Here is a 72,089-nt window from a genome sequence, read left to right as displayed (position 1 = left end):
GTCGTGGCAGCAGGAGTCGCTGTCGTGGCAGCCGGAGTCGCTGTCGTGGCAGCCGGAGTCGCTGTCGTGGCAGCCGGTGCTGGTGCGAGAACCAGTCGTAGTACAGGTGCTGGTGCGAGAACCAGCCGTGGTGCAGGTACTGGTGCGAGAACCAGTCGTGGTGCAAGTACTGGTGCGAGAACCAGTCGTGGTGCAGGTACTGGTGCGAGAACCAGTCGTGGTGCAGGTACTGGTGCGAGAACCAGTCGTGGTGCAGGTACTGGTGCGAGAACCAGTCGTGGTGCAGGTACTGGTGCGAGAACCAGTCGTGGTGCAGGTACTGGTGCGAGAACCAGTCGTGGTGCAGGTACTGGTGCGGGAACCAGCCGAGGTGCAGGTACTGGTGTGGGAACCAGCCGAGGTGCAGGTACTGGAACCTGTGGTGGAGCTGGTGCTAGCCTTAGCCTTGGCGCTAGCTTAGGTGCAGGTGGCCTAGCTGGCGGTTGCGGCTTAGCAGGCCGAAAAACCGGTGGTGGCGGCCGGGCAGGAGGTTGTGGCTTAGCCCGCCGAAGGACAGGTGGCGGTGGCCGAGCAGGAGGTTGCGGCTTAGCACGCCGTTGTGCCACCCCACTCGCACAGCTCCCAGTACTATCCCCCCCCCCCCTCAAAAAGCGGATCCCAGACGCGCTCCTTGCGGATTGGAACCGTCTTCAAGGGTGGGTGGAGGGAGGTCAGGGGGAGGGCAGAATCCTCTCCTCTAAATTGTCCAAAATGTCTATTGTCACCCACCACTTGAGACTGGGACTGACTAGATTTAGTCCTTAAAAAAATGCCCTGATAATGTTTAATTGCAGAATTAAAGTCACTTGAAAATGGCTGGCAGGAAGAATTGACATAATGTCTAAAAAAGTCTTTGTCTATGACGTCATCCAAAATGGACGGGACAACGTCATCAAGCGGCGTGTCATCAGGGGGTGCCGACGGAATGACGTCATAGCTGCAGTCCCAGTGATTAACAGACCTTAGAAGAGGGGAATTTGGGCTGAACGTAGCTTGCTGTGTACCGGTGGAGGAGTTTGAGGGAGTGGCGCGTCTTGGCAGCGAAGTGAAGACCTCTTGGGTGGCTTCCGTCTTCGCTGACGCGTCCGGTGGTGCGGAGGTGTGGCGATGTCCTCGGGCCAAACGGAGTGGATTGGGACCAACTTTCCGTTAGGACCCCAGATCAGGTCCTGGCGCTCCGAGGGGGAATAGCGGAGAGTCTCCGCCTCCATTGCTCGCAACACCATCCACGCACCTTCGTCCATCTCCTCCGACGTGCTCGTTGCGGGAGAACTTCTTGCTGGCTGCCTACTGTAACGACCTGGTCGCATCGTGGTGCGAGGTGTTCTCCCAAGGATGCAGACGGCTTCGGACACAGCTTGCAGGTAGGAAAATGATTTATTTCCACAAATAAATCAGACAGAAAAAAAACAAAAACGTGCTCATAGCACGGAAGACAAAAAACAATGGGGCTAGCGTGGGAGCTAGCAAGCAAAAATACATAGCCTGAAAGCTAGCAGGAAACAAAGTGGTCGTTAGCTGTTGCGTGAAAGCAAATTAGGCAGCCCGGCAGAGTGCCGCCCGGGCGAAGACTAAATAGCCCTCTGATTAGCGCTCGGGCAACAGGTGCGCATCCCGAACGCTAACCAGAGGCAGGTGATCACAATCTGCCATCATGGCAACAGAAACAAAACAAGGTGCTGAAAACACATGTGACTTGAAAACGTAAACAAACTATGATCCGGGCAGCGGATCATAACAAACAGACTATGATTCAGGCAGCGGATCATAACAGTTCAGACTGTTTTGGAATTGTTGTACTTTCCGAAAAAGAACCCTTGTAAACTATTATACCAGGCCTCACCAACCAGTAGCTGCTGAGTTACCAGTAGTTCACTAGGGGCCTCAGGTATTAAGCGGGCGTACACACAAAGACCTGGCGTACACACTTTTTCACAGCAAACTTTGGAAGTATCAAGAATGGACGAGACGTGGAAATGTGCGCTTCCTCACGCCAACTTCATGCTTCACATACGCACCTTTCTACAGGCTGTGGATACTTGGGCGACACACAGAGGTGGTTGTTCAGGCTTTGCCAATATTTGATTTCAACAATGTAAATAGATTGAGGCAACGACACTAATTTCCCTTTTTCACCAATGTATTTAATGCTTGATATTCATATTAAAGGCCTACTGAAACCCACTACTACCGACCACGCAGTCTGATAGTTTATATATCAATGATGAAATATTAACATTGCAACACATGCCAATACGGCCGGGTTACCTTATAAAGTGCAATTTTAAATTTCCTGCGAAACTTCCGGTTGAAAACGTCTATATATGATGACGTATGCGCGTGACGTCAATGGTTGAAACGGAAGTATTCAGACACCATTGTATCCAATACAAAAAGCTCTGTTTTCATCGCAAAATTCCACAGTATTCTGGACATCTGTGTTGGTGAATCTTTTGCAATTTGTTTAATGAACAACGAAGACTGCAAAGAAGAAAGCTGTAGGTGGGATCGGTGTATTAGCGGCGGGCTGCAGCAACACAACCAGAAGGACTTTGACTTGGATAGCAGACACGCTATCCGACGCTAGCCGCCGACCGCATCGATGATCGGGTGAAGTCCTTCGTCGCTCCGTCGATCGCTGGAACGCAGGTGAGCATGGGTGTTGATGAGCAGATGAGGGCTGGCTGGCGTAGGTGGATAGCTAATGTTTTTAGCATAGCTCTGTGAGGTCCCGTAGCTAAGTTAGCTTCAATGGCGTCGTTAGCAACATCATTGTTAAGCTACGCCAGGCTGGAAAGCATTAACAGTGTAGTTACAGGTCCATGGTTTAATAGTATTGTTGATTTTCTGTCTATCCTTCCAGTCAGGGGTTTATTTGTTTTGTTTCTATCTGCAGTTAAGCCCGATGCTATCACGTTAGCTCCGTAGCTAAAGTGCTTCGCCGATGTATTGTCGTGGAGATAAAAGTCACTGTGAATGTCCATTTTGCATTCTCGACTCTCATTTTCAAGAGGATATAGTATCCGAGGTGGTTTAAAATACAAATCCGTGATCCACAATAGAAAAAGGAGAAAGTGTGGAATCCAATGAGCCCTTGTACCTAAGTTACGGTCAGAGCGAAAAAAGATACGTCCTGCACTGCACTGTAGTCCTTCACTCTCACGTTCCTCATCCATGAATCTTTCATGAAATCTTTCTCGGTCCGAATCACTCTCGCTACTGGTGAAATGTGAGGAGCCTTTCAACCTGCGACGTCACGCTACTTCCGGTACAGGCAAGGCTTTTTTTATCAGCGACCAAAAGTTGCAAACTTTATCGTCGATGTTCTCTACTAAATCCTTTCAGCAAAAATATGGCAATATCGCGAAATGATCAAATATGACACATAGAATGGATCTGCTATCCCCGTTTAAATAAAAACATTTCATTTCAGTAGGCCTTTAATATTTGTGAGGACGTCAATAATTTATGTAGGCGATCATTTTGCCTCATGTTGCTGTCACAATGTGTTCGTTCCTGTGACCCCACCACAGCTTGGCCAGTCGGGCCACCGTGGTTGTGGCACGATGGCAGCGGAGACGGTGGAGGAATGGCCTGACTTTGTGTCACGTGGCTGCAACTGCAAGTAGTTCTCCTATGTTATCATAATACATTGAGTAATCAAACAGAAGTCAAAGTCTAACGTATCCTGTTTGATATGCTGGCATGTTTACATTTAAAAGACTGCAAAACAAATAGTAAATACTTTTCACATAAAAATGTATTCTGGCTGTGAGTAGGCTTGTTGTAAATTACACCAATTATATTTATATTTGGGGTAAACAGTGTCACCCGCCTCTTCTAAAGTTGTACATATTATTGCGGTGACTACTTTTCCAACGAGGTGGAGCACTACTTGATTGCCCATCCCCTCGCCTGTTTTGGTTGTGCGCATCCATCTTTTTCTTCACTTTCTTCCCGATGTCCGACCATTTCTTTTTCATTTCAGCCTGTGTGCGGTTTTCGGAGCCGACAGCCTTGACAGGGCTGCACACGCTATCCCACTCACTTCTCCTTCGTACGCTGGGAACTTGAGAAAGAAGCACCTTCTACTGACTCCGACTGAGTTCTGAGCAGGGTCTGCACATCTGGGGCACATTGCTGATTTCAATATGATTTGAGTATTTAGGAGTGGGCCTAGCCACGCAAACATGTGCGGTCAATTCCACATTGATTTGGACGTGAAAAAGAAATGTGCTTGGATTAGTGCGTGCGCACACTTTAATACATCTGATTTCTGATATGTTGTTCCCTTTTTAGTAGAAATCCACGCAGCTCTTATTGCATGATACCTCAGCTGATTTTGAGTAGCTCACCAAAGGGTCAAAGAATACTTTGCTTAAACTCTCAGTATTTTAATAATTGTTCAATTCAGACATTTTATTTCATAACAAATTACCACAAAATAGCACAAAGACAATGACCGCACTATTTGAGTAGAGATCTGCTTCCTAACCGAAGCACAATTTAAATGCTACCAACATGTATTCCGATACTTTTCGATACCTTTTAATACTTTTCTAAATAAAGGGGACCAGAAAAAATGGCATTATCAGCTTTATTTTAACAAAAAATCTTATTGCAACTGAAGAACAATTTTGTCCTTAAATAAAATAGTGAACATACAAGACAACTTGTCTTTTAATAGTAAGTAAGCAAACAAAGGCTCCTAATTTGTCTGCTGACGTGTGCAGTAACATATTGTGTCATTATTCATTCTATTATTTTGTCAAAATTATAAAGGACAACCTGTAAAAATGGATTATTAATCAACTTGTTCATTTACTGTTAATATCTGGTTGTTTTCTCTTTTAACATGTTCTGTCTACCCTTCTGTTAAAATGTGATATTCACTTATTCTTCTGTTGTTTGGATACTTTACATTAGTTTTGGATTATACCACAAATTTAGGTATCGATCCGATACCAAGTAGTTACAGGATCATACATTGGGACATATTTACTGAGTTTATAAACATAATATGATTTTTTTAAAAAGGAAATAAAATTTTGTGACGATAAAAAATATTGATGTAATCATAGTAGTATTGACTAGATACATTATTGTACTTGGTGGATGTCAGGTGTAGATCCATCCATGGCATTAGTTTACATTCAGACGCGGTAGCTTTTGTTAGCGGTGACACCGGTGAGCTATCGTATCCCCCTACGGTGTGTAGTGAAGCATGTTTAGCTATTCCTCGTCCTGCAGGGATGATACTTGTAAGAAACTTACTTCATTTGTCGCCATGGGGGCGAGGATTGGTGATTTAGAAGTAGCTAAAACACTGTCGACTGCGGATGGATGTTCGCTGCTAGCTAGCTAACCATGGTTTATGTTGCACGATTGCGCTAAGTAAAATTCCTAGTTTGTGAACCCGTTCTCAAACAATGGCAATAAAAACTCTTCTGATTCTGATGTTTTAAAGCACCTCTTCCTGAGGGCGTTTCAGTGTTATAACTTCACCTTTATCGTCAGTTTTTCAGCTAAAATGCGTCCATTTATCCCTTTTCTGTCTACACACTGTGTCTGCTTGTAAGTACTCCGTGATTGTGCGCTGCCGAACATGCTCCTCTGCTCGTAAAACCAACAATGTCATGATGTGACGACGCGGCGTCATGCCCGGGAACCTGTACTTTTCAAACAGAATATAGTACCGTTTTTGATTCATTAGTACCGCGATGCTATACTAGTACCGGTATACCGTACAACCCTAGTTACCGGTTATAAAAATCAAACACAAAATAATTTATTTTTGTCAAAGTAGCTCTAATAGTTAGAATAAACTGAATCAGGAAGAAACGTATATTAAAATGTGATGTTTAACTTTAAAAAATGGCTACATTTGATTCCACACAAACTAAGCAGTTGCGCCAGATTTGAGACTATGGCATACCACTACACCCTTCATATATTAAATCATGTATTCTGATTACATCAGGCTCACGTTGACCGGGGACATCCACTCTGTTTAGTCAGTCTGTTTACACTGAAATTGCATCAGCAGACATTAGATTCATATCGGCTTTTTTATCCACTTGCAAGAGCTTTGATGTTGCTCAGAGGAAGTCCAAGTTTTTCCCCTCAAAACTGGGAGCAAAAATGTATATCGTGCCACCTGAACCATGTAGTGAAAACTCAAGCAATGAAATGTTATGAAAAAAAAAAATCCCCATCTTGCTATCTGCTACCCCTCATCTGTTTGTTCCAGTCAGCTACTTTACTCCCGAAGACAAAGCGAGGGAAACGCTCTCATTCGAGACTTCCTTTTATTGTCATTCAAATTTGAACTTTACAGTACAGATAAGAATTACATTTCGTTGCAAAGAGCAATAAGGTGCAGATATGAATAAATAGATTACTGTACAGATAAATATATTGCACTTTTTCATATGCATCCACGTTTATGGATGTATGTTATAATGTCTTTATATTCCAGCGAGTTAATCCATTTTTGGGGGGGAATTATACAGCAGTTAATGTTATTAAAGCAGACACACACAAATGTGCTCTGAGTCCGACACACACACATACACAACTGAGCAAACACATGTAGTCACACAACAAGGACATGATGTCGCTGCTATCTGATGGCCTCAACAACAGTAACCTCTGTGATAAAGAACAGCTTTCCTCTTCCTGTGATACGCTGAACGGCCATCTGGTGTGTGCGTGTGTGTGTGTGTGTGTGTGTGTGTGTGTGTGTGTGTGTGTGTGTGTGTGTGTGTGTGTGTGTGTGTGTGTGTGTGTGTGTGTGTGTGTGTGTGTGTATTTGTGCACATTTGCAGCTGCACTGTGACTGATGCAGGACCAATCACTCAGTGATCCTATTACAAGGGTCCGACAATGTGTGCGTGTGTGTGTTCACTGCTCTCTCGATCACTCTGGCATGTTATTATCTATCTAGGAGCAATGCTGCATCACCCGCACACAGACACGTACGCACATTTTAGGACACACTGCCTGCATCTGTTCCATATGTCTCATTTCATTTGGTAAATAGAGAACATCAATAACCCAATTCATACACGAGGAATGAAAATAATAGCTTGGGAGGTCAAACCTGGAGAGTTATATAAGCCCTGTTTTAAACGGAAGCCAAAAAGAACATACTTTATGATGATAATAACTGTGCATAGTAATGAACTGCACGTGGCAGAGTTGACAAAATGTTGGTAACACTTTAGAATGGGGAACATATTCTAAGTAGCAAAGACTTAATTTAGAGTTATTTGGACACTCGGGGAACATATAAGGGTTAAGGTTAGGGTTAGGGTTACGAATAAGCAATAATTCTGAGGTTATTGAGGGAAGACCCCGATGGGAATAAGCGGTAGAAAATGGATGGATGGATGGTTGTATAATAAGGCCATGCAGAATAAGGCATTAATAAATACTTAATAATGACTAATTAAGAGCCAATATGTTACTAATTTGCATGTTAAAGTACCAATGATTGTCACACACACACTACGTGTGGTGACATTTGTCCTCTGCATTTGACCCATCCCCTTGTTCACCCCCTGGGAGGTGAAGGGAGCAGTGAGCAGCAGTGGTGGCCATGCCTGGGAATATTTTTTGGTGATTTAACCCCCAATTCCAACCCCTGATGCTGAGTGCCAAGCAGGGAGGTAGCAGGTCCCATTTGTATTGTCTTTGGTATGACTCGGCCGGGGTTTGAACTCACAACCTACCCATCTCAGGGCGGACACTCTAACCACTAGGCCACTGAGTTGGTTTTAATTTAATCTAATTTGCTTGTTAATAAGCAACTAATTAATTATGAATATGTTCCCCATACTAAAGTGTTACCAAAATGTTTATTTATTTGTGGAAGCTCACCAGAAATACATTTGGACTGCCACATGTGGATTTTGTAGTACCCGTCACAGCTCATCCGCTCCTGGTCTGCCAGAGAATAAGAAGATTTAGCAGGAGGGATCAGTGTTGTCAATTTAACAAGTATGGAGCCTTCTCTGGATACTACTAGTGGTGTAACGGTACATTTATCTCAGATTTGGTACGCATCCCTACTTGTAAGTCTGTTAGACTAAACTCAGTGGCCTGGGGTGCAGTGCATTTTGTACTTGGGCCTTTTTTTCATTCATTCATTCATTTTTTATTTATCTCCTTCATTGATGTGTATTTTTGATCAATAAGCAATTCAACTTTAGCAACTAAACACATATTTACACACCTATGCTTGAGAAGGAACAGGATGAAGAAAATGTTATATTTCCTGACCCCTTAAACATAATAAGTAGTCCTACTTAATGGATAGCCCAGATTCACAAGCATACAAACCAAACAAATACATCCAAATAAAATGAAAACAAACAAAAAACACACACAAAAAAAAACAAGTGGAAAACTTCATGAAGTACAAACCGAACAAAAAAAGTAATATACACCTCACGGGATGATACAAAACAAATACAAAACCAGACAAAAAATAAGTACAATAATACATGTAGACACTTACGGCTGTCCATATGATCTTATTGTTCTGTCTTTATATCTTTTTTTCAATTGGAATATATTTCTACAATATTTCATCTCATTGTAAAGAGAATTCCATAATTTAACCCACACCACTGATATGCACATTTGTTTTATAGTTGGCCTTGAATACTGATGTTTGAAATTACCTTTTCTTCTATGCTCTTCATTCTCAGAAGTGATGACAAACTTTTTTTGTAAATTTGCTGGTAATGTTTTACTTTTAGCCTTAAACATAACACATAATGTCTGTAACTTTACTAGCTCCTGTAGTTTCAATAAACCAGAATTAATAAATAATATGTTAGTGTGTTCTAGATAATCTGCTTTATGAATAATCCTTATAGCTCTTTTCTTTTCTTAACAAACATTACCCAACTTTTTAAGGTCCGTGTACGTCACGAACATTCGTTTTTCGTTTGGAATAGAAAAATAGTTTAACATAGAAAAACATGTTTCCCGGTTTTTGGTTTGATAACATAAAAACAAAAAACGGAAAACACATTGTGTCATTTATCATCCTATGATTTTGTCAAAATTATGAAGGACAAGCTGTAAAAATGTATTATTAATCCACTTGTTCATTTACTGTTAATATCTGGTTGTTTTCCGTTTTAAAATGTTCTATCTACACTTCTGTTAAAATGTAATAATCACTTATTCTTCTGTTGTTTGACAATTTACATTAGTTTCGGATGATACCCCAAATTTAGGTATCGACCCGATACCAAGTAGTTACAGGCTCTTACATTGGTCATGTTCAAATTCCTCATGTGTCCAGGGGCGTACTTCCTGAGTTTGAGTTTGAGTTTGAGTTAGAGTTTATTTCGAACACGCAAGCATACAACATGATACATCACAATTTCCAGTTTCTCTTTTCAACATGTTCGAAAAGGAGTAGGAAGAAGCAGAGCTTATTTAATCCTACCCCTTTTCTTTACATAACAGTTGCAAAACTTTTTGTTCACTTCCTGTTCACAATTTTTTCACAATAAACTCCATAAGTAATCACAATAAAAATAAATAAATAAATAATAGTAAGAATTTAATAATAATAATTGGTGAAGTAAGTCATATTTCATATGATGAGATAAGTAAGATTACTTTAAGAATGAATGAATGGATGGATGAAATAAATTGAGAATGTTTGTCATGGTTCTTCTTCTTTGTACTTTGTAAACACTTTAAGTTTGAAGAGTTCCTTGAAGTGTATCATATTAGTACATTGTTTGATTGCTTTGCTTAATCCATTCCATAATTTAATTCCACATACTGATATACTGAAGGTCTTAAGTGTTGTACGTGCAAACAAATGTTTTAAATTACGTTTTTATATTTCTCCTCTTTTTTTGAGAAGAATTGTTGTATATTCTTGGGTAGCAGGTTATAGTTTGCTTTGTGCATAATTTTAGCTGTTTGCAAATTCACTATGTCGTGGAATTTCAGTATTTTTGATTCAATAAATAAAGGGTTTGTATGTTCTCTATATCCAACATTATGTATTATTCTAACTGATCTTTTTTGTATCACCGTTAATGAATGAAGTGTACTTTTATAGTTATTTCCCCATATTTCTACACAGTAACTCAGATATGGTAACACTAGTGAGCAGTAGAGAATATGAAGGGATTTTTGGTCTAGAACATGTTTTGCTTTATTCATTATTGACGTGTTTCTTGCAACTTTATGTTGTATATTTTTTACGTGAGATTTCCAGTTCAATTTATCATCAATCATTATACCTAAAAATGTGGTTTCATTTACTCTTTCAATTTCTATTCCGTCTATTTGTATTTGTGTTTGACTTTCTCTTCTACTGTTACCAAATAGCATTATCTTAGTTTTACTGAGATTCAACGATAGTCTGTTTTTGTCAAACCATCTTTTTAATTTGTTAATTTCTTCTGTTATTATTTGTATTATCTCCTGTGTGTTCTCTCCTGAACAAAACGCTGTTGTATCATCCGCAAATAATACTAACTTTAAATCTTTTGTAACTTTACAAATGTCATTTATATAGAGATTGAATAATTTAGGTCCTAGTATTGATCCCTGAGGTACACCACAGGATATATTTAGCGTTGTAGACGTGTGTTCGCCTAGCTTCACGTATTGTTTCCTGTTCGTTAGATAACTTCTTATCCAGTTTAAGACTAACCCTCTGATGCCATATCGTTCTAGTTTTTTGATTAAAATATTGTGATTAATTGTGTCAAATGCTTTAGTTAGATCCATAAAAACCGCTGCCGCACATTTTTTACTATCTATTGCATTGGTAATTTCTTCTGTAATTTCAATTAAAGCCATTGAAGTTGAAACATTAGCTCTGTATCCATATTGGTTCTCTTCGAGTATTCTATTTTTATTTACTTTCTAATCTGTTATTGAACAGTTTTTCAATGATTTTAGAAAATTGTGGAAGTACAGAAACAGGTCTATAATTTGTAAATTGATGTTTGTCTCCAGTCTTATAAATTGGTGCAACTTTAGCTATTTTCATTTTGTTTGGAAATGTACCTGTTTGAAATGATAGGTTACTAATATACATTAATGGTCCTGAGTTTATAAATACAATATGAATTAAAAAAAAGAAAAAAAGAAAAACGATTTTGTGACGATAAAAAATATCGATGTAATCATAGTTATCATCTATTCGACTTGGTATCATTACAGTGAATGTTAGATGTAGATCCAATCAAGAGCACTATCTTTTGTTAGCAGTAATGCCGGTGAGCTATTGTATCCTACTATGGGGTGTAGTGAAGCATGTTTAGCTATTCCTCGTCCTGCAGGGATGATACTGGTAAAAAACGTACTTTATTCGTCGCCATGGAGGCGAAGATTAGTGATTTAGAAGAAACTAAAACACTGCCGACTGCGGATGGACGTTAGCCGCTAACTAGCTAGCCATGTTTTAAAGCACCTCTTCCTGAGGGCGTCTAAGTGTAATAACTTCACCTTTATCGTTAGTTTTTAAGCCAAAATGCATCCATTCTTCCTTTTCTGTCTACACATTGTGTCTGCTTGTAAGTACTCCGTGATTGTGCGCTGCCGAACATGCTCCTCTGCTCGAAAAAGCCCTGAAATGTCACGACGTGACGACGCGCCGTCATGCCTGTAAAAAAAACAAATGGGAACCAGCACTTTTCAAACAGAATATAGTACCGTTTTTGATTCATTAGTACCGCGATGCTATACTAGTACTGGTATACCGTACAACCCTACTACACACTAATCAACCAATCAGAGGAAATACAAATGCTGACATTATTGTGCCTTCTAGCAGACCCTGGGAGTCAAATCTGAAATCGGATTGGTTAAAAACAGCTCCATTATAGTTTTTGGTGACATCCGCATGCACTCCTGATTCTGCAAGCTCAGGAAAAACTGGGCGAAAAAAATTAAACACAAACATGAAGACTGTTGCGAACAACTGAATACAATTTCACAGAACAGATATTATAATTTAAGTTGTAAATGTCGGTCAGTGCCTCATCTTTCTTCTTCTTCTTCTTTTGTTTAGGCCTGCAGAGAAGACCTTGCTGGCCTAGACTGCCCACCACTGACTAAAACACATAAAAGAACGAGGAAAGGTATACCAAAGCCAACCATGGCAAAGCACCATGAATACCCCAAAATGTTGAGCTGCGTCGGCTATCTCCAGTGCAGGTTATGCCCTCCCTCCTCATGTTTCTCCTCAGGCCCCTCGTTTACTAGTCGCTGTGTGCTCCCACTTGAAAGCAGATTATTGTTGAAGGGGCTTTCCGTCAGTACAAGCAGAAAGATCGGCTGTCCTTTACTCAAATCTAATCATATGAGATGTTTCCAAACACACGGTCACTGGATCAAGACAACAGCATTGATACCATTAGGAGACAAAGCCCTCTCCTGTTGTTGGAGGCTTACCTGAGCTTCCCCCAGTATCCTCCTTTAGAATTTTCCCACCGCTTCTCACGGCTGGAAGACGACATGAAAGCTATTTAATGGACTTTTCCCATGCAGTGTGAGCTTCCAGTCCGTATGTTGGTCGCAGACTTGGGTCTAAGAAACATGCATTCTCAAACATTTGAACCCATTGGATGTGAAGGGCAGTCCTCTATCAGCATGGCACCTTTTTACTTATTTAAGTGTGTTTTACTTCGTGTTTGATCACCCTTTGAGTCAGAGCCCAGACCTAAGCACAATTTGCAATTCATGGGGTGCCCTGGCGAGGGCTTTTAAATTTGACACATTTGGAGCAGTTTTTCAAAAATATTTAGAGACTAAATTAAGCACTAACTTAATAATAATATCTGTATATGGTATTAATATAATGCATTCTGTTGCAGTTCTCCAGTGGTTTACTTCTTATATAAATGGGAGAACTCTTAATGTTGCTTTTAATGATGTAAGGAACAATGTGTCCAACCTGTCATGTGGTGTCCTGTTCTGAGGCCTGTTTTATTTTTGTTGTATCTGATGCCGCTTGGGAGGTTGATCAGTCGTTTTAAAAATGTTTCTTATCATTTCTATGCAGAGGATATTCAACTGTTATGCTCCTTCAATGATTCAGAGTTTCACTTTTTGTCTGAGTTCTTGGAGTGCCTATCCCGTATCAAAAACTGGTTGTACTCAAATTTCCGCCAGATAAATTCCAACAAAACGGAAACTCTGATAATTTCCCCCGATAAAAAGATCCTCCTGATCAAGAACTCCCTTGGTGATCTGGGTGCCTCTGTTAAAAGCAGCCTCAGAAACCTTGGGGTTGTGTTCGATCAGTCCATGTCTTTGGAGGGTCACTGTCGTCAACTGACCAAAAACTGTTATTATCATATCAGAAATATTTCTAAAGTGAGAAATTTGTTGTCAAAATTGGATCTTGAAATGATCATTCACACGTTCATTTCATCTCGCATTGACTAATTGCAATTCTCTTGTCACTCTCTTTAACAAGTCAACGCTAAAGAGACTTCAGACTGAACAAAATGCGGCCGCCAGAGTTGACCGGTGCACCCAGAACAGCCCATATCACCCCCGTTTTATCCAGTCTTCATTGGCTTCCAGTTAAATTCCGCATTGAGTTTAACATTTTAGTCCTGACATTCCGTGTGTTGCATGGTGGGGCCCCTCAGTACATCACTGACTTATTATGCCCCTACTCTTCAGGGCGCAGCCTCCGGTCTTCAGGCCAGGGTCTTCTAAAGATCCCAAAAACTTGTTTTAAAACCCGTGGAGACCTGGCATTCCAGGCTGTAGCTCCCAGACTCTGGAACAATTTGCACCAGTCTCTTCGTGATCTTGACTGTGTTGAAACTTTTAAGAAACATTTGAAAACTTCTCTTTTTAGTAAAGCTTTTAGTTAATGCACCTTTTAACTGTCATTTTTAATCCACTTTGTATCCTTTTTGTGATGTTTAAATTGAATTGTTGTTTTACTTCACCTATGTTTTGTACAGCGCTTTGTGATTTTATCTGTGAAAAACGCTTTACAAATACAATTTACTTACTTACTTTCTGGACTTTAGGCCGATGTTTTTTTTTCCAAGCTTCGAACCCTGCGCGGCTAATTAATGGATTTGTTTTCTCTAATGGCTATAATGTTTTGTATTCAACAAATAGTTTTCATAGAACACAGACAGAGACACTGAAAATGTGTGTTATTTTTTGTGCAATTGCGCCATCTATTGGACGAGTTCGCTCACTGCAGGTGCTGCTGGTTGAATCCTGTTTCGTCCCTTGAAACAGAAGCACAACCGTCTATAGCATTTCTGCTCGAAAGGATTCTTCATTCATTACTCCAAGCAACGTTTGTAAGTTTTACAATATAACTAAAACAATTCATACTTACTAAGCCGTTCCAACCTCCAAATACATGCACCTGGGGATAGGTTGATTGGCAACACTAAATGGTCCCTAGTGTGTGAATGTGAGTGTGAATGTTGTCTGTCTATCTGTGTTGGCCTTGTGATGAGGTGGCGACTTGTCCAGGGTGTACCCGCCTACCGCCCAGATGTAGCTGGGATAGTCTCAAGCACCCCCCGCAACCCCGAAAGTGACAAGCAGTAGAAAATGAATGGATGGATGGATAAACCGTCCCATGTGTGATGTCTGTATGAGTGTTTTCATGCATATTTGTATCCATCCATGCATTTTCTACCGCTTATCCCTTTTGGAGTCGCGGGTGGTGCTGGAGCCTATCTCAGCTGCATTCGGGCAGAAGGCAGTGTACACCCTGGACAAGTCGCCACCTCATCGCAGGGCCAACACAGATAGACAGACAACATTCACACTCACATTCACTTATGAGGGCCAATTTAGTCTTACCAATCAACCTATCCCCAGGTGCATGTCTTTGGAAGTGGGAGGAAGCGTGCTATCGTAATGTAATCAAGCCAGCGTTGTTAGCATTAGCGAATATGCTAAGTCTATGTTAGTGTTAGTAACTTACAGTGGCATTCTTTTTGTATTCCAACACTAACACATCAGTTACAGTTCAGTTGCATAGATTCACAAAAACGTCAACATGGAGTTATTTAGTTTGTTTCCCTTCACAGCTAGTGGCTCCATGACAATGACTTTTGTTTTGTTAAATCAGCCGTTTTACTGCCGTGTGACAGGCATCGTTTAGAAACAATTAAAGGCCTACTGAAATGAATTTTTTTTATTTAAACGGGAATAGCCGATCCATTCTATGTGTCATACTTGATCATTTCGCGATATTGCCATATTTTTGCTGAAAGGATTTAGTAGAGAAAATCGACGATAAAGTTCGCAACTTTTGCTCGCTGATAAAAAAAAGCCTTGCCTGTACCGGAAGTAGCGTGACGTCACAAGCGGTAGTACTGCTCACAATTCCCGTTGTTTACAATGGAGTGAGAGAGATTCGGACCGAGAAAGTGACGATTACACCATTAATTTGAGCGAGGATGAAAGATTCGTAGATGAGGAACGTTACAGTGAAGGACTTGAAAGGCAGTGATGGACGTATCTTTTTTCGCTCTGACCGTAACTTAGGTACAAGCTGGCTCATTGGATTCCACACTCTCTCCTTTTTCTATTGTGTATCACAGATTTGTATTTTAAACCATTTTAGATACTATATCCTCTTGAAAATGAGAGTCGAGAACGCGAAATGGACATTCACAGTGACTGAACATGTAAATACACGATTAATAATTCAGCTTTGCGAAGCTAAAAAAATAGAAGCTAACCTAGCTACGTAGCCAACTTGATAGCAGCAGTCTCAAATGCAGATAGAAACTAAATTTAAAAAAAACCTGACTGGATAGATAGACAGAAGATCAATAATACTATTAAACCATGAACATGTAAATACACGATTAATAATATTCCGCTTGGCGAAGCTAAAAAACAGAAGCTAACCTAGCAACGTAGCCAACGCGATAGCGCCAGTCTCAAATGCAGATAGAAACTAAATTTTAAAAAAACCCTGACTGGATGGATAGACAGAAGATCAATAATACTATTAAACCATGAACATGTAAATACACGATTAATAATATTCCGCTTGGCGAAGCTAAAAAAAAACAGAAGCTAACCTAGCTACTTAGCCAACGCGATAGCGCCAGTCTCAAATGCAGATAGAAACTAAATTAAGAAAAACCCTGACTGGATGGATAGACAGAAGATCAATAATACTATTAAACCATGAACATGTAAATACACGATTAATAATATTCAGCTTGGCGAAGCTAAAAAACAGAAGCTAACCTAGCTGCGTAGCTAACTTAGATGCGGCGGCGGGCGTTGTACGCTTTTGACGACACCCCGGCCGCCATCAGAGTCGGCAAGAAACATATATTTCCCCAAAGTTACGTATGTCACATGCACATATCGAAACGCACGTACGGGCAATCGATCAAATGTTGGGAAGCCAAAGCTAGACTCACCGTAGTGCGTCTGCTATCCTGCTCAAAACACAACACAACCTCCTGGTGTTGGTGTTGCTGTAGTCCGCTGCTCCACCGGCTCCAACTTTCTTATTTGCAGTCTCCAGTGTCCATTAAACAAATTGCTCAATCGCTTTATTAACAAGCGGTAACTGGTTGTAGTTCAAAAAGTAACGCACACACATACACGAGCTGCTGTTAGCCAAAAGTCACAATCACACACACTCAAGTTCTCCGCCAACTCACTCGCGCATGCGCGTTCCCCAAACCCTTAAAAAAAAAATTCACTAATGCAAATATCACGGATATTACAGTATTGTACTTAGCCGCTAAGACACCGATCGATCCCACCTACAACGTTCTTCTTTGCCGTCTCCATTGTTCATTAAACAAATTGCAAAAGATTCACCAACACAGATGTCCAGAATACTGTGGAATTTTGTCAAAGAAAACAAGAGGCTTTTCTATCGGGTCCGATGGGGTCCAACCACTTCCGTTGCTTTTGTGACGTCACGCGCATAAATCATATCCAAAGGAGTTTTACAACCGGAAGTGTGGCGGGAATTTTAAAATTGCACTTTATAAGTTAACCCGGCTGTATTGGCATGTGTTGCAATGTTAAGATTTCATCATTGATATGTAAACTATCAGACTGCGTGGTTGGTAGTAGTGGGTTTCAGTAGGCCTTTAAGGTATCTAAATAAACATTAAAACAATATTTTGTATTGTATATATCTGCGGCTTATAGTCTACTGCGGCTATTTATTTATTCTAAAATTTGGTGGGTGCGTTTTAAATACCAGTGCGCTCTATAGCCCGAAAAGTACGGTACAAGTAACAAGGTAAAACGGGATAAACATTTATTTCTCATTAGTACTTTTTTCCCACTGTAATTGGCAAGTCAGGAAATTTAACAAACTAAAAAAAAATTACCCACAATTTCTTCAAGCAAAAATTGCACTTCGATAAATATTAAAAATCTTGAAATGCATTTTTTCCAGGTTGAAAAAACTGTGTTTTGTGGTCTGTGTTTTTTGTTATTGTTGTTGCCATTACCATCCAAAACATTTGGCAAACTGGCCTGTTGATTCGTGTTGACGGGCTCATGTTGCTCATTTGGTTTAAGGCGCAAATATTCCCACATCAAACATTTGACTTTGCAATTATCCTTCTTCCTTTATTTTTTGCGGTTCTTCTAGTCGCAACTAGCGAGGTACTCTGTCAATGCCTCCTGTGTGTGTAAGCTAACAGTACGCCTCCACCCACCAAGACAAAGATTGTGGATGGCTGACAAGATGATTTACTCTGCTTATTTAATTCTGCTGGTAAATAAGCACACTCGTGTGCTGGAAGAGATGCACACAGTGAACCATGTTGCAGCCTGTTTGGTCGCAATAGACAAATTAAATACAATTATCAAGTTGTCTGTCTATCTGTGTTAGCCCTGCGATGAGGTGGCGACTTGTCCAGGGTGTACCCCGCCTTCTGCCCATGTGCAGCTGGGATAGGATCCAACCAAATGAATACAGCAAAATGTGCTTCAACAAAGTACTGTATTGACCCAAACACAACATCCTATATTTTTACAAGTCTGAAAACTTTTTAAAAAAAATATGTTCATGGTTGTCTTATATTTGGGTCAATATGATCACCAAAACCCGGTTCCATAATAGCACCAGTGCCAATTTACACAGTAGTGCCCAGGCCGAAAAAAGAAGAAGATATTGTTGCTTTATTTTGTCTCTAAATAAATGCAGACTCAGCTGCCTGCAGCAAGTGAATCTGGATTCAAGTGCTTGGCGGTGATATTGTACAAGTAACGTCGTGTTTTCTTAATATAGCGTCCTGAAAGAAGCCCGCAGAATCCGACACTTTTTTATTTTATCGCCGACTTTAACACCCTAAAAACAGCAGCGCTCATAACATTGCGGTGCTAGCATAGCCAGTAGCCACAACAACAACACAGTGACAGCACTTCCTTAAAGGCCTACTGAAACCCACTACTACCGACCACGAAGTCTGATAGTTTATATATCAATGATGAAATCTTAACATTGCAACACATGCCAATACGGCCGGGTTAACTTATAAAGTGCAATTTTAAATGTCCCGCTAAACTTCCGGTTGAAAACTCCTTTGGATATGATGTATGCGCGTGACGTAGCCAGTAGAACAGAGGTATGGCTCCCCCATTGAGGCCAATACAAAAAGCTCTGTTTTCATTTCATAATTCCACCGTATTCTGGACATCTGTGTTGGTGAATCTTTTGCAATTTGTTTAATGAACAATGGAGACTGCAAAGAAGAAAGTTGTAGGTGGGTTCGGTGTATTAGCGGCTGGTTGTAGCAACACAACAAGGAGGACTTACTTGGATAGCAGACGCGCTAGCCGATGCTAGCCGCCAACCGCATCTGTGATCGGGTGAAGTCCTTCGTCTCGCCGTCGATCGCTGGAACGCAGGTGAGCACGGGTGTTGATGAGCAGATGAGGGCTGGCTGGCGTAGGTGGAGCGCTAATGTTTTTATCATAGCTCTGTGAGGTCCGGTTGCTAAGTTACTAAGTTTGCTTCAGCGTCGTTAGCAACAGCATTGTTAAGCTTTGCCAGGCTGAGAATTATTAACCGTGTAGTTACATGTCCATGGTTTAATAGTATTGTTGATCTTCTGTCTATCCTTCCAGTCAGGGATTTATTTATTTTGTTTCTATCTGCATTTGAGCCAGATGCTATCACGTTAGCTCAGTAGCTAAAGAGCTTCGCCGATGTATTGTCGTGGAGATAAAAGTCACTGTGAATGTCCATTTCGCGTTCTCGACTCTCATTTTCAAGAGGATATAGTATCCGAGGTTGTTTAAAATACAAATCCGTGATCCACAATAGAAAAAGGAGAGAGTGTGGAATCCAATGAGCCAGCTTGTACCTAAGTTACGGTCAGAGCGAAAAAAGATATGTCTTTCACTGCATTCTAGTCCGTCACTCTAACGTTGCTCATCCACGAATCTTTCATCCTCGCTCAAATTAATGGGATAATCGTCGCTTTCTCGGTCCGAATCGCTCTAGCTGCGTTGAAAACAATAGGAAAATATGAGGAGGTGAACAACTGACTACGTCACGCTACTTCCGGTAGGGGCAAGGCTTTTTTTTTATCAGAGACCAAAAGTTGCGAACATTATCGTCGTTGTTCTATACTAAATCCTTTCAGCAAAAATATGGCAATATCGTGAAATGATCAAGTATGACACATAGAATGGATCTGCTATCCCCGTTTGAATAAAAAAAATTCATTTCAGTAGGCCTCTAATAATGACAGTTACGGCGAGTAAGGTTGCATTCGTGAACACCTGGAATTTTGAGCGCCAAACATTACAACTCAAGTCGTTTTTTGCAGATTCTCTATGTCCTATATTGCTGCAATTATTACTAAAATGTGTTGTAGCTTTTACTTCTATTTTTTTAATGTATTACTAAGTTATCATTTAATTAATATCAATGAAATATTGAAATTACAAGTTTGTTCAACTTTAATGTCACAAAATTTTTAAAAATATATTAAAAAAAGTATAGTTTTGGTGGGGGGGGGGTTTCACAAAAATGTGCACACTTTCAATTCTTTAAGTACTGGTCTGGGCACCATTTTTAAAGTATCGATTTGGTACTAGTATGGTTTAATACAGTACAGTTTTAGCTCTAGGTTGTGCATACACAACCAGTTTATTGTACATTTCTTATACAGTAGTTTCCATTGTTTTGAACTAAGGGTGTCAGTTGGGGTATCTTTTTTGACATAAAGTATTGACATTAAAAGTGGTCTCTTTTTTTTCATAGAAAAAATATTTAAAAATGAAAATGTGGACTTTCTATATGGGACAGTGGTTTTCAAACTTTATTTTTTTTAAACGAAGTACCACCATAATTAAAATACAGAAGCGTACTAGGCCTAAATGTTCATGAAAATCAAGGCTGAGGTTTTATAAGTATAATGCAAGTATAGTATAGTATATACAAGTATAATAATTGATATGTTTGCCGCTGTAACATTACACACAGTTTGAACAGTAACAATGTTTGAATATTGGGAAATAAAACAGTAATCACTTAATTGATAATTTGGCATTCAACTAACGGGACACGTACCACAGTTTGAGAATGACTGGTATAGGACATTTAATAACTGTTTGAACACTACATAACCCACACTGCATATCTTAAGTCACTTTGAATGAAGAAATATGAGGCGAGCAACTGATTTTATTCCAAGCACATATATACAGGACCTGTCTAAGATTCGTCAGCTTTCATGCAGTATGAACATTATGTACAGTAATTTATTTCAAGATGTCAATGAAATAAGGTGGAGATGGGTCGATCAGTCATCAAATACTGAGACCACTTGACTTCAGTTAAATCTCCAAAAGCCCTTTCATCACTTTGACCTATCCAGCTCGCACTTTCATCTGCAAATAACGTGGGACTCATTAATTTCTCATCAAAGAGAAGTGAAGCTGCACGGTGGATATTCTTCGCCCCTATAGATCAAAAAAGGATGGGGATGGGGTCAACATGCTTAAACAATATATGTGAGGTACAAAGGGCACACGAGAGCGTTTTTAAACATGTTAAAGAAGTGACTCGGTCCCAGGCTGCAGTATAATCAGGTGAATTTAATGTTACACCGCAAAGTGAAAGCAGGAAAAATGAAAGGAAGGGAGCTGGTTCTTATGCAGGAATGGTATTTTTACCATAACACGCATAGACGCACTTCTCTGTGTCAGGTTTGTTTGCTTTAATGCAAGAGGAGTCATGTTTTTTCACAAAAAACATTCTCGTTAATTACTTTTAGCAGCAATGACTTATAAATCCTGGAAATTAGTTGTTGATTAGTAGCATCAGACTCTTAACTGGCGTTCTATGAGAAACGCAGTTATGTGATATACAGTAATCCAAATCTCAGTCAATTCAAGTTTGTTTTTTTCTCCTCAGGTTTAATTAAGCATTTGACCAAATGGTTCAAGAACGCTCTCCAAAAAACAGACAGTTTTATGAGATGCATCACTGCCAAATCTGTCAAAGACCATCTGGGATATTAGTGAAACAAAAGGTGTATGATCACAAAACAATCATTCCACAAAAAAAAACTGGGGACAATAGTCCTTATGAGACAAAGGCAGTAGCAGGTATCACATTGTGTCACAGTGCCATCTAGCCTCAAATTGAAGAACTACAAGGAGCTTTTAAGTACCATACTGTATACAGACTGAAGCCTCATTTATTTATATTATATATACTGCAACAAATAAAATAACTATTTTGTACAGTGCTATTTGTGACAGCAATACGGCCCATATACACACAAGGTTGCATAGGAGCAGGTGACTTATTTTGAATATGACTGATTATTGGACTGTAATGTAACTGTACTCATTCTTGTACACACATTGACATGTCCCCAAAACTTAAACAAGTGTCTCTAAGCAATGCTCAACGTTAATGTTATGCATGCCTGAGGTGTTTGTGTCACATTTGACTGTCTCACATCGCGCAGGAGGACTATAGCCACAACAGAAATATGTTTAGCCTCAGTTTAGTCCCCCCGGCTTTTTAGGGACCTATTACGCAAAACCACCTTTTCTTACCTATTGGTACATGTTGACTATTTGGGATCTGCAAAAGTCCTGAAAATGTGCTGCAATTGTTAAGACCTGCTCGCGCCAGTGGATTCTTTGTGTAGCTTTTTGGGAAATCATTCTGTTATGATGCTCTTTGTAATGGAGGTCGTGGCCCCAAAACAAAGGAGACAGCAGGCCACATGCAGGTAAATGAGAATTGAATGTCCACATGTACAAAACAAACAGAGTTTGGAAGGAACACGCACACAAAAATGCATAGGGAAAGCTGTGCATCAAAAAAGGCAAGATGGATTGGTGAGCCAACAAACAAAACACAATCCAAGGTGAAAAAATAGCAAAGTCCACATACTGTTTGTATTCCTCCAAAATACCATCAAACCTATACAATGATCCCACTACTGAGGTCCTTTCTACACTAAGTCTGATAAGGTTATCCAGGGTAAATCTCACCTAACCTTATCCTTGTCCACACACACACACAATGCCATCGAATAAGACCCCCCCCCTCCGTCCGCCAGCGCTACGCAACCTAGTACGCATGCGCGAAAGAATAGTCACCTCTGACCTGGAAGTGTATCCTTACTCTGTGTTTCAATGTAGACAATTGCCTCACCATCAGCAGCTGTTAGACTATTGTAGTGAAAGTACAGTAAAGTAAAGTACGTGTGAAAGTAAACGATGTGATAAAAAACATTTTACAACAACCAACAACAGGACACTGTGCTTGTAAGCTGAAATTGTCGTACTTGACGGCCGCAACCACTTCATGGCTTCACAATAGTTATGGAGTACAAAACTAGACGTTGAGTAATCGCTCAAAATACATCGCGTACAATAACTGATATCGTTTTTTCACTTACCCGGTGAAGCGGGAGTAGGCGAGCCCCCAGCATGGGTATGTGGGCTTGTATTAAGGCTCAGGGAGTTGAACGGCCCTGCCTTACATAGTTCCGGGTCACCCTTAGGCAAGGTGTAGCACCCGAATGCCCCCCCCCCATCAGGGTTACGATACCCCCCATGAACCAAACTAAAAGAGGATGCGTTACCCGGCCCGGAGGAAGCCCGGGGCCCTCCTCCGGAGCTAGGCCCGGAGGTAGGGCTCGTCAGCGAGCGCCTGGTGGCCGGGCGAGCCACAGAGCCCGGCCGGGCACCGCCCGAAGAAGCTACGTGGACACACCATCTTCTCCACCACGTGGGCCCACCACCCGCGGTCGGAACCAGTGGGGTCGGGTGCGCTGCCAAGTGGATGGCAGTGAAAGTGGAGGCTCCAGATGGACCAATTCGGGGCAGCAGAGGCTGACTTTCGGGACGTGGAACGTCTCTAGGCTGGTGGGGAAGGAGCCTGAGCTGGTGCGAGAGGTGGAGCGCTACCGGTTGGATCTGGTGGGGCTTACCTCTACGCATAGCAAGGGCTCTGAAACCACACTCCTGGACAAGGGATGGACCTTGTTCACTTCTGGAGTTGCTCAGGGTGTGAGGGCACAGGCGGGTGTGGGGATACTCACAAGTCCCCGGCTGAGTGCCTGTACGTTGGAGTTCACCCCGGTGGACAAGAGGGTTGCCTCCCTTCGCCTTAGGGTGGGAGGGGGGAAAACTCTGACTGTTGTTTGTGCGTACACACCAAACAGGAGTTCAGAGTATTCGGCCTTCTTGGATACCTTGCATGGGGTCCTGTATGGGGCGCCAGCAGGGGATTCCATAGTCTTGCTGGGGGACTTCAATGCGCACGTGGGCAATGACAGTGATACTTGGACTGGCTTGATTGGGAGGAACGGTCTCCCTGATCTGAACCTGAGTGGTGGATTGTTATTGGACTTCTGTGCTAGTCACGGACTTGCGATAACAAACACCATGTTCAAGCATAAGGATGCTCATAGGTGTACCTGGTACCAGAGCACCCTAGGCTAAAGATCAATGATCGATTTTGTAATCGTATCAGCTGATCTGAGGCCGTATGTTTTGGACACTTGGGTGAAGAGAGGGGCGGAACTGTCAACTGATCACCATCTGGTGGTGAGTTGGGTTAGATGGCAGGAGAAACCTCTGGACAGACCTGGCAAACCCAAGCGTGTAGTGCGGGTGAACTGGGAACGTTTGGAGGAGTCCTCTGTCCGGAAGGACTTCAACTCCCACCTCCGGCGGGACTTCCCTGCCATCCCTGTGGAGGTTGGGGACATTGAACAAGAATGGGCAATGTTCAAAGCCTCTATTGCTAAAGCTGCAGCTGCGAGCTGTGGCCAGAAGGTCTTAGGTGCCTCAAGGGGCGGTAACCCTCGAACACCCTGGTGGACAGTGGTGGTCAGGGAAGCCGTCCGACTGAAGAAGGAGTCCTACCGGGGTATGTTATCCCAGGGGACTCCGGAGGCAGTTGCAAGGTACCGACGGGCCTGAAGGGCTGTGGATGAGGCTAAGCAGAGGGTGTGGGAGCAGTTCGGGGAATCCATGGAGAAGGACTATCGGGCGGCACCAAAGCTGTTCTGGAAGACCATACGGCACCTCAGGAGGGGGAAGCGGGGAACCATCCAAGCTGTGTACGGCAAGGATGGGACTTTGCTGACTTCAAGTGAGGAAGTCATAGGGCGTTGGAAAGAGCACTTTGAGGAACTCCTGAACCCAAATACATCAGACACACCCTCCCTGATAGGAGCAGGGCCTGAGGATGATGGGGGATCGACGTCGATCTCTCGGAGTGAAGTCACTGAGGTAGTTAGACAACTCCACAGTGGCAAAGCTCCGGGGGTTGACGGGATCCGTCCAGAAATGCTGAAGGCTCTGGGTGTTGATGGGCTGTCTTGGTTGATATGCCTTTTCAACATTGCGTGGAAGTCTGGGACAGTGCCGAGGGAGTGGCAGACTGGGGTGGTGGTTCCCCTTTTCAAAAAGGGGGACCAGAGGGTGTGTGCTAATCACAGGGGTATCACACTACTCAGCCTCCCTGGGAAAGTTTACGCCAAGGTACTGGAAAGGAGGGTCCGGCCGATAGTCGAACCTCAGATTCAAGAGGAGCAATATGGATTCCGTCCTGGTCGTGGAACAACTGACCAACTCTTTACTCTTGTGGGAATCCTGGAGAAGGCCAGGGAGTATGCCTATCCAGTCTACATGTGCTTTGTGGATTTGGAGAAGGCGTATGATCGGGTCCCCCGAGAGATCGTGTGGGAGGTGCTGAGGGAGTACGGAGTGAGGGGAACCCTGATGAGGGCCATCCAATCTCTGTACAACCAAAGCGAGAGTTGTGTCTGGGTGCTTGGATGTAAGTCGGATCCGTTTCCAGTGGGGGTTGGTCTCCGCCAGGGCTGCGCTCTGTCACCTATCCTGTTTGTGATTTTCACGGACAGGATTTCTAGGCAGAGTCGTGGCCATGGCGGAGAGGGTATACGTCTCGAGGGGCTAAGGGTTGCGTCACTGCTGTTTGCAGATGATGTGGTCCTGATGGCACCTTCGGTTCGTGACCTTCAGCTCTCACTGGATCGGTTCGCAGCCGAGTGTTCAGCGGCTGGAATGAGGATCAGCATCTCCAAATCTGAGGCCATGGTTCTCAGCAGGAAACCGATGGTTTGTACAGTCCGCGTAGGGGACGAGACTCTGTCCCAGGTGGAGGAGTTTAAGTATCTCGGGGTCTTGTTCACGAGTGAGGGAAAGATGGAGAAGGAAATCAGCCGGAGAATCGGAGCAGCTGGGGCAGTATTGCAGTCTCTCTGCCGCACTGTTGTGACGAAACGAGAGCTGAGCCAGAAGGCAAAGCTCTCGGTCTACCGAGCTATCTACATTCCTACTCTCACCTATGGTCATGAAGTGTGGGTAATGACCGAAAGAATAAGATTGCGGATACAAGCGGCCGAAATTAGTTTCCTCAGAAGGGTGGCTGGCATCTCCCTTAGAGATAGGGTGAGAAGTTCAGTCACCCGAGAGAGACTCGGAGTAGAGCCGCTGCTCCTTCGCTTGGAAAGGAGCCAGCTTAGGTGGTTCGGGCATCTCGTGCGGATGCCTCACGAGCGTCTCCCTAGGGAGGTCCTCATTGCACGTCCCACCGGGAGGAGACCCTGCGGCAGGCCAAGGACCAGATGGGGGGATTACATCTCTTCTCTGGCCTGGGAACGCTTCGGGATTCCCCAGGAAGAAGTCGCAAATGTTGCTCTGGAGAGGGAAGTCTGGGGGTCTCTGCTGGAGCTGTTGTCCCCGCGACCCGATTCCGGGAAAGCTGTTGAAGATGGATGGATGGATGGACAATAACTGATAGTCTGCTTTGCCAGTCCAAATGTATTCAATCAATCAATGTTTATTTATATAGCCCTAAATCACAAGTGTCTCAAAGGGCTGTACAAGCCACAACGACATCCTCGGTACAGAGCCCACATACGGGCAAGGAAAACTCACCCCAGTGGGACGTCAATGTGAATGACTATGAGAACCCTTGGAGAGGACCGCATATGTGGGTAACCCCCCCCCCCCCCCCCCCCTCTAGGGGAGACCGAAAGCAATGGATGTCGAGTGGGTCTGACATAATATTGTGAAAGTCCAACACATCAGCGAAAGTCCAGTCCATGGTGGGGCCAGCAGGAACCATCCCGAGCGGAGACGGGTCAGCAGCGTAGAGATGTCCCCATCCGATGAACAGGCTAGCGGTCCACCCCGGAGCAGAGTAAAAAAGAAAAGAAAAGAAACGGCAGATCAACTGGTCTAAAAAGGGAGTCTATTTAAAGGCTAGAGTATACAAATGAGTTTTAAGATGAGACTTAAATGCTTCTACTGAGGTAGCATCTCTAACTTTTACCGGGAGGGCATTCCATAATATTGGAGCCCGAATAGAAAACGCTCTATAGCCCGCAGACTTTTTTTGGGCTCTGGGAATCACTAATAAGCCGGAGTTCTTTGAACGCAGATTTCTTGCCGGGACATATGGTACAATACAATCGGCAAGATAGGCAGGAGCTTGACCGTGTAGTATTTTATACGTAAGTAGTAAAACCTTAAAGTCGCATCTTAGGTGCACAGGAAGCCAGTGCAAGTGAGCCAGTATAGGCGTAATATGATCAAACTTTCTTGTTTTTGTCAAAAGTCTAGCAGCCGCATTTTGTACCATCTGTAATATTTTAATGCTAGACATAGGGAGGCCCGAAAATAAAACGTTACAGTATTCGCTATTTTTCGTAGTCTTCCCTTGTCCACGAGAGCCCGCATTGTTGTTGTCTCCTCTTTGACAAATGGACAAAGTTTTTCACTGAGTAGAATCACAGCTGACCTGGACATTAGAAAGTTCTCTTGACGTTCCTCTGACACAGCACACTCGGTGACAAGCATATCCCACCAGGCTGACGTTCTTCCAGGCCTTATCCAAAACTGTCGCTCAACATTGCCATGTTGCCGTCTGAGATGTGTTGTATCCGAAATAGCTGCCATCGCTGGTTTCCTTCTCTTAAGGTATTGATGTGTGATTTCCAAAAGCATCTGTACATGTACAAGAAGGACATACTTGCCAACCCTCCCGAATTTTGCGGGAGACTCCTGAATTTCAGTGCCTCTCCCGAAAATCTCCCGGGACAACCATTCTCCCGAATTTCTCCCGATTTCCAGACGGACTTAAGGCACAACCCCTCCAGGTCCGTGCGGACCTGAGTGGGGACAGCCTGTCATCACGTCCGCTCTTTACTTCATACTTCAGAACCGACTCCCACACTTGCCGCCAGGGTGCGCAATACAACGTAAACCGTTGGCCAACCAAAAAGTTACTTTTTGGTTGGCCAACGGTTTAAAAAGTAACCACAGAACACTATAGTGTTCTGTGGTTACTTTTTTGTTGGCCAACGGTTTACGTTGTATTGCGCACCCTGACGGCAAGTGTGGGAGTCCGTTGTGAAGTATGAATTAAAGAGACGTAACTTCGTCACCTCGCCTGGTTATTGACTCCAACCCAAAATATTGCACTGCACATACCTATGCTCCTTCAAAGGCTGTGCTACTGGCTGAAAAGCATTGCACTTTCAAATACAACAATGAGTAGAGAGGAGTGGTATGTGTGTATATGTGTAAATAAATGAACACTGAAATTCAAGTATTTATTTTATTTATATATTTACATTTATATATTGTGGGCGGGGTGGCGAAGTTGGTAGAGTGGCCGTGCCAGCAATCGGAGGGTTGCTGGTTACTGGGGTTCAATCCCCACCTTCTACCATCCTAGTCACGTCCGTTGTGTCCTTGGGCAAGACACTTCACCCTTGCTCCTGATGGCTGCTGGTTAGCGCCTTGCATGGCAGCTCCCGCCATCAGTGTGTGAATGTGTGTGTGAATGGGTGAATGTGGAAATACTGTCAAAGCGCTTTGAGTACCTTGAAGGTAGAAAAGCGCTATACAAGTATAACCCATTTATCATTATTTATTTATATGTATATATATATATAATGAAATACATATTTATATATAGTTAAAATTCACTGAAAGTCAAGTATTTCTTTTATTTATATATATATATATATATATATATATATATATATATATATATATATATATATATATAAGAAATACTTGAATTTAAGTGAATTCTAGCTATAAATATACTCCTCCCCCTTAACCCCGCCCCCTTGCCCCGCCCCCTGACCTCATGCAATGATGCTAGCAGCTGTAAAACATAATCACTAATCACCCCCAGGTGAAGAAGACAGCGCTAAGCAGCAGGGGTGAAGCCACTGCAGGAGCAACGCGAACAGAACAGGACGTGGACACAAAATAAGAGCTCAAGACAGGAATAGAACCGAAATACAGAAAAACACCCGAAAAGCTAAACAAAGAATGACCCGTCACAACAGGTCACAACAGGAATATTTATAAAAAATAATCTTGTCTTCCTTCATCCTTACTCCAAAGGAGCCGTTTGGAATTTTCCCCATTTGTGAAGTCCCACTAGTGACGTCAGCGCCATCTTTTGGCCGCCCAATCACAGCACGAAAATTAACTTATTGGTCCCTCCCCTACACGCCCATCTTTTCTAAACCTTTCACCGGGCTGAGTGACAAGATAATCCAGATAGATAGCAACCTTTATCTGGAACAGTATGTGCCAGGGCACAAACGGTCTTTTCATTTGGATTTAAAACTCCTTCCATCAATCTACAGAGCCTTATGAATTAACTCTGAGACACTCAAAAGTTTTGTTTCCATGATTCTCCTTCCCAAAATTCCTTCGAAAAAACTCTCTCGCCGGTCTTTCTTTGCTTCGGAGCTGCATCTGCTCCGATGCATTCTTGGTAGCGTCATGTTCGTGGTGCAATCTAAGATCATTTCTTGATGCTGTCTGCTATTTAACATCAACATAGCCATTACAGACCTAATATTTGTAATCTGGGACAACGGCGCTAGGCTGGTAACTCGAAATGATAACAGTATTTTTACAATAAATAAATACAATAAATAACTCAAAGTCCACTGTTCCAAATTATTAAGCACAACAGCGTTTCAAGACATTTTATTGGGTGTAAAGAACTCAAAATGGTCACATGTTGAATTTGTAGCTTTATAAGACAATATAAATTAAACTATTTTTGATTGAAATAACTTTTGATGAAACAGGCTGAGTTACATGTTAATATAGGACCCCTTGCTTTATATCCCTTTCATAAGCCTTGCATCCATTGAACTTGTGACTTCTTGGACAGTTTCAGCTTTAATTTATTTGCAGGATGTTAGAATAGCATCCCAGAGCTGCTGCTTGGATATGAACCGTCTGCTACCCTCATAGATCTTTTGCTTGATGATGTTCCAGAGGTTCTCAATAGGGTTGAGGTCAGTAGAGGATGGTGGCCACACCATCACTTTCTCTCCTCTTATGCCCATAGCAGCCAGGGACTCAGTAGTGTTATTTGCAGAATGAGATGGGTCATTGTCATGCATGAAGATGATTTTTTGTTGGAAGGTACGGTTCTTCTTTTTGTACCATGGAAGTCAGAAACTGTACATACTTTTCAGAGGTCATTTTCACACCCTCAGGGACCCTAAAGGGACCTACCAGCTCTGTCTCAATGATTCCAGCCCAAAACATGACACCCCCCACCCCCTTGCTGCCATCTCAGACTTGTTGGGACATTGTGGCCATTCACCAACCATCCGCTGATCTGGGCCAACTAGGGTCGCACGGCACTCATCGCTAAACAAAACTGTTCGAAAATTAGTCTTCATGTATTCCTGAACCCACTGCAAGCGTTTCTGCGTGTGAGCATTGTTTACGGGTGGCCGAATATTAGCTTTAACCGCACTTCCCTCGTGAATTTGTGTGTGAATGGGTGAATGTGGAAATACTGTTAAAGCGCTTTGAGTACCTTGAAGGTAGAAAAGCGGTATAACCCATTTATCATTTATTTATTTACTTGCAAACTTCTTGAGGATCCTACACCTTGAGGTTTGTGGGACTCCAGAGCAGTGTTGGGTTAGTTACTGAAAACCAGTAACTAGTTACAGTTACTAGTTACTTTATTAGTCCCAACACTACTGCTCCAGAGTCACCAGCGGCTTCAAATACCTCTTGGCTGCTTTGCAATTGTCACGTGTGGGGGTGCAGCTTGCTGCGGTTCGTTCTCCCAATGCAAAAGACGGCTCCGGACGAAGGCGTAAAGGTAGGATTGGATTTATTAACATAAATCACCCAACTACCAAAAACACGAACAACACAACAAAAAGGCAAGCGTGCCTAAAACACATGAAGCTACTATTTAGCAGAAGCTATGGCATTGAACATAAACACTTACTTGGTCAGAACGTGACGTAAACAGTGTGACATAATCAATGAAGCCAGGCCGACTGACTGGCAAAGGCAACTTAAATAATGCCTTCGATTAGTGCTCGGGAAGCAGGTGAGCGGGCGAGCACTAACCAGAGACAGGTGAACACAATAAGTCACCATGGTGACAAAAGCAAACAAGGAAGCCTAAACGGGAACTAAAGAAGTCCAAAAGTAACAGAACATAACCAAACAAAACATGATCCGGACCACGGATCATGACAGCAATGGCCTTTTAGCAGCTCCTCCCTTAATCTGATGAATTTGTCTGGCAGAGACTTTTTTATTTTGCCTTTATCTGCACAAACTCGCCTGTGCTCCGAATTCACAACACATTTCTTTACAGTTCGATGATCACGCATACGTTTTTTGGAAATATCCAATTTTTCATACCCTAAACAAGGTAGTGTACTATCTTACGCTTTTCAGCAGCAGAGAGATACATTTTTTTCTCCAGAGCCCTTGAAACCTGTGGCCTGCTTAATAATGTGACCACTTTTAAGCAGTTTTCCTTTGATCGGGCTCACCTGGGAGACTATTTATCACAGGTGTCTGAGATTGATGTCAATGATCTACAGAGCCTTGAGACACAATACCATCCATGAGTTTAATGGAAAAACAAAAAAAATAAAAAATGTTTTTGACTTTTAAATCCATCCATCCATCCATCCATTTTCTACCGCTTATTCCCTTCGGGGTAGCGGGGGGCGCTGGAGCCTATCTCAGCTACAATCGGGCAGAAGGCGGGGTACACCCTGGACAAGTTGCCACCTCATCGCAAGGCCAACACAGGTAGACAGACAACATTCACACTCACATTCACACACTAGGGCCAATTTAGTGTTGCCAATCAACCTATCCCCAGATGCATGTCTTTGGAGGTGGGAGGAAGCCGGAGTACCCGGAGGGAACCCACGCAGTCACGGGGAGAACATGCAAACTCCACACAGAAAGATCCCGAGGCCGGGATTGAACTCACGACTACTCAGGACCTTCGTATTGTGAGGCAGACGCACTAACCCCTCTTCCACCGTGCTGCCCGACTTTTAAATCCAATTTGTATAATCATTTGGAACACAGTGTATCCATAAATATTCACTGTGGCCCTCTGAGGGCAGCCATATTTGTGATGTGTTCCTCAATAAAAACACGATTGACACCCAGGATTTAGAGTCTCATCTTGCCTGTGTCAGTGAATTTTTTTACATTTCAGCCTTGAAAAAGTTCATGTACAACTAGAGAAAACATGTTGCGGTAAATTGTAGATGGTTTTTTTCATGTTTTAGCTGCACAGATGCAAATGCAATCATGGTAAATGGTAAATGGGTTGTACTTGTATAGCGCTTTTCTACCTTTTTAAGGAACTCAATGCGCTTTGACACTATTTCCACATTAACACACACACATTCACACACTGATGGTGGGAGTTGCCATGCACGTCGCTAACCAGGCCCATCAGGAGCAATGGTGAAGTGTCTTGCTCAAGGACACAACGGACGTGACTAGGATGGTAGAAGGTGGGGATTGAACCAGTAACCCTCAGATTGCTGGCACGGCCACTTTCCCAACTTCACGTTGTCTGTCCGTCCCCTGTCTCATGTCAACATTTGCATCTGTTGTAATACATACATTGGTGTATTCAACAAAACTGAAACAAAAACAACACACTCTCTTCTAGTCAAAACGTCTTTTATATTTACAACATGTCTTTGTGGCCCTTAATTTAGCTTCTTTTATGATTTCACAGGTTTGGTAACACGGCTGGCCTCTGTGACTTGAGAGTCCGGTGGTGGCGTCTACTAAGGCGGCAGATGCAGGCCGGCCTCTGTGCCGACATTGACTGTGATGTTGGTGTAGAGGGGAAGGCGCTTCCGGGAGAGAACCTCATACTCTGTTGTGTTCATCCCGTCCTTCTTCCACGCCACAGGTGTCTCTGCCAGATATCTGTATCTTTATGAGGCACAGGGTAGAAAAACAAACCCCAATGTCAGAATGTATATATACAGTCGTGGTCAAAAATTGACATACACCTTTAAAGAACATAATGTCATGGCTGTCTTGAGTTTCCCATATTGAATACTTCCAATATCTACTACAACTACTACAACCTGACCTGACTACGACAAATCGTATTTTTTTGTGATAGAGTGATTGGAGCACATACTGTTTGTCACAAAAAACATTCATGACGTTTTTTTTTTTAATGAATTTATTATGGGTCTACTGAAAATGTGACCAAATCTGCTGGGTCAAAAGTATACATACAGCAATGTTAATATTTGGTTACATGTCCCTTGGCAAGTTTCACTGCAATAAGGTACTTTTGGAAGCCATCCACAAGCTTCTGGCAAGCTTCTGGTTGAATTTTTGACCACTCCTCTTGACAAAATTGGTGCAGTTCAGCTAAATTTGTTCGTTTTCTGACATGGACTTGTTCCTTCAGCATTATCCACACGTTTAAGTCAGGACTTTGGGAAGGCCATTCTAAAACCTTAATTCTAGCCTGATTTAGCCATTCCTTTACCACTTTTGACGTGTGTTTGGGGTCATTGTCCTGTTGGAACACCCAACTGCGCCCAAGACCCAATCTCCTGGCTGATGATTTTAGGTTGTCCTGAAGAATTTGGAGGTAATCCTCTTTTTTCATTGTTCCATTTACTCTATGTAAAGCACCAGTTCTATTGGCAGCAAAACAGGCCCAGAGCTAAATACTACTACCACCATGCTTGACGGTAGGCATGATGTTCACATATATATACACATATATACAAATATATAAACATATATATACACACACATATATATATATATATATATATATATATATATATATATATATATATATATATATATATATATATATATATATATACTACCGTTCAAAAGTTTGGGGTCACCCAAACAATTTTGTGGAATAGCCTTCATTTCTAAGAACAAGAATAGACTGTCGAGTTTCAGCTGAAAGTTATCTTTTTCTGGCCATTTGAGCGTTTAATTGACCCCACAAATGTGATCCTTCAGAAACTCAATCTGCTCAAAGGAAGGTCAGTTTTGTAGCTTCTGTAACGAGCTAAACTGTTTTCAGATGTGTGAACATGATTGCACAAGGGGTTTCTAATCATCAATTAGCCTTCTGAGCCAATGAGCAAATACATTGATTGATTGATTGATTGGTTGATTGATATATTTTTATTTCAAATATGCATAAAAACAAGAGCAAGCCTGATCCAATACAGTGCTATAGCCTTAACAGCCATTATAACAAAATGAAAACAATGGAGACTAAAAAAAAAAAACAAATGAGCATTGGACTTTCTTTTTCTTTTTTTCCTTTTTTTTTTACATATTTGAAAAGGAGTGAGAAGAAGTTTACACTTATTTAATCCCACCCCTTTTCTTTAAATCATAAATTACTCTGAACTAGAACTACCTATTCACTCAATGTACAAACTTAATGAACTTGTATATACTGTACATACATCATAGATATATACATACATATGCACACCACACACATACATAGCCACATCATTACCCCTAGTGATCATGGAAATGGTATCATGCCACCACAACAACACCACTGCCTCAATGGGCAGCCCCACACTCTTCTGTAACACAAACAACCCAATATCAAAGCCCTTCTTCATCTCTGTACCTCTGGAATACCATGTACTTATACTTCTTTTTAAACTGGTTTATGTTTGGACATTGCTTTAACTCATCATTCAAACCATTCCATAATTTCACTCCACAAATTGAAATACAAAAACTTTTAATGGTCGTTCTATAACTAAGCATTTTGAAATTTAAATTCCCCCTTAAATTATAACCGCCCTATCGTGTGCTGAACAATTTTTGAATGCTTCCTGGGAGTTTATTTATTTTGGCTTTATACATTATTTGTGCAGTTTGATACAAAATAATATCATTAAATTTAAATATTTTTGACTGTAAGAATAGTGAGTGAGTATGGTCCAGATATCCAACCTTGTTGATGATGCGTACAGCTCTTTTCTGAAGTATAGTTATTGAATTTAATGAGCTTTTATAATTATTCCCCCAGACTTCCACACAGTAGGTTAAATATGGTAAAACTAATGAACAGTAAAGAATGTGGAGTGATTTGTGATCCATTGTGATTGTACCATTAGAACACTGGAGTGATAGTTGCTAGAAATGGGCCTCTATACACCTATGTAGACATTGCACCAAAAACCAGACATTTGCGGCTAGAATAGTCATTTACCACATTAGCAATGTATAGAGTGTATTTCTTTAGGTTAAGACTAGTTTAAAGTTATCTTCATTGAAAAGTACAGTGCTTTTCCTTAAAAAATAAGGACATTTCAATGTGACCCCAAACTTTTGAACGGTAGTGTATATATATATATATATATATATATATATATATATATATATATATATATATATATATATATATATATATATATATATATATCCATCCATCCATCCATCTTCTTCCGCTTATCCGAGGTCGGGTCGCGGGGGCAGCAGCCTAAGCAGGGAAGCCCAGACTTTCCTCTCCCCAGCCACTTCGTCCAGCTCCTCCCGGGGGATCCCGAGGCGTTCCCAGGCCAGCCGGGAGACACAATCTTCCCAACGTGTCCTGGGTCTTCCCCGTGGCCTCCTACCGGTTGGACGTGCCCTAAACACCTCCCGAGGGAGGCGTTCGGGTGGCATCCTGACCAGATGCCCGAACCACCTCATCTGGCTCCTCTCGATGTGGAGGAGCAGTGGCTTTACTTTGAGCTCCCCCCGGATGGCAGAGCTTCTCACCCTATCTCTAAGGGAGAGCCCCGACACCCGGCGGAGGAAACTCATTTCGGCCGCCTGTACCCGTGATCTTGTCCTTTCGGTCATAACCCAAAGCTCATGACCATAGGTGAGGATGGGAACGTAGATCGACCGGTAAATTGAGAGCTTTGCCTTCCGGCTCAGCTCCTTCTTCACCACAACGGATCGATACAGCGTCCGCATTACTGAAGATGCCGCACCGATCCGCCTGTCGATCTCACGATCCACTTTTCCCTCACTCGTGAACAAGACTCCTAGGTACTTGAACTCCTCCACTTGGGGCAGGGTCTCCTCCCCAACCCGGAGATGGCATTCCACCCTTTTCCGGGCGAGAACCATGGACTCGGACTTGGAGGTGCTGATTCTCATTCCAGTCGCTTCACACTCGGCTGAAAACCGATCCAGTGAGAGCTGTAGATCCTGGCCAGATGAAGCCATCAGGACCACATCATCTGCAAAAAGCTGAGACCTAATCCTGCAGCCACCAAACCGGATCCCCTCAACGCCTTGACTGCGCCTAGAAATTCTGTCCATAAAAGTTATGAACAGAATCGGTGACAAAGGGCAGCCTTGGCGGAGTCCAACCCTCACTGGAAACGTGTCCGACTTACTGCCGGCAATGCGGACCAAGCTCTGACACTGATCGTACAGGGAGCGGACAGCCACAATCAGACAGTCCGATACCCCATACTCTCTGAGCACTCCCCACAGGACCTCCCGAGGGACACGGTCGAATGCCTTCTCCAAGTCCACAAAGCACATGTAGACTGGTTGGGCAAACTCCCATGCACCCTCAAGGACCCTGCCGAGAGTATAGAGCTGGTCCACAGTTCCACGACCAGGACGAAAACCACACTGTTCCTCCTGAATCTGAGGTTCGACTATCCGGCGTAGCCTCCTCTCCAGTACACCTGAATAGACCTTACCGGGAAGGCTGAGGAGTGTGATCCCACGATAGTTGGAACACACCCTCCGGTTCCCCTTCTTAAAGAGAGGAACCACCCCCCCGGTCTGCCAATCCAGAGGTACCGCCCCCGATGTCCATGCGATGCTGCAGAGTCTTGTCAACCAAGACAGCCCCACAACATCCAGAGCCTTAAGGAACTCCGGCCAGATCTCATCCACCCCCGGGGCCTTGCCACCGAGGAGCTTTTTAACTACCTCAGCAACCTCAGCCCCAGAAATAGGAGAGCCCACTACAGATTCCCCAGGCACTGCTTCCTCATAGGAAGACGTGTCGGTGGGATTGAGGAGGTCTTCGAAGCATTCCCTCCACCGATCCACAACATCCGCAGTCGAGGTCAGCAGAACACCATCCTCATCATACACTGTGTTGACAGTGCACTGCTTCCCCTTCCTGAGGCGGCGGATGGTGGTCCAGAATCGCTTCGAAGCCGTCCGGAAGTCGTTTTCCATGGCCTCGCCGAACTCCTCCCATGTCCAAGTTTTTGCCTCCGCGACCGCTGAAGCCGCACACCGCTTGGCCTGTCGGTACCTGTCCGCTGCCTCCGGAGTCCTATGAGCCAAAAGAACCCGATAGGACTCCTTCTTCAGTTTGACGGCATCCCTCACCGCCGGTGTCCACCAACGGGTTCTAGGATTACCGCCACGACAGGCACCAACCACCTTGCAGCCACAGCTCCAATCAGCCGCCTCGACAATAAGAGGTGCGGAACCTGGTCCACTCGGACTCAATGTCCAGCACCTCCCTCGTGACATGTTCAAAGTTCTTCCGGAGGTGGGAATTGAAACTCTCTCTGACAGGAGACTCTGCCAGACGTTCCCAGCAGACCCTCACAATGCGTTTGGGCCTGCCAGGTCTGTCCGGCATCCTCCCCCACCATCGCAGCCAACCCACCACCAGGTGGTGGTCGGTAGAAAACTCCGCCCCTGTCTTCACCCGAGTGTCCAAAACATAAGGCCGTAAATCCGATGACGCAACTACAAAGTTGATCATGGAACTGCGGCCTAGGGTGTCCTGGTGCCAAGTGCACATATGGACACCCTTATGCTTGAACATGGTGTTTGTTATGGACAATCTGTGACGAGCACAAAAGACCAATAACAAAACACCACTCGGGTTCAGATCCGGGCGGCCATTCTTCCCAATCACGCCTCTCCAGGTTTCACTGTCGTTGCCAACATGAGCGTTGAAGTCCCCCAGTAGGACAAGGGAATCACCCGGGGGAGCACTTTCCAGTACTCCCTCGAGTGTATCCAAAAAGGGTGGGTACTCTGAACTGCTGTTTGGTGCGTAAGCACAAACAACAGTCAGGACCCGTCCCCCCACCCGAAGGCGGAGGGAAGCTACCCTTTCGTCCACCGGGTTGAACTCCAACGTGCAGGCTTTGAGCTGGGGGGCAACAAGAATTGCTACCCCAGCTCGTCGCCTCTCACTGCTTTCAACGCCAGAGTGGAAGAGAGTCCAGCCCCTCTCGAGAGAACTGGTTCCAGAGCCCTTGTTGTGCGTCGAGGTGAGTCCGACTACATCCAGCCGGAACTTCTCTACCTCGTGCACAAGCTCAGGCTCCTTCCCCCCCAGCGAGGTGACGTTCCACGTCCCAAGAGCTAGCTTATGTAGCCGAGGATCGGACCGCCAAGTGCCCTGCATTTGGCTGCCGCCCAGCTCACAATGCACCCGACCTCTATGGCCCCTCCCATGAGTGGTGAGCCCATTGGAGGGGGGACCCACGTTGCCTCTTCGGGCTGTGCCCGGCCGGGCCCCATGGGGACAGGCCCGGCCACCAGGCGCTCGCCATCGTGCCCCAACTCCGGGCCTGGCTCCAGAGGGGGGCCCCGGTGACCCGCGTCCGGGCAAGGGAAATCTGAATCCTTGTTGTTTCATTCCCATATATACAGTATATATATATATATATATATATATATATATATATATATAGATAGATAGATAGATAGATAGATAGATAGATAGATAGATAGATAGATAGATAGATAGATAGATAGATAGATAGATATATATATATGCACATATGATATGAATTGAATATATACAAAAATAATTATTCTATTCTAATCCTTACACTGCATTGTTTAAATTGAAATGTCATTTCACCATATTAAGTATAATAAAAACATTACAACTGTTTTGTTTTGATTCTAAAGACGCTTGTTCCGATGGGTTGAACCAAACTGAAGCTCATTACATACATTTTTGTCCGATACCTTGTCATTAACAACATGACAGGAATTTGGGTTTCCTATTTTGGACTCTTATTTTGTATTTTTAACTTTTGTTTGGCACACACACTTTCAGTGTGAGCCGTATCACCTCTTGTAAGTATAACATAGTACACTTTCAAATGCGTTTGTCCACATAGTGTACTTAAACAGGGGGGGTCATCATCCGATATTGATATTGGATATTGGATATCGGTCCGATATCAGCAAAAAACAACTATTACAATATATCTATTTGCATCGCAAATCTCCGCTATAAGCAGGACTGACACAAGCAGTCCTGCAGACTGTTTACTTGTGCAAAGCTGGACATTCAGTTAGCGTCAAAATGTCCTCCAATTAGCACAAAAGGCTGGTCTTTTCTTGTATTTTATGCAAGTCATTTACAAAAGATGAATATGGTAGGCTATAGGCTACTAAGCAAGCAGCTACACAACAGCTAAGCACAAAATAACACACAAGCTAAACATTCTTAATTGAATAATATTGCAGTTTTAAACACCACATGTGTTGATCTCAACAAGTATCAAATAATTATAGTTGCATATTACTTCCACATACAAAATACTGTACAAAAGCAGAAACGTATTAGTAATTATCCAGTAACAAATGTGTCCGCATCATTCAATTTACTGGGTCATGAGCGAAACTGAATTATTACCACACCACTTTATGTTCACGACAGCATAGGACTGTCATAAGTTTAGTGTTTTTTATATCTAACGTTGTTACTAATTTCACTTAATCAAGCCTTGTTTAGGATTTATATCAGTGTTAGCCAATACTCAAGGGTCTAATATTAGTATCGTATTGGAAGTAAAAAAGTTATATCAGGATATCCCTAATCTCTATCAAAGAAACCAAACAGTCTACCTCAGCCGGTTGGCAGTGTTGCCTTTGTCCCGACCATGTCTAATCATTTTGTAGCGTCCCACCTCCATGGACGGACGTATTACGCGCATTCCCGCCAAAGAGACCCTGAGAAGACAAGAGTCAGAAGTGTCAAGGCAAAAATGGAAATCTTACGAGGAGTGTGGTTTGACAGTTTGTCAGAGTCTAAAGGCCTACTGAAACCCACTACTACCGACCACGCAGTCTGATAGTTTATATATCAATGATGAAATCTTAACATTGCAACACATGCCAATACGGCCGGGTCAACTTATAAAGTGCAATTTTAAATTTCCCGGGGAACTTCCGGTTGAAAACGTCTATGTATGATGACGTTTGCGCGTGACGTCAATGGTTGAAACGGAAGTATTCGGACACATTGTATCACAATACAAACAGCTCTGTTTTCATCGCAAAATTCCACAGTATTCTGGACATCTGTGTTGGTGAATCTTTTGCAATTTGTTTAATGAACAAAGGAGACTGCAAAGAAGAAAGCTGTAGGTGGGATCGGTGTATTAGCGGCTGGCTGCAGCAACACAACCAGGAGGACTTTGAGATGGATAGCAGACGCGCTATCCGACGCTAGCCGCCGACCGCATCGATGATCAGGTGAAGTCCTTCGTCGCGCCGTCGATCGCTGGAACGCAGGTGAGCACGGGTGTTGATGAACAGATGAGGGCTGGCGTAGGTGGAGCGCTAATGTTTTTTATCATAGCTCTGACGAGGTCCCGTAGCTAAGTTAGCTTCAATGGCATCGTTAGCAACAGCATTGCTAGGCTTCGACAGGCGGCACAGCATTAACCGTGTAGTCACAGGTCCAGTGTTTGGTTTGGTGTCTCCTGATAGTAGTATTGTTGATCTTCTGTCTATCCTTCCAGTCAGGGGCTTATTTCTTTTGTTTCTAATTGCATTTAAGCACGATGCTATCACGTTAGCTCCGTAGCTAAAGTGCTTCACCAATGTATTGTCGTGGAGATAAAAGTCACTGTGAATGTCCATTTCGCGTTTTCGACTCTCATTTTCAAGAGGATATAGTATCCGAGGTGGTTTAAAATACAAATCCGTGATCCACAATAGAAAAAGGAGAAAGTGTGGAATCCAATGAACCCTTGTACCTAAGTTACGGTCAGAGCGAAAAAAGATACGTCCTGCACTGCACTCTAGTCCTTCACTCTCACGTTCCTCATCCACGAATCTTTCATCTTCGCTCAAATGAATGGGGTAATCGTCGCTTTCTCGGTCTGAATCGCTCTCGCTGCTGGTGTAAACAATGGGGAAATGTGAGGAGCCCTTCAACCTGCGACGTCACGCTACTTCCGGTAAAGGCAAGGCTTTTTTTATCAGCGACCAAAAGTTGCAAACTTTATCGTCGATGTTCTCTACTAAATCCTTTCAGCAAAAATATGGCAATATCGCGAAATGATCAAGTATGACACATAGAATGGATCTGCTATCCCCGTTTAAATTTAAAAAATTAATTTCAGTAGGCCTCTAAGTTGTCTTTGTCAAACGTCTCACCTGAGCCCAATGTCATCGTCCTCGCAACCCCAGCCCCAGTAGTTGTTGGGAAAACCGTTAATTTTGCTGTATTGGAGAGGCGTGAAAGCAGTCACTCCTCCAAAGTACCTCCGGTATGGAAGCCTTGAGGAGCAACACAGTTAAACAGATATTACCCAGTCAACAATGTACTTGGGTTACGTAACAACACACCTGTAGCCAAACTTGTTGATGGCGATGGCGGCGTGTTTGGGGTTTGATTCGCACACATAGTTGTTGCGGTCATCCTCTGGAATCAGGTCCACGTCGTGGAAAAAGAGACACTCCCATTTCTCCTCTTGCATGGCCTCCCGGACGCCGGCGTTCATCAGCCTGGCCTTGTTAAATGTGTAGTTCCCAGCCTGCATTAGGAACAGTACGTTGGAGAAAACAACTATGATATTTTGCATTTAATTCTACAGTGGTACATTACTGAAAACTACAACCATAATAATACACAGGCCTGATCTACTAAGATCCCAAATAACAAGTGCTAAATAGAGTGTGTAAAATACAAATAGTGCAGGTACTATTATTGGATGTGTTGCGGGTGATCTAGTAAGACTGCGTGTACAATTGATAAAAATTGCAGAAATGGTGCGCACTGCCTTATTTAAATAATGTGCCATGGAGACAGCCATTTTTCTCCCCATCTGTGTCATTATGCTCCAACAAATGGCATTTTGCTTTGTTGAGGAACATGCAGCAGACAACTACAGTTTGCATCACCTTTATGGGCAATATAGAAACGCTTCCCCAGTGCGATCCATACAACAGAACCAACGTTTTACAGAACCACGTTTGAACGTGTGCAACATTAATAAGTGAGGTTCCAACTGAGGGATAGGGTTTAGCACAGGAATCAAGAGGAAAAATCGATTCATGTCTGAATCGCAGTTCTTATTACCATTATGACTCCAGTCAAAGTTTTCAAGAATGCATTTTTTTAAATCTATATTTTTCAGCTTACTTGTCAGGTAACGGCCTCCATAGTGTATTGCTGGGTTGCAACCATGTCACCTACAGGCAGCCAACATCTCAGATAGAAGGCAAACATTAAATATATCGACAGTTTTTTACCTTTAGTAGCGCAGATGTGAGTATATTTTCAAGGTTTAGTCGGAAATATTCAAACCAGATAGCATAAAAAAATTGCTGAACGTGATGAAATGTTCTGTTCGCAAGGAACAGAAGTCCAAAAGTATGGAGGCACATAATTTCTAGCAACTTCAATTATGCAGTCTAAATCAATCGGAGAATGTGCAGGTATAACTGATGTTGTGACCGGGTGAATCTGTACAATTTTCTTGAAGTTTAATCTCGTCCGTATTCCAGAAAAACATAGCAGTGATGACTTCCAGGTATATATTTAAACAGTGTACATTTTTAAAAGGTATATTATGATATTTTTTAAGAAAGTTGGTCGTGGCTTTATTTCCAATCTAGGAACGCCTACAGAAACGATCATTTTGCAGACAGACTCAAAAAAAAAACGGTTATAAACGTGACTGTGGAGTAAAATGTATGTAAAATTTTAACCAAAACATATCCAATATATATTATCTTGACAACAACGAAATGTTTTGGAATGTTAATTAAAATCATCATAGGTACCCTTTAGGGTTATGTTTGGTTGTGCTTTGGCTTTATTTTTACTAATGGTTCATTTAATGATTGTGTTTTGTGTCTTTTATGTCCTTCATGAATTCTGTGTACATTGTGAGTGATTTAATTGAGTTATGACTTAGGTAAAATTCTTACATTACAGTCTAGGAACAAAACTCTAACCTGTAACGCTAGGACCAACAATACGGTAATAATAACATTCCGCATATAGCGATATTCTGACTTCATATTGCTTTTGTTTTTTTTATGCATATGTACAAAGACAAGATAAAGATACATATAAAAAACAACAGTATATTAGGGGTGTCCCGATTTCAATAATTTGGTACCGGTATTACGGGAACTACGACAAGTGTTTACATTGGCTTTATTTTAACAGAAAATCTTACAATACATTAAACATATGTTTCCTATTGCACTCAAATAACAATTATAGACGGTTAAAATACAGATTAAAAGGCATTCAACCCAATTGGCTTTTCTTGTTGCACTCAAAGAACAATTCACAATTTTCCGTATTACGTATAGTCTGCCATAATCAAGGATTAGGTTAGAATAGAATAAAAAGCTTTATTGACATTATTTTAAATACTTCATAATTTTTGGTTGCCTATCCTGATCTGTGCTTTAAGAAAAATTAAATTATTAGTAAACACTAAAAACAAAACTATGGATAAAAGTACACAGATAAGCTATGTAGCAGGTAAAACAAAAAACACAAATAGTACAAATTTGTTACAAAATTTTGGCATTTTACTTCACATTAGTTGACGCTAATTAGGCAGTATCAGCTGTGCTAATATTTAGCCAACCAGCTGTGTGCGCATCTACGTATCTACATGTGCGCAGCAGGAGAGCTGGTTAACTTATGGGAGTAGCGTACAGTATGTGTGTTTGCGAGAATGTCAACGTGTTGGCTGGGTGACGTCGGTGAGTGAGTGGGCGAGCAAAGAGAGAGAGAAGGAGTGTGTGCACTGCGCAGTAGAGTGATGAACGTGTCAGGTTGTGTCTTGCAGAAGTAATAATAAAGCGATTGTCACGACTCGGCGGCCTCGTCAGTCTGACCCGAAAGCATAGCTTCGCAGACCCATTGCCGGTTAAAGTGAAGGGTGTTACCCCCCGACGAAAACATTGGCCCTGGAAGGAAACATCTGCCCTGCGCTCCTCGACTACGTTCTGCATGGGAGACGAACAGCAAGACAGGTGTAACAACTACATTATTACATGTCATTCTTTATGACTCCTTGTGCAGATCTGACTGCTTATTATTTAAACGTTTACCTACATTTGACACAAAGGTGGTAATACTAATCGCCACATTTGGCGAGGCATGTTTTAAAGCCACACTTGCAGCGCAGCGCCTCCCTGTTTAAAACGTCACCGTTATTGTTAGTTTTGAAGAAATACCTTCATATTGCACTTCACGCACCCTCTTTATTACCCAGTAGAAATTTAGTTTTTGCCATTTTTCGTCTCCACGATGTTATTGCTTGTATGCCCTCAACATCAATCGTCTCGGCTATGTAGTCACCGCCGCACAGCAGCATAAATGGTACCGTTTTTTTTGGAATCGTACCGTTTCCAATTGATTAGTAACGCGGTACCTTATACAGTATAACCCTACAGTATATGTACGCGTCAGACCTGGTGAATGACATAGATGCTGTACTCAAGCTGCTGCCGCTGCAGGAAAGGATGCAGGTAGTAAAGCAAGATCTTTAGGTGGTGCTCGCGGTCCCTGTGTGGGATGATGATGGCCGTGCGGTGCCTCGCCTGGCAGTCATGCGGGCGGTAACGTCCACCGAGTTCCACATGTGGGTATTTCTGCTCCACTTGGTCGAGGGTGAGTTCTGACGGGAAGCTCACGTTGATCGCCCCGCCTGTGAGCAATTGAACAACATGAATATAATAAACAGAGTGAACCCTTTGGTCAGTCAATCATACAGAAAAATTCAGTAAGATAACAGTAGAAATTATCCCTATCACCCCCCAAATATACAAACCCCGTTTCCATATGAGTTGGGAAATTGTGTTAGATGTAAATATAAACGGAATACAATGATTTGCAAATCCTTTTCAAGTCATATTCAATTGAATGCACTACAAAGACAAGATATTTGATGTTCAAACTCATAAACTTTATTTTTCTTTTGCAAATAATAATTAACTTAGAATTTCATGGCTGCAACACATGCAAAAGTAGTTGGGAAAGGGCATGTTCACCACTGTGTTACATGGCCTTTCCTTTTAACAACACTCAGTAAACGTTTGGGAACTGAGGAGACACATTTTTTAAGCTTCTCAGGTGGAATTCTATCCCATTCTTGCTTGATGTACAGCTTAAGTTGTTCAACAGTCCGGGGGTCTCCGTTGTGGTATTCTAGACTTCATAATGCGCCACACATTTTCAATGGGAGACAGGTCTGGACTACAGGCAGGCCAGTCTAGTACCCGCACTCTTATACTATGAAGCCACGTTGATGTAACACGTGGCTTGGCATTGTCTTGCTGAAATAAGCAGGGGCGTCCATGGTAACGTTGCTTGGATGGCAACATATGTTGCTCCAAAACCTGTATGTACCTTTCAGCATTAATGGCGCCTTCACAGATGTGTAAGTTACCCATGTCTTGGGCACTAATACACCCCCATACCATCTCAGATGCTGGCTTTTCAACTTTGCGCCTATAACAATCCGGATGGTTCTTTTCCTCTTTGGTCCGAAGGACACGACGTCCACAGTTTCCAAAAACAATTTGAATTGTGGATTCGTCAGACCACAGAACACTTTTCCACTTTGTATCAGTCCATCTTAGATGAGCTCAGGCCCAGCGAAGCCGACGGCGTTTCTGGGTGTTGTTGATAAACGGTTTTCGCCTTGCATAGGAGAGTTTTAACTTGCACTTACAGATGTAGCGACCAACTGTAGTTACTGACAGTGGGTTTCGGAAGTGTTCCTGAGCCCATGTGGTGATATCCTTTACACACTGATGTCGCTTGTTGATGCAGTACAGCCTGAGGGATCGAAGGTCACGGGCTTAGCTGCTTACGTGCAGTGATTTCTCCAGATTCTCTGAACCCTTTGATGATATTACGGACCGTAGATGGTGAAATCCCTCAATTCCTTGCAATAGCTGGTTGAGAAAGGTTTTTCTTAAACTGTTCAACAATTTGCTCGCGCATTTGTCGACAAAGTGGTGACCCTCGCCCCATTCTTGTTTGTGAATGACTGAGCATTTCATGGAATCTACTTTTATACCCAATCATGGCACCCACCTGTTCCCAATTTGCCTGCACACCTGTGGGATGTTCCAAATAAGTGTTTGATGAGCATTCCTCAACTTTATCAGTATTTATTTCCACCTTTCCCAACTTTTTTGTCAAGTGCTGCTGGCATCAAATTTTAAAGTTAATGATTATTTGCAAAACAAAAATTTTTTATCAGTTTGAACATCAAATATGTTGTCTTTGTAGCATATTCAACTGAATATGGGTTGAAAATGATTTGCAAATCATTGTATTCCGTTTATATTTACATCTAACATAATTTCCAAACTCATATGGAAACGGGGTTTGTAATCCCTTTTTCCTTATTCCTGACATTTTCTAAACAAAACCATCAAAATCCACAGACATTATAGCTTTTTGAGTGATGTTGCTAACTAACTACAGTAACTAACTGACTGACACCGGCAAATACATAACTTCCTGGCAGAGGTAAATACAGACAAACAGAAGTAAACACTTGAATAAACAGAAGCAAACAAGGAAGTGCATTTAGTTGACGATAGGAAAAATTAATGATCCATTGACTTGTTGTTGCTTTTCTACATAGCATTTCTCCCTCTCTGTCTCTCAATGTTCTGAACTCCTGTTTCTAAGCTGTACATGCCGTCTACTGAAGTATAGAAACACTGTCCTACGAGCTGTTGGGCATAGATGTACTATAGCTCAACATGTTGTCCTTCTTTAGAAGGCAAACTAGTTGAATCAACAGTGCCTCTGCTGGTTGTAGCCAAGTGGTGCACGCTTCATTTTGCCTCCAGTGTTTTAGGGTGTGGTTAATCGACAATCAAATGCAAAAATAATTTTTAATCAATATATATAATAATAATAATCAATTAATCATCAGAGATTCTGTGTGGATGTGACCTGGAATCCGTGGAATACATGGATTATATTATTTGGCATATGAATGATAACAGAACATTTTAAAACAGATAACAAAGGCTCCTAATTTGGCTGCTGACGTATGCGGTGAATTATCATATCATTTCGAGTTCTATTATTTTCTCAAAACTATTATTAATCTACTTGTGAATTTACTGTTAATAGCTGGTCAGTTTCTGATGTAACATGTTTCTACACTGGAAAAAAATATAAATGCAACACTTTTGTTTTTGCTCCCATTTTTCATGAGTTGAACTCAAAGATCTCAAACTTTTACCAGACTGTATACACAAAAGACCTATTCCTCTCAAATATAGTTCACACATCCGTCTAAATCTGTGTTAGTGAGCATTTCTTCTTTGCCAAGATAATCCATCCCACCTCACAGGTGTGGCATATCAAGATGCTGATTAGACAGCATGATTATTGCACAGGTGTGCCTTGGGCTGTCCACAATAAAAGTCCACTCTGAAATGTGCAGTTTTATCACACAGCACAATGCAGGGAGCAGTTGGCATGCTGACTGCAGGAATGTCCACTAGAGCTGTTGCAAGTTAAGTGAATGTTCATTGCTCTACCATAAGCCGTCCCCAAAGGCGTTCAAGAGAATTTGGCAGAACATCCAACCGGCCTCACAACTGCAGACCGCGGGTAATTACATCAGCCCAGGACCTCCACATCCAGCAGGTGCACCTCCATGATCGTCTGAGACCAGCCACCTGTACAGCTGCTGCAACAATAGGTTTGCATAACCAAATAATTAGAAACCATCTCAGGGAATCTCATCTGCATGCTTGCAGGGATAAAATTCTGAGATATATATCGTATATTGCCATTCAGCAAACGGAAAACACAACCAAAATTTGTAGGCTTCTTCACGCGACGAAGCCGGCCTACTTCACCACAGTCTCACCAACCCAGGCAGCGATGAGATGGAGACGTGATGGTGGCGACAGGCCAAATTACACTGTTCCTTACACCCACCCGCCCCCTTCCCCCTGGAGAGACACCATCCTTAACTAACACTGGATTTGTGAATAATATTTGAGAGGAATAAGTCTTTTGTGTACACATTGGATCTTTGAACTCATGAAAAATAAGCACAAAACCAAAAGTGTTGCATTTGTATTTTTGTTCAGTATATCTTCACTTCTTTTCACATGTAACAAGCACTAATGCTTACGTATGTTGTTTGGATACTTTACATTGGTTTGTTGGGGTTTTACAAATTTAGGTATCAATCCAATACCAAATAGTTACAATATTGGTCATACCGGTATATCAATGTTCATACTTAATAATACTAATTTTTCAATGATTGTTTTTTTAATACAACTCTAATCCTACAAAAACACAGCATGACAATGTAACAATATAAATTAATATTTTAATTATTTAATTTTTCCTTTTTTGTTTACCTGTAAAATGTATGATAAAGCAAATTGCGCAAAATAACTCAACAAAAGCAAAAACTACATTGGCTCCTATTTCGTGAGTTTGTAATCAACAACAAAAAAGACAAAACTGTTTTGTGACAGTATAAGTAGGAATATACACTACCGTTCAAAAGTTTGGGGTTACCCAAACAATTTTGTGGAATAGCCTTCATTTCTAAGAACAAGAATAGACTGTCGAGTTTCAGATGAAAGTTATCTTTTTCTGGCCATTTTGAGCGTTTAATTGACCCCACAAATGTGATGCTCCAGAAACTCAATCTGCTCAAAGGAAGGTCAGTTTTGTAGCTTCTGTAACGAGCTAAACTGTTTTCAGATGTGTGAACATGATTGCACAAGGGTTTTCTAATCATCAATTAGCCTTCTGAGCCAATGAGCAAACACATTGTACCATTAGAACACTGGAGTGATAGTTGCTGGAAATGGGCCTCTATGCACCTATGTAGATATTGCACTAAAAACCAGACATTTGCAGCTAGAATAGTCATTTACCACATTAGCAATGTATAGAGTGTATGTCTTTAAAGTTAAGACTAGTTTAAAGTTATCTTCATTGAAAAGTACAGTGCTTTTCCTTCAAAAATAAGGACATTTCAATGTGACCCCAAACTTTTGAACGGTAGTGTAATTACTGTATCAACCGTATACTATGGTTGGTATTGTTACTGACAATATTTCTATCGATCCCCCGACCCGTTTTACATTACAGAGCTTTAGCTTTAGCTTAGCAGTTAGGTAAGTTTTTTTGTACCTTCCTATGGTGTGAAGTGTAGCATGTTTAGCTGTTCTTCATCCTTTTCTTGTACAAACCCCGTTTCCATATGAGTTGGGAAATTGTGTTAGATGTAAATATAAACGGAATACAATGATTTGCAAATCATTTTCAACCCATATTCATTTGAATATGCTACAAAGACAACATAATTGATGTTCAAACTGATAAAAAAAAATGTTTTTGCAAATAATCATTAACTTTAGAATTTGATGCCAGCAACACGTGACAAAGAAGTTGGGAAAGGTGGCAACAAATACTGATAAAGTTGAGGAATGCTCATCGAACACTTATTTGGAACATCCCACAGTTGTGCAGGCTAATTGGGAACAGGTGGGTGCCATGATTGGGTATAAAAACAGCTTCCCAAAAAATGCTCAGTCTTTTACAAGAAAGGATGGGGTGAGGTACACCCCTTTGTCCACAACTGCGTGAGCAAATAGTCAAACTGTTTAAGAAGAACGTTTCTCAAAGTGCAATTGCAAGAAATTTAGGGATTTCAACATCTACGGTCCATAATACCATCAAAATGTTCAGAGAATCTGGAGAAATCACTCCACGTAAGCGGCATGGCCGGAAACCAACATTGAATGACCTTGACCTTCGATCCCTCAGACGGCACTGTATCAAAAACCGACATCAATCTCTAAAGGATATCACCACATGGGCTCAGGAACACTTCAGAAAACCACTGTCACTAAATACAGTTTGTCGCTACATCTGTAAGTGCAAGTTAAAGCTCTACTATGCAAAGCGAAAGCCATTTATCAACAACATCCAGAAACACAGCCGGCTTCTCTGGGCCCGAGATCATCTAAGATGGACTCATGCAAAGTGGAAAAGTGTTCTGTGGTCTGACGAGTCCACATTTCAAACTGTTTTTGGAAATATTCGACATCGTTTCATCCGGACCAAAGGGGAAGCGAACCATCCAGACTGTTATCGACGCAAAGTTGAAAAGCCAGCATCTGTGATGGTATGGGGGTGCATTAGTGCCCAAGGCATGGGTAACTTACACATCTGTGAAGGCACCATTAACGCTGAAAGGTACATACAGGTTTTGGAACAACATATGCTGCCATCTAAGCGCCGTCTTTTTCATGGACGCCCCTGCTTATTTCAGCAAGACAATGCCAAGCCACATTCAGCACGTGTTACAACAGCGTGGCTTCGTAAAAACAGAGTGCGGGTACTTTCTTGGCCCGCCTGCAGTCCAGACCTGTCTCCCATCGAAAATGTGTGCCGCATTATGAAGCGTAAAATACGACAGCGGAGACCCCGGACTGTTGAACGACTGAAGCTCTACATAAAACAAGAATGGGAAAGAATTCCACTTTCAAAGCTTCAACAATTAGTTTCCTCAGTTCCCAATCGTTTATTGAGGGTTGTTAAAAGAAAAGGTGATGTAACACAGTGGTGAACATGCCTTTTCCCAACTACTTTGGCACGTGTTGCAGCCATGAAATTCTAAGTTAATTATTATTTGCAAAAAAAAATACAATTTATGAGTTTGAACATCAAATATCTTGTCTTTGTAGTGCATTCAATTGAATATGGGTTGAAAAGGATTTGCAAATCATTGTATTCTGTTTATATTTACATCTAACACAATTTCCCAACTCATATGGAAACGGGGTTTGTAAGAAATGCAGTTTATTGCTCGCTGGCGAGGGCGCTACCTTGCGTTGATGTTGTGCTTCCATTCGCATGTATCTGTCAAATTTGTGGGACACAGCTAGAATGTGTGATCAGCATGCACTTGCATAATATGAATGTAAATATATACAGTATAGTATTTAAAACTCTATGTCTTGAGATAACTTCTGTTGTGAGTTGGCTCTATATAAATAAACTTAACTTAAGATAATACATTGATAATAAAAAACAAAGTACTTTAAAGTAGGGATGTAACGATAAATGGTATTCATTAAAACAGTGGTAAAACTCCAGACGGTTAACATTTAAGTTTTAAATTAAAATGATCAAAAACCATGATTATTAAAGGCCTACTGAAATGAATTTTTTTTATTTAAACGGGGATAGCAGATCTATTCTATGTGTCATACTTGATCATTTCGCGATATTGCCATATTTTTGCTGAAAGGATTTAGTATAGAACAACGACGATAAAGATCGCAACTTTTGGTATCTGATAAAAAAAAGGCTTGCCCCTACCGGAAGTAGCGTGACGTAGTCAGTTGAACATATACGCAAAGTTCCCTATTGTTTACAATGATGGCCGCATGAAGTGAGAGAGATTCGGACCGAGAAAGCGACAATTTCCCCATTAATTTGAGCGAGGATGAAAGATTTGTGGATGAGTAAAGTGCAAGTGAAGGACTAGTGGGGAGTTGAAGCAATTCAGATAGGGAAGATGCTGTGAGAGCCGGGGGTGACCTGATATTCAGCTGGGAATGACTACAACAGTAAATAAACACAAGACATATATATACTCTATTAGCCACAACACAACCAGGCTTATATTTAACATGCCACAAATTAATCCTGCATAAAAACACCTGCGTGTTTGTTATGCTAGCTCCTAGCTCCTATGCTAGCTCCTAGCTCCATAGAACACGCCAATACAATTCAAACACCTGATCAACACACACAATCACTCAGCCCAAAAGACCGTTCACCTAACCTAAGGTTCATAAAGCTTATATATTTTTAAAAAGTTACGTACGTGACGCGCACATACGGTCAAGTTATCAAATGTTTAGCAGCCAAGGCTGCATACTCACGGTACCTGATATTCAGCTGGGAATGACTACAACAGTAAATAAACACAAGACATATATATACTCTATTAGCCACAACACAACCAGGCTTATATTTAATATGCCACAAATTAATCCTGCATAATAACACCTGCGTGTTTGTTATGCTAGCTCCTAGCTCCTCTGCTAGCTCCTAGCTCCATAGAACACGCCAATACAATTCAAACACCTGATCAACACACACAATCACTCAGCCCAAAAGACCGTTCACCTAACCCAATGTTCATAAAGCTTATATATTTTTAAAAAGTTACGTACGTGACGCGCATGTACGGTACGGTACGTGTTATGCTAGCTCCTAGCTCCTATGCTAGCTCCTAGCTCCATAGAACACGCCAATACAATTCAAACACCTGATCAACACACACAATCACTCAGCCCAAAAGACCGTTCACCTAACCCAAGGTTCATAAAGCTTATATATTTTTAAAAAGTTACGTACATGCGGTCAAGCGATCAAATGTTTAGAAGCCAAAGCTGCATACTCACAGTAGCACGTCTGCGTCTTTGTCATCCAAATCAAAGTAATCCTGGTAAGAGTCTGTGTTGTCCCAGTTCTCTACAGGCGTCTGTGTATCGAAGTCAAAAGTCCTCCTGGTTAGAGTCTCTGTTATCCGAGTTCTTCCATCTTGACTGTATCTTTCGGGAATGTAAACAAAGAAGCGCCGGCTGTGTACTGTTGTGGCTGACTACGTTCGAAAAATACGTCCATTTCGCACCGACAACTTTCTTCTTTGCTTGCTCAGCTTCCTTCTCTATAATGCAATGAACATGATTGAAACAGATTCACGAACACAGATGTCCAGAATACTGTGGAATTATGAAATGAAAACAGAGCTTTTTCGTATTGGCTTCAATGTGGAAGGCATACCCGTGTTCGCCGGTCTACGTCACGCGCATACGTCATCCTCAGAGGCGTTTCGAACCGGAAGTTTAGCGGCAAATTTAAAATGTCACTTTATAAGTTAACCCGGCCGTATTGGCATGTGTTATAATGTTAAGATTTCATCATTGATATATAAACTATCAGACTGCGTGGTCGGTAGTAGTGGGTTTCAGTAGGCCTTTAACTATACTTTCATAAACTCATGGACTGACTAGCACTAGCTTGCTAGCTTAAATGCCAACATTAAAACAAGACATTAACGTCTGTCTCCATTTTACCCAAATCTAAACACATTGCTGTCTGAGCGGCTAAGCTATTTAATTGTGAACGATGAACCTACAAGCGGTACTCTCTTGAGACAAAGGGATTGATCTCAACTCGGAGGAATACGAGACAGAAGTGTTTTTATGGTACGTTCAAGTGCCCCTGAACAGAGTAGGGCGCCACAACGTCCGCCAGAACACTAGCAGTGAGACATAAGAAACACAAATCATGCAAAATAGTTGGCTTTCTAACAGTTTACTCATTATAGTTATTTTAAAAAAACTTGGTAAAAAGATTTTAGTGTTTGTATAAATACTTTTTGAACATATTCCACAATACCGCGATAATTATGATAGCCGTGATCATTTTGGTCACAATAACTGTGATAGGACATTTTTATATAATTAAATTCCTAGTTTAAGGTAATATAAAACACGAGGAATAAAGAGACAAAGCTTAAATGCAACAATAGGATGTTTCCAGTTCGTAGCAGTTGGGCCAGACCAAAAATTAAAGAATACACAAAAAATCAACGCCAAAACTTACACACAATGTGTTTTTTACACTCACCTATAAGAGGGGAGGTCATGGGACACAAAGGAAGCACCTCTTTGTTTTTACCATCGGACAGTTTAGGGTTAGCATCTACGTGGCCTTCAGTAGGCATTTTGGCTGTAGTGTGGTTTTGTCCTGATGTCCCTACGTTGTCCTTCTTGCGGTAGGTGAACCCCTTCTGGAAGTCATCCCAGAACTGCAGCACTGAAAGACCCGATGTGATGACCACAACCATAAAGAAGCACATGATCTTCCAGTTGACCATGGCAACGGGCAGGATGAGGCTGTATGGAAAGTGTGAGCCTTGGTCATTATGGATGATAATAACAATGGCTCATATTTTTTATACAACAATTAATTTTATTCCCCTGCTTGTTCTATTAATAAATGCATTTTATAGGAATTGTATTGAACATTGCTGCTTTTTAGCTACTTCCGATACAAGAGACAGATACAAATTTAAGGGAAAATCAAGGACAGTGTATTTGATTGGACAATCATGGTAATTTATTTGTTGCTTGCTTTTGTTTTTGTCATATTTTGTCACACATTGTTACATATTGCCAGGCGATACAACAAAAAATGATCACAATACAAATGTTCATATCATCTCAATTGTTTTCACATTTTTATATAGGTTTTAACCTGACAATTTTAAAGCAGCTGTACTTAAAACCAAAGCAACTCGAGATTTAGTATTAACATGCAAAGTAGAAAAAGCAAATTAAATAAGATCACCATTTTTATTTATTTTTTTCATTTATTTACTCAACTGCTAGTTTACCACAGAGCCTTGCTAGTTCCTAGTGAAAAGTACCACAAGGTACTGTAATAGAAATTGGGGGGGTGAATGGGAATATTTCGGATTCAAACCGAATGATCAAGATGAGTCTATCAACATGGATGATTTCATTGGAAAGTGATGGAAACAAAAAAAGACAAAAACACTGCACTTTTAGATGCTCAATTTCTATTGAAGTGCAATGTTGTTTGTTGGAACTTGATAAGCCGTTGTATTTAATGTTTTGTTTGTGTATGGTTTTATAGTTTAGTATTTAGTACACAGAGTCGATTTTATTGTTTTTGGTTTTCATTTTTATTCAGGCGCAAATTTTGCAAAGCACCAGTACAAGATCCCCATACTTACTATGTTTTCTTAGCGCTTGTGTAAGTACCATTTAAGTAAGTTATATTTAATTTTTTATTTGCAGTGCCTTATGTGCTACTTAGTCAACAGCCTGGAGGAGCATAGGAATGGCGTACTTTAGGTTCTCGATATGGGACAATTCTGTTTTTCAAAAGACAGTTGAACGGTCGGGAGATTCAGGTGTGTCTGCAGAAAAACAACTACAAGTAAAACCACTACTGTGTCAGTACTTTAAACGGCTAATCTGCCAAACACGACGGACACACACAAACACGCACACGCACGCACACACACAAAGTATGCTCCAACTTGCCACAACAGCAGCAGCCCGAGGGAAAATACGAGGCGTGCCTAACGAAATGAAGCCACACATAGGGATGTCAAATGGTGGCGTTAATTTAGATAAATCAATTACAGTAATATTTTGAACCTTGTGTTTTTTCAATTTCATGCAACAAAAAGATAATTGTAAAAATGAAAATGGTTCATTCGTTTAAGGATATTTTAGGGAGTGTCTGGCCCCCATAAAAATGCCTGTACACATCCATAGTCTAATAATAGTAATAATAAATAAAAAATAATAAAGACAAAAATTTGACCTGACTGTACTACCACCAGCATTTGCCATGAATGCAGTAATCATTGTATTTATGAGACAAAAATACCATATGTAGGATAATATTAGCAAACATAAAGGAGACACATCCTGCACTGCACCTGTTATTGTGCATTTTGGGGCGGTACTATTCTGCCAGTGGATGCTTTTTTCCAACAGTGCTGTTGGTTTATTTAAGTGTAAAACCACATTAAAAGCTATACTACACAGAGAAATGTCCTTTATTATTTACAATATTTCTTCTCAAACAATGATACATTTAAGCTATCAGTATGATAATTTGATATTTCCTATCTGGCAACCAAAACCTGAACAGCACCCTCACCCTAATACACACACCCTAATACACAACCCACTACATGAAAAACAGAATTTGTGTTATTTTGGTTGTAAGTGGACCAAATAATTTATATTATAATCAATGTAATGGAAATTGCTTCTGTAATAATGTGTGTTCTTGCCCAGACAGATTAAAAATTAGCGGGATCATTGGTTATCACCGCTAGCACACAACTAACTTGAATAAGCATCTGCAGGTGTGTCGTCCTGCCAATTGAAATGTGTGACTGTTTGCACAATAATTGTCATTAATTTGATATTCTAATAGAAAGAGCAGCGTTGCATAATACTATAGATGACTAGTGTGCTATACCGAGTTGATTTATGACGTTTTACATCCATCCATCCATCCATTTTCTACCGCTTGCCCCTTTTGGGGTCACGGGGGGTGCTGGAGCCTATCTCAGCTGCATTCGGGTGGAAGGTGGGGACAAGTCGCCACCTCATTACAGTGCCAACACAGATAGACAGACAGCATTCATACTCACATTCACATAAGTTGTCATATCATTTATACATATTATTCAACATCAGACAAAATATTACATTTTTTATTTTTTTATTTTAGGTTAAATAATAAATTGAAGGTTAGTGTAAAATAATGAACTTATTTATTATTGACATTTTTTTTTACTTTCGCTGTAATTTTATTTGACTATAATGTTGTCAAATTGAACTGCCTCAAACCAAAGCAATTTCGATGACTATATGACTAACCTAAAATACATTTTAGCCAACACAGTGTGACTAAAACTAAATACAAATTGCACTCAAAATTACCACATGGAGTGCCAACTGCAAAATCTACATCAAATAAAAGGAGAACTGGAGGAAGCCAAATTATTGTTCAAATATATTAAATACGGAACAACAAATAATGAAAAAACAACATATTGACTACAAAGTAATACAAGACATAACTCACAGAGACTTGATGTACCTGTTCTCTCCCTGAAATGTGCTGTGCAGGTAATGGGTCACGTGAACATTGAGCAGACCCAGGCTGTGGGTGTCACTATGGGCGTGGTGTCTTAATCATTATCATGCACTGTTATGCAGTGTTTTTTTTTTTTTGTCCTGTCCAGCTTCTTAGGAAAATCATATTGTTGATGTAGATGCCCATATCGGCTGTACAAATTTACTTTACAAAAGAGAAGTGTGGGATACTTCTCTTGTTGCCTTATATGTATTTGACTGTATTAAAGGCCTACTGAAATGATTTTTTATTTATTTAAACGGTAATAGCAGATCCATTCTATGTGTCATACTTGATCATTTCGCGATATTGCCATATTTTTGCTGAAAGGATTTAGTAGAGATAATCTACGATAAAGTTCGCAACTTTTGCTCGCTGATAAAAAAAGCCTTGCCTGTACCGGAAGTAGCGTGACGTCACATGAGGTAGTATTCCTCACAATTCCCCGTTATTTACAATGGAGCGAGAGAGATTCGGAGCGACAAAGCGACGATTACCCCATTAATTTGAGCGAGGATGAAAGATTCGTGGATGAGGAACGTTAGAGTGAATGACTAGAGAGGCAGTGAAGGACGTATCTTTTTTCGCTCTGACCGTAACTTAGGTACAAGCTGGCTCATTGTATTCCACACGCTCTCCTTTTTCTATTGTGGATCACGGATTTGTATTTCAAACCACCTCGGATACTATATCCTCTTGAAATTTGAGAGTCGACAACGCGAAATGGACATTCACAGTGACTTTTATCTCCACGACAATACATCGGTGAAACACTTAGCTACTGAGCTAACGTGATAGCATCGTTCTCAAATGCAGATAGAAACAAAATACATAAATCCCTGACTGGAAGGATAGACAGAAGATCAACAATACTATTAAACCATGGACATGTAACTACACGGTTAATAATTCTCAGCCTGGAAAAGCTTAACAATGCTTTTGCTAACGGCGCTGAAGCTAACTTAGCAACTTAGCAACCGGACCTCACAGAGCTATGATAAAAACATTGGCGCTCCACCTACGCCAGCCAGCCCTCATCTGCTCATCAACACCCGTGCTCACCTGCGTTCCAGCGATCGACGGCGATCCCACCTACAACGTTCTTCTTTGCAGCCTCCATTGTTCATTAAACAAATTGCAAAAGATTCACCAACACAGACGTCCAGAATACTGTGGAATTATGAGATGAAAACAGAGCTGTTTTGTATTGGATTCAACAGGCTCCGAATACTTCCGTTGCCGCCGTGACGTCACACGCATACGTCATATCCAAAGGAGTTTTTCAACCGGAAGTTTAGCGGGAAATTTAAAATTGCACTTTATAAGTTAACCCGGCCATATTGGCATGTGTTGCAATGTTAAGATTTCATCATTGATGTATAAACTATCAGACTGCGTGGTCGGTAGTAGTGGGTTTCAGTAGGCCTTTAAATGTATTTATACTATCATTTGGTGCAGCCGGGCCAGAGCAGGAGGGGATAGAAAGAGAAAAAAAGGAAGACAGAGGGGGAAATTGTGGGGACAAGAGGGGGATAAGACAGAGAGACAAAAACAACAACAACAAACACAACAATAACAACAACAGCAACAACAACAACAACAGAGCAACATCAGCAAATAGGATATGTACAAATATGATGGTAAAAGTGATAGCAAAGAAGCAATTAGTGAAATAAATATTAATAATACAGACATGACAATGAGCATTAATTATTACACTGCAAATGTAGCAATACAAATACCAATAGAAATAGCACTATTGATAATGAATAATACCAATAATTTACCTCTATTATCAACAATACAGTTGTTCAAATGCAACAATACATATATGTAATGATAACTAAAGATACAAAAGAAAGCAGAAAAATGGTGGGGAAGAAAGAGAAGCCAGCTATATTAACCTTGTTAGATTGTTATAGTAACAATAGGTTAAGCTTTGTCAGTGTGCCATGTGTTACCCAGTTTACCCTAGGGTAACAACGTTGATTTATGTTTGATGAAACATGATTATATGCATGAGTGTATGTATGTATATGTACTTGTATATGTACAGTATGTGTATATGTATGTTTGTACAGTGGATGTATATGTACAGTATGTGTATATCTGTGTTTGTACAGTGAATGTATATGTATAGTATGTGTATGTGTTTGTTTGTACAGTGAATGTATATGTACAGTATGTGTATATGTACACTACCGTTCAAAAGTTTGGGGTCACATTGAAATGTCCTTATTTTTGAAGGAAAAGCACTGTACTTTTCAATGAAGATAACTTTAAACTAGTCTTAACTTTACAGAAATACACTCTATACATTGCTAATGTGGTAAATGACTATTCTAGCTGCAAATGTCTGGTTTTTGGTGCAATATCTACATAGGTGTATAGAGGCCCATTTCCAGCAACTATCACTCCAGTGTTCTAACGGTACAATGTGTTTGCTCATTGGCTCAGAAGGCTAATTGATGATTAGAAAACCCTTGTGCAATCATGTTCACACATCTAAAAACAGTTTAGCTCGTTACAGAAGCTACAAAACTGACCTTCCTTTGAGCAGATTGAGTTTCTGGAGCATCACATTTGTGGGGTCAATTAAACGCTCAAAATGGCCACAAAAAGAGAACTTTCATCTGAAACTCGACAGTCTATTCTTGTTCTTAGAAATGAAGGCTATTCCACAAAATTGTTTGGGTGACCCCAAACTTTTGAACGGTAAGGTATGTTTGTACAGTAAATGTGCGTGTGGGTGTACAAACTTTGAGTATGTAGGTATGTACTGTATTTGTGTATGTATGTGGGAGCATAGGTACCTATGTATGTATGTATGAATAACGGTGTGTATGTGAGTATATGTGTATTTGTATGTACAATATATTTGACTCCCAGTGTGTGTGGGAGCCAGAGTACGGCCCCAGCCACCCAGAGAGCCCAACCCACAAACAGCAGGTGTGGCGCCCAGGAAACAAGGGACCACCGGCCCCACGCAGCCAGGCCGGCCAGCTACAGGAACCCCAGAGCCCAGCCTACCGTGCCGCCCGGAAGAGCCAGTAGCAGGCCACAGACAGACGCGCCCGGCAGAGGACAAGACACGGGAGAAGCAGGGGACAGCCAGCCCTCAAGCCAGCGATTGACCACACACACGGGCAGAAAGGCGGGACGCCCCGCCCGAGGGGCCCAGAGACTCCCCGCGACCGGACGGGAAGACCGCCCCCGCCCTACCAGCAACCGGGCCCCCACGAGCCCACCCCCCACCCCCGGAGAGCGAGGCGCAGCCAGCCCCAGGACACTCCACCCAAGTCGGCCGTCGCAGGACTGCCCAGCACGGGGCCACGGGAACCACTAACCCCACCGGCAGAGACCCCAACGATGGAGATGGAACAACAAGCAACCGCTCCGTCGAATCCTCCCCTGAGGGAGGGGGAAAAAAATAAAATAAAATTAATTAATTAATTAAAATAAAATACAAATAAAAATAATAATAAGTGTTACAGAGGTTGAGGAGAAGGGACAAGTTGCTCCTTGAGATTACAGAAAAAATAAGTAAGTCATTCACAAAAAAATATCAATATACTTCCTTGTCCAAATTATTTGATTTGATAAAAATTAAAATAAACATTTGGTGTCTTACCTCCCTGTATTTGAATTTAAATTGCATGCACTATCCTCCATGAAAACCTACTTTGTATCTGTGTACCTACCTCTGTTTTGTCTAAAAGTCTATAGTTAAAAAAGTAGTTGATCTTGGATATGTAATCCTCTGTATTGGCAGCCACATTCATTCATTCATTCATTCATTCATTCATTCAGCAGAGCATCAAAACAACTTCCTTGCATCTGACTATAAAAACAATACAAACGTTGGCTTTCTTGCTGATGGGACAAACTGTACATCTGTTAGCTCATGATTGCCCCCACTTCATATTGACTCACAGTTTGGCAAGTCAGAGTACCACACAAGGCGCTGTAGTACAGTGCCTCTTTTCTGTATTTCAAGTTTGATTATCAAGACTATTAATGTCACACTTACATTAAAAAAAACATTAAACAAGCTGTAGATTCGACAGAGTACAAACTACAAAATCATGGTGTAAAAGTGTTGTTTGTGCAAATATAATGATTTTTACTCAAATTAATGTTTGAAAAAATTGTAATCGTACAGAAAATGCATTTACAGTATAACAGTTCACAGCATAACCCAGTTTAATGGACAACTATTAATATTTACATAATGTTTTTATGATTAGTTTTCTTTATATTTCATCATGATGAGTCAGGGAAGGGCAATCAGGGTAGGGAGGTGACGCACAACTGATAAAAAAATAAAACCATAACATAACTATTGATATATTAGTGGTGCGTTCCATTTGTACGGGAATGTCGGAAATTCTAAGTTCGTAGTCGGAATTTCAATTGAAATTCCCCTCAAGGTCGGATTTCCAACTTGCAAAGTGGGAAAACTCTCTCACCACCCCTGAGTTGATTTCAAAGATGGTTGCTCTGAATGTAAACAATAATATTAGTTTCTACAATATCCGTTATTAGCACTCCTGATTCCATATACGATGTACTGTTGAACGTTTACAGTATATATGGTAACGTTACTGTAGCGTAAATTAAATGTATTTCATGTGGCTTATAAGTTTTACATTTCTAGCAATAGCGTCTGTGTTTCCTCTTCATCCACCGTGTTTGAATGCTGCAGAAATAATGCATATTTTTCCATAAGTTGTTTATATTCAGACAAGGCAAGCGCAAAAATAGCTTTCGTGGACGTGGCCATCTTGATTTCCGACCTCGTAACTGGAACGCTCACAACTCGGTTGTGACGTCATTCCGAGCGCCGACTTCCAACTTCCGAGGTATATTGAACGCAGCATTAGCTATATGCTACATGCTAATGCGACCAAAGTTTTGTTCATTTACAACGCATTATCTTTTTGCTGGCGCACTATCATAGCATTTGTCATGAAGGTATTGATACATTCTAAATCATGATGTAATGTCCAATGTGTCCAAACTGTCATGTGGAATTACCCAGCACTCTGTTCTGGGGCCTGTATTATTTTGTTGTACCTGATGCATCTTGGTCGGTTGATTTGTGGTTTTGAAAATGTGTTTTTTATTTCTATGCAGATGATATTTAACTGTATCGCTCTTTCAAAGAGTTTCACTTTTTATCTGAGTTCTTGGAATGTGTATCCTGTATCAAACACTTGGTGTCATCAGTGGCAGGCAAGAAGTGCACTGCCCTCTTGGACACTGGGTCCTGGTGAGGCATGATATTGTTTCTGCAGGAACTTTGCTGTAGGCTACAGTGGTGCAGCTGAGAACTGTGACTGACGCGCTGGCACCCATGAGAGGGAAAGCACTGTTCCAGTTTGTGGTGGGTGGCCATGCGGTCTCTGCATCCATGTTGTAGACTTCTTAAGAGGAGCCATTCTGGACCTAGGCAAGAGTTCCCCGTTTCTCCCGGGGGGAAGTGGTGCAGTTGTCATCCACCACAGAGTGTTCGACATCTACTGCAGTGACAGCCAGCAGTGGAACGGCAGACGGATGAGGAGAAGCAAACTTTTGCAATGAAAGACATCTGGGTAAAGAACTGTGAGGGTCTAATCACCAACAGCAGGAGAGACCAGGGCAGTTGCTTTTGGAGTTTAAGGACATTTTTGCTCTGGAAGAAAGTGAAGTGGGCTTGACTCATTTGGTGCAACACACCATAAACACTGGGGAGGCTCAGCCCTTCTCCTTGCTCGCCAGGAGGCTGCTGACAGGGAGCTGGACGAGATGCTAAAAGCCAGCATAATAGAACCCTCTGATAGCCCCTGGGCCTCTGCTGTGGTGATGGTGCCCTAAAAGAACAGCTCGAAGATATGTTTTTGTGCCGACTCCAGACCACTGAACAAAGTTACCAGAAAGGACTTATACCCCCTCCCCAGGATTGACGAGTCCTTGGACTTGGTGGCAGGGTCTGCATGGTTTTCCTCACTTGACCTCAGGAGTAGGTACTGGCAGGTCCCACTCTCACCTGAGTCCAAGCCAAACACTGCCTTCTGCGCCACTGGAGAACTGTGTTAGTTTAAAGTAATGAGCTTTGGCCTGTGTAATGCCCCAGCCACATTTGAGAGGTTGATGGACAGTGTTCTAGGGTGCTTGGTCTACCTCGACGACCTGTCAGTCTGCCAGCCTGGATGCACTATAGGAAGTGTTGTGGAGAGCGGCAACCGCAGGCCTGAAGCTCCTTCCTGACAAGTGCCACTTCATGAGGAGAGAAGTGGAAGGTTTTTTTCTTCAGCACGCTTGAAGAAATTATCCATTATGTCAAGAGCTGGCCCACAGCTGCCGACTATTAGAGGAGGTTTGTGAGAGGACTTTTTTCTGTTGCGAAACCCTCTTCAACCTGTTGCGGAAAGATTGTAACTTCAACTGGAATAAAGAATGTCAACCCAGCACTGCTCTCTATCTTGGACATGGACATGGGAATTGATAAGATTTTACCGGTTCCAATTCCACTTTCGATTCTGCTTAACCATTCGGTTACTTAACGATTTTCTTATCGTTTCTTATTTGGAAAAAACTGAAAAAAAGATGGATTAGCCTCAATTGTGTTTAGTTTAGAGGTAACTTGACCTCACAAAGCCCAAAGTGAGGTCACATAAGTAGCATAGAAGAAAAAAATGAAGAAAAATAAATATTGTTCTAGAATTTAACAAAATAAATCATGTGGAACTTACACAAGAATTTAGTAACATGTGATATTAACGCATTACATACTCAATGAGATATGTCAAACATTGACTTGTTATAATTTTGATGATTATGGCTTACAGTTTATGAAAACCTCAAATTGAAAATCACAGGAAATGTGGGGTTTCAAAAAGTGTTCACCAGGACCATCAAAATGATAATGAAGGCTTGACGTACCAATCATCAATCAATCAATGTTTACTTATATAGCCCTAAATGACGAGTGTCTCAAAGGGCTGCACAAGCCACAACGACATCCTCGGCTCAAATCCCACATCAGGGCAAGAAAAAACTCAACCCAATGGGATGATATTGAGAAACCTTGGAGGGGACCGGTGCAATGGGCATCGAGTGGATCTAGCATAATATTGTGAGAGTCCAGTCCATAGTGGATCTAACATAATAGTGTGAGATTCCAGTCCATAGTGAGGCCAGTAGGAGATCATCTTGAGTGGAGACAGGTCAGCAGCGCAGAGACGTCCCCAACTGATGCAGAGATGAGTGGTCCACCTTTGGGTCCCGACTTTGGACAGCTAGCGCAGCATCTGTGGTCACCGAATCTGTGCCCCCCCTCTCCAAGAAGGAGAGGGGAGAATAGCAAAAAAGAAACGGCAGATCAACTGGTCTAAAAGGGGGGTCTATTTAAAGGCTAGAGTATACAAATGAGTTTTAAGATGGGACTTAAATGCTTCTACTGAGGTTTGATTGATTGATTCAGACTTGTATTAGTAGATTGCACAGTACAGTACATATTCCGTACAATTGACCACTAAATGGTAACACCCGAATAAGTTTTTCAACTTGTTTAAGTCGGGGTCCACGTTAATCAATTTGTGATATAAATACAGTATATACTATTAGCATAATACAGTCATCACACAAGTTAATCATCATCACAGTATATACATTGAATTATTTACATTATTTACAATCCGGGGGGTGGGATGTGGAGGGGGTTAGGGCGGGGGGGTTAGGTTTAGTTGATATCAGCACTTCAGTCATCAACAATAATATCATCTGAGAAATGGACATTGAAACAGTGTAGGTCTGACTTCGTAGGATATGTACAGCGAGCAGTGAACATAGTGAGCTCAGAAAGCATAAGAACAACTATATACATTTGATTATTTACATGTGATTATTTACAATTAAGGGAGGTGGGATGTGGTGAGGGGAGGGCGTTAGTCTAGGGTTGTAGTTGCCTGGAGGTGTTCTTTTAGTGCGGTTTTGAAGGAGGGTAGAGATGCACTTTCTTTTACACCTGTTGGGAGTGCATTCCATATTGATGTGGCATAGAAGGAGAATGAGTTAAAGGCCTACTGAAACCCACTACTACCGACCACGCAGTCTGATAGTTTATATATCAATGATGAAATCTTAACATTGCAACACATGCCAATACGGCTGGGTAAACTTATAAAGTGCAATTTTAAATTTCCCGCCACACTTCCGGTTGAAAAAGCCTTCGGAGGATGACGTATGCGCGTGATGTAGCCCGGGGAACAGAGGTATGCCTTACCCATTGAATACAATACAAAAAAGCTCTGTTTTCATTTCATAATTCCACAGTATTCTGGACATCTGTGTTGGTGAATCTTTTGCAATTTGTTTAATGACCAATGGAGGCTGCAAAGAAGAACGTTGTAGGTGGGATCGGTGTATAGCGGCTGGCTGTAGCAACACAACAAGGACTACTTACTTGGATAGCAGACGCGCTAGCCGATGCTAGCCGCCCACCGGCCACCGCACGGATGATCGGGTGAAGTCCTTCGTCGCGCCGTCGATCGCTGGAACGCAGGTGAGCACGGGTGTTGATGAGCAGAGCAGATGAGGGCTGGCTGGCGTAGGTGGAGCGCTAATGTTTTTATCATAGCTCTGTGAGGTCCGGTTGCTAAGTCAGCCTTAGCGTCGTTAGCAACAGCATTGTTAAGCTTTGCCAGGCTGAGATCTATTAACCGTGTAGTTACATGTACATGGTTTAATAGTATTGTTGATCTTCTGTCTATCCTTCCAGTCAGGGATTTATTTATTTTGTTTCTATCTGCATTTGAGACAGATGCTATCACGTTAGCTCATGCTAAAGAGCTTCGTCGATGTATTGTCGTGGAGATAAAAGGCACTGTGAATGTCCATTTCGTGTTCTCGACTCTCATTTTCAAGAGGATATAGTATCCGAGGTGGTTTAAAATACAAATCCGTGATTCACAATAGAAAAAGGAGAGAGTGTGGAATCCAATGAGCCAGCTTGTACCTAAGTTACGGTCAGAGCGGAAAAAAATATGTATTTCACTGCATTCTAGTCCGTCACTCTAACGTTCCTCGTCCACGAATCTTTCATCCTCGCTCAAATTAATGGGGTAATCGTCGCTTTCTCGGTCCGAATAGCTCTAGCTGCGTTGAAAACAATAGGAAAATATGAGGGAGATAACAACTGACAACGTCACGCTACTTCCGGTAGGGGCAAGGTTTTTTTTTATCAGAGACCAAAAGTTGCAAACTTTATCGACGTTGTTCTATACTAAATCCTTTCAGCAAAAATATGGCAATATCGCAAAATGATCAAGTATGACACATAGAATGGATCTGCTATCCCCGTTTAAATAAAAAAACTTCATTTCAGTAGGCCTTTAAGACCTTTGTTACTTCAGAATCTGGGTTTAACATGGTTTGTGGAGCTCCCTCTGGTGTTGAGGTTATGGCGGTCATTTACGTTATGGAAGTAGTTTGACAAGTACTTCGGTATCAGGGAGGTGTAGCAAATTTTATAGACTAGGCTCAGTGCAAGTTGTTTTATTCTGTCCTCCACCCTGAGCCAGCCCACTTTGGAGAAGTGGGTAGGAGAGAAGTGTGATCCGGGGTGGAGGTCTAGAAGTAACCTAACTCGCTTGTTCTGGGATGTTTGGAGTCTAGATTTGAGGGTTTTGGAGGTGCTGGGGTACCAGGATGTGCATGCATAATCGAAAAAGGGTTGGATGAGAGTTCCCGCTAGAATCTTCATGGTGCTTTTGTTGACCAGAGAGGAGATTCTGTAGAGAAAACTTCTTCGTTGGTTGACCTTTTTGATTACCTTGGTTGCCATTTTATCACAGGAAAGATTAGCCTCTAGAATGGAACCTCTGTAGGTGACCTCATCTTTCCTGGTGATAACAATGTCACCCACTTTAATAGTGAAGTCACTGACTTTCTTAAGGTTGATTTGGGACCCAAATAGGATGGATTCCGTTTTACCCAAGTGTATGGATAGCTTATAGTCAGCGAGCTAGGTGCAAATACTACAGAATTCGGCACTGAGGATTTTTTTCACCTGTGACTTGTCCTTGTCTGATACCAGCAGGGCCGAGTCATCGGCAAACAGGAACAATTCACAGTCACATGCTGATGACATGTCGTTTATGTATATTAGGAACGGTAAAGGCCCTAATATACTGCCTTGGGGGACTCCACAGCTTACTGAGAGTGGGGGGGGACACGGTGCCGTTCACCTCTACCACCTGTTTCCTCCCCTCCAAGTAAGATTGCATCCAGCTCGATGAGGTTTTATCAAATCCGATTGCTCTGAGCTTATCTAGCAGTATAGCGTGGTTAACGGTGTCAAAGGCCTTCTGAAGGTCCAGCATGACCATGCCGCAGTATTTGCCCGCGTCCACCTCATGTTTGATGTGGTCGGTCAGATAGAGAAGGCATGTAGTGGTTAGTTCTGAAGCCGGATTGGAATTTGTACATTACTTTTTTAGTGGCAAGGTATGTATCGACCCGTTCTTAAATTATTTTTTCCATTACTTTCGAAATGGAACTGAGAATAGAAACAGGTCGGTAGTTACCAGGTTCTAATTTGCTTCCTAGGTAGCATCTCTAACTCACTTTACATGTAATAAGTTAATATCACATTTTAGTTTCGCATTTGAAGTCAATTGCTGACATGAATGGACCTGTACACGATATTCAAGAGAGATATTCACTGGGAGAAAATCTGGTGGGAGGAAAAAAATCAACTTTTCTCTGTCTACAATTAAACATTCCCCTACCAAAAATTAGGAGTGTCACTGTAGCAAATAGATGCAAGCTTTTGACCACAAACTTAGTCTCTGCTTGGTGACATTTGTCTAGCGGCAGACGTGAACTAGGGCAAGTATTGCCCACCTTGAAATCTGTCTTTCATCATGATCAGCTAAATGAGAAGGCAATTCTTTACAATTCAAACAAATATTAGCGCTAACATGATAGGAGGGGATTAGTACCTGTTGTAATCAGATGGCGTGCTAGCGTTAATGCTGCCTGGGACGAGATAGGAGCAAATAAAGCGTGACTTTTATTTATAACTACTGCATGCCATGTGTTCAAATGTTTCAGTATTGCTCATATGTCCTGCTCTTGATGAAATAGCAGCCTTTTAATTATCACAAGTAGCGCCATTGCAATATTTTCTTGTAAAATGTTAGTGTCAGGTTCAAACACTGATGACATCTATTAAACAAGACAAGAAGCAAAGAATTAAACAGAGACAGAATTCAATTTGGACTCAATTTGAGGAGAGACGCTTGGACATCTGTACCCTTGAACAGTGTCATTACGCTCTGCCAAAAGATTGTACGCCTGCCCCTTTATTTGGACTTTCTCTGACCACATGACAACAGCTGCTTCTAACAGAAATCGCCTTTGATTACAACAGTTCAAAAGAAAAGGTCGTAAACAGTTCACAGAAAAGGTCGTAAAAGAGTCCAAAAAGTGGTTCGTAAAACAGTTCAAAAAGAGGTTCGTAAAACAGTTGTAAAAGGAGGTTCAAAAAAAGGTCGCCTGGAGGGGAGTCTGCTTCCTCTTCGCTTTTATAGTTCTTGGGTCAGACAATATCTTTCTGTTTGATTACAATACATGAAAGAAAACAGAACACCTTCATTTTGCTTTCCCCCCTACACAGTGGAGTTTTACGAGCCTTCTTCTTGGTAGGTTTCAAAGACAGCATTTGCTTCTCACCGGGCACTCAATGTAACACAAAGTTTTTGTGATAACTTAGAAACAATTATTCTAACAGTTAGTGTTTGTTCCGACTGGGCGCCGCCATTTTGCGATCTGACGTAACTAAGCACGTTGCGTAATGACATCGTCCCCATCCAGAAAAAACGTTAAGAGAAACGCTAGACAAAATGGCAAGCGGTTGAAAGGAATTATTACACTGCGAAACCAGTTCTTTACAAGAACCATTTTTTGATTCCCATCCCTAGATGCCAGCAATGTGGGGCTGGGAGCAGTGCTGTTACAAAAGGGGCCAGACGGCGAAAGAGTAGTAGCGTATTTCAGCCGTAATTTGAGTAGGAGTGAACGACGTTATTGTGTCACGAGGTGAGAACTCCTACACTGTAAAAAAAAATAAAAAATGTATCAACTTTAAAAAGTTAAGCAACCGGCTGCAAAGCATTTTCTAGTTTATTCAACTTTTATAGTTTATCTAGTGCCAAGTCGTAAATGAAAGTTGTTTAAACTAATGGATTTTTGTTCTGTCTACTTTTATTAGTATATTCAACTAACTACAAACTTTGAATTTGTACAACTGAGAATAATAACTTTCTGGGACTAAAAATAAGGAGCTGGGTGAAATAGAAATTAAAAGGTACTGCAAATAAGAATTACAACGTTCCTAAAATGGGAAAAATAAATTGAGCCAAGGGCCGGACTTAAGTTGGCACAACTACCTCCTGCTCAAGTTGACTAAACTAGAACAAGCCTTGCAGCCAGTTGCTTTAAACTTTTTTTTAATTAGAATCAATTTATTCAACTTAAAAGTTGATTTAACTTTCAATTCATTGTTTTAAACCTTAAATACAAATTGATAAGTGTCCTCTACAAAAATACCGGCATGCAGTACACCAAAGTAAACATTCAAGTTTTACCATGTTTGTCATTTATTAACTTCGGCACATTTTAAGGTACAAAAAAGTATAAAGTTATATGGTACAAATCAGTGCCTGCAGAGTATGTAAAAGTACAGCAAAAAAAAAATGTCACAGACATCAAAGTGCCTTAAATTGCATGCAGTTGCAAAACAATGTCAGGTGTCAAAATGTATCGTGACAAAACATGCTTGCATACGAAATATTAGCTACCACAAACTTACTGTATCTTCAAGTGTTAAAAGAGCTGCATGTTATACCATAGTGAAATGATCGTAGAAGTTGTCTAAGCGAGAAATACAAAATATGCCATTATAACAAATTGAACATACAATAACAATAAAACACATTACCCCACAAATGCCTGAAACTATATATAGAGCCCTAAACGGGGAAAAAATTACATAAATAAAAACAAAAATATTTTACTAAATGTAATTAATTAAAGTTGGAAACAAAAGTCATTACATAATTTACTGTGAGATGTTATTTATTTATTTAACTTAAATATTTCACAATTAAATGTAAATATTGCACATATTGATACTTTACAATTTGTTTTTTTAAGACTGGGCTCTTCCTGAATACACTTTTTGAATATGTGTATTTTAGTTCTTTAGGTTAGTCCCTGCTGAGAGCATACATCAAACCAAAGAAGGGTGCCATAGCAGTTGGAAAGTCACGTACTTAGTCTAGAACAAGTTCTTCAAGTACAACAGCGGAGAAATAAAAATAGTTGGGTTTGACTGAACGGTGGCATTGTCATCCTCAATAACTGTCAAGATTCCCATCTTCATTCTTTTGCTAAGGTTTTTTTCTGAGTCGGTGTCTTGTCAGAGAAACAAAATACAGTCAAAATATATTTTTCAGAAGTAAACAGCAACTGACTTGACAAACATTTTATGCAGACCTTCTTGCTCTAGGGCAGGTTCTCCAGTTTGTCACTATTACAGCTACTTTGACAACAAGAAGAAAGGAGAGGTCAGATATTTGTCTTTTAGTGATATGACTGGCAACATTTCAATTATCCATCCATTTTCTACTGCTTGTCCCTTTCGGGGTCGCGGGGGTTGCTGGAGCCTATCTCAGCTGCATTCGGGCGGAAGGTGGGGTACACCCTGGACAAGTCGCCATCATTTTGTTTAAAAAGCAGATCTCCACTCAAACAGTACAGTTTTCTATTTAAAGGCCTTCTGAAATGATTTTTTTTTTATTTAAACGGGGATAGCAGATCCATTCTATGTGTCATACTTGATCATTTCGCGATATTGCCATATTTTTGCTGAAAGTATTTAGTATAGAACAACGACGATAAAATTCGCAACTTTTGGTCTCTGATTAAAAAAAGCCTTGCCCCTACCGGAAGTAGCGTGACGTAGTCAGTTGTTCGCTTCCTCATATTTTCCTATTGTTTTCAACGCAGCTAGAGCGATTCGGGCAGAGAAAGCGACGATTACCCCATTAATTTGAGCGAGGATGAAAGATTCGTGGATGAGGAACGTTAGAGTGACGGACTAGAATGCAGTGCAAAACATATCTTTTTTCGCTCTGACCGTAACTTAGGTACAAGCTGGCTCATTGGATTCCACACTCTCTCCTTTTTCTATTGTGGATCACGGATTTGTATTTTAAACCACCTCGGATACTATATCCTCTTGAAAATGAGAGTCGAGAACGCGAAATGGACATTCACAGTGACTTTTATCTCCACGACAATACATCGGCGAAGCTCTTTAGCTACTGAGCTAACGTGATAGCATCTGGCTCAAATGCAGATAGAAACAAAATAAATAAATCCCTGGCTGGAAGGATAGACAGAAGATCGACAATACTATTAAACCATGTACATGTAACTACACAGTTAATAATTCTCAGCTTGGCAAAGCTTAACAATGCTGTTGCTAACGACGCTGAAGCTAACTTAGCAACTTAGCAACCGGACCTCACAGAGCTATGATAAAACATTAGCGCTCCACCTACGCCAGCCAGCCCTCATCTGTTCATCAACACCCGTGCTCACCTGCGTTCCAGCGATCGACGGCGCGACGAAGGACTTCACCCGATCACAGATGCGGTTGGCGGCTAGCGTTGGCTAGCGCATCTGCTATCCAAGTAAGTCCTCCTTGTTGTGTTGCTACAGCCAGCCGCTAATACACCGATCCCACCTACAACGTTCTTCTTTGCAGTCTCCATTGTTCATTAAACAAATTGCAAAAGATTCACCAACACAGATGTCCAGAATACTGTGGAATTTTGTGATGAAAACAGAGCTTTTTGTATTGGCTTCAATGGGCTACCGATACTCCTGTTTCACTGGCTACGTCACGCGCATACGACATCATCCAAAGGCGTTTTCAACCGGAAGTTTAGCGGGAAATTTAAAATTGCACTTTATAAGTTACCCACAGAGCAGAAGACTGCTATACGGATCCGCCTTCAAGTCGCCCAACCCGCGTTACTGTCACATTCGTTTTGGCTCCGCCTAGAGGATACAGCTCCGCCTCTGAAAATTGTACGGTCAGACAGCTGATCCTGAGCGGACTTGTGTCTGATTCGCATACGCGGACGCG

The 72,089-nt window shown here is 41.7% G+C and overlaps 1 protein-coding gene across 1 annotated transcript; it reads right to left on the bottom strand.

The window, feature by feature from the left end:
- Positions 1-32,585: 32,585 nt before the first annotated feature.
- LOC133651574 (beta-1,4-galactosyltransferase 3-like) lies at positions 32,586-56,853 on the bottom strand. The gene is made up of 7 exons (XM_062049554.1): positions 56,837-56,853; positions 53,825-54,093; positions 44,575-44,810; positions 41,479-41,666; positions 41,287-41,409; positions 39,748-39,852; positions 32,586-32,811 (listed from the first exon to the last, which is right to left on the bottom strand). Exons 2-7 carry the CDS (start codon positions 54,072-54,074, stop codon positions 32,661-32,663), a joined length of 1,053 nt encoding a protein of 350 aa, XP_061905538.1. The 5' UTR covers positions 54,075-54,093; positions 56,837-56,853; the 3' UTR covers positions 32,586-32,660.
- Between the last annotated feature and the right edge of the window lie 15,236 nt (positions 56,854-72,089).

This window comes from Entelurus aequoreus, linkage group LG06 (genome assembly GCF_033978785.1).
Source record: "Entelurus aequoreus isolate RoL-2023_Sb linkage group LG06, RoL_Eaeq_v1.1, whole genome shotgun sequence".
In the NCBI taxonomy this organism is placed as follows: Eukaryota; Metazoa; Chordata; class Actinopteri; order Syngnathiformes; family Syngnathidae; genus Entelurus; species Entelurus aequoreus.
Note: the sequence above shows the minus strand (reverse complement) of the source record. Positions and strands in the feature narration are given on the sequence as shown.

Excerpts from the sequence above, each read along its gene's own strand:
- LOC133651574 (XM_062049554.1), bottom strand. The coding sequence starts at position 54,074 with ATGGTCAACTGGAAGATCATGTGCTTCTTTATGGTTGTGGTCATCACA. Across the intron at positions 44,811-53,824 it reads CATGACCTCCCCTCTTATAG|GCGGGGCGATCAACGTGAGC; the intron begins GTGAGTGTAAAA and ends AATTGCTCACAG. Across the intron at positions 32,812-39,747 it reads AACACTGCCAACCGGCTGAG|ATACAGATATCTGGCAGAGA; the intron begins GTAGACTGTTTG and ends TGCCTCATAAAG.